Source organism: Chelonia mydas, chromosome 14, assembly GCF_015237465.2.
Source record: "Chelonia mydas isolate rCheMyd1 chromosome 14, rCheMyd1.pri.v2, whole genome shotgun sequence".
In the NCBI taxonomy this organism is placed as follows: domain Eukaryota; kingdom Metazoa; phylum Chordata; order Testudines; family Cheloniidae; genus Chelonia; species Chelonia mydas.
In genome coordinates, this window is record NC_051254.2 from 33,921,292 (window position 1) to 33,992,754 (window position 71,463).

Sequence of the window (71,463 nt, forward strand, 5' to 3'; positions counted from 1 at the left end):
GCAGGCTAATCAGGGCACCTGGGTTTAAAAAGGAGCTCACTTCAGTTTGTGGCGTGCTTGTGAGGAGCTGGGAGCAAGAGGCATTAGGAGCTGAGAGTGAGAACGTGGATTGTTGGAGGACTGGGGAATACAAGCATTATCAGACACCAGGAGGAAGGTCCTATGGTGAGGATAAAGAAGGTGTTGGGAGGAGGCCATGGGGAAGTAGCCCAGGGAGTTGTAGCTGTCGCACAGCTCTTCCAGGAGGCACTCTAGACAGCTGCATTCCACAGGGCCCTGGGCTGGAACCTGGAGTCGAGGGCGAGCCCGGGTTCCCCCCAAACCTCCCAACTCCTGGTCAGACACAGGAGGAGTTGACCTGGACTGTGGATTCATGAAAATGGCCAAACTGAGGGCTGCTGTGAAGCTCCAAGGCAAGCAAATCCACCAATAAGTGCAAGACCCACCAAGGTAGAGGAGAAACTTTGTCACACTAGCTAGCTAGCTCATGTAATTCACAATCAAATAGAAATCAATCATTCTCACTAAATGAGGTTGTGGGTTAGGACAAGGAATGGTCCTGTCTGTCTGTCTCTCTAGCTAATCACATACTCTGCTTTTGTCTGTCATATATGTAGTGTACACAACCATGCACAAAGATGATATTCTAATACTACTAACAGGCCAACTTCTGAGATCCTTTCTCAGTTTGGGTGTGAGTACATCTACACGGGAAGGCGTATGGAACACCAGATCAGTGGAAGTGATGGCACTTGTCCACTTACACCAGGGCTAGAACAAAAGGACCCCAGACAAGAAACTTACACCGGTGTTCATGTCACTACTGAGTGTAGCCCAGAGACTTTCAGCCAAAACTTCATCAGTAGTCAACTTGTGATGTGATTGGGTCTACTCTGCATTGGTGCTGATCTAGCTGAGTTGGGAAATCTGACCCTTACCTCTCTGTCACACTCGCTTTCTCCAGGGTGCTGTCAGCCACATCTGGATCCTTGTGTATATAGTCTATTGGCCAAATCCTGATCTCCTTGAAGTGAGGCGCTAAACCCAATCACTTCTATGGCATCCAGATTTGGCCTCATTATTCCAAGTCAGATTTTCTTTAGGAAACTCTGGAAAAGCTTTTCTTTAAAATAGTCTTTCCATGATAGCAAGAATGGCACTGTTTTTACATCCCCACAACAGAACGGATGTGGACAAATTGGAGAAAGTCCAGTGGAGAGCAATGAAAATGATTAGTGGGCTGGGGCACGTGACTTATGAGGAGAGACTGAGGGAACTAGGGTTATTTAGTCTGCAGAAGAGAAGAGTGAGGGGGGATTTGATAGCAGCCTTCAACGACCTGAAGGGGGGTTCCAAAGAGGAAGGAACTAGGCTGTTCTCAGTGGTGGAAGATGACAGAACAAGGAGCAGTGGTCTCAAGTTACAGTGGGGGAGGTCTAGATTGGATATTAGGAAACACTATTTCACTAGGGGGGTTACCTAGGGAGGTGGTGGAATCTCCATCCTTAGAGGTTTTTAAGGCCCGGCTTGACAAAGCCTTGACTGGGATGATTTAGTCAGCGTTGGTCCTGCTTTGAGCAGGGGATTGGATTAGATGACCTCCTGAGGTCTCTTCCAGCCCTAATATTCTATGATTCTATATTCGTTTAGGTTAAAATAATAAAAAGATGCCTAACATATTGTCAAGGTTCCTTCCCCACTCTGAACTCTAGGGTACAGATGTGGGGACCTGTATGAAAGACCCCCTAAGCTTATTCTTACCAGCTTAGGTTAAAAACTTCCTCATGGTACAAACTTTGCCTTGTCCTTGAACCCTATGCTGCCACCACCAAGCGTGTTAAACAAAAAACAGGGAAAGAGCCCACTTGGAGACGTCTTCCCACAAAATATCCCCCCAAGCCCTACACCCCCTTTCCTGGGAAAGGCTTCATAAAAATCCTCATCAATTTGTACAGGTGAACACAGATCCAAACCCTTGGATCTTAAGAACAAAGAAAAAGCAATCAGGTTCTTAAAAGAAGAATTTTAATTAAAGGAAAAGTAAAAGAATCACCTCTGTAAAAATCAGGATGGTAAATACCTTACAGGGTAATCAGATTCAAAATATAGAGAATCCCTCTAGGCAAAACCTTAAGTTACAAAAAGACACAAAACCAGGAATATACATTCCATTCAGCACAGCTATTTTACCAGCCATTAAACAAAAGAAATCTAATGCATTTCTAGCTAGATTACTTACTAACTTTTTACAAGAGTTCTGAGCTGCATTCCTGATCTGTTCCCAGCAAAAGCATGACACAGACAGACAGACCCTTTGTTTCCTCCCCCCCGCCCCAGCTTTGAAAGTATCTTGTCTCCTCATTGGTCATTTTGTTCAGGTGCCAGCAAGGTTATCTTAGCTTCTTAACCCTTTACAGGTGAAAGGGTTTTGCCTCTGGCCAGGAGGGATTTTATAGCACTGTGGACAGAAAGGTGGTTACCCTTCCCTTTATATTTATGACATATATCATTAATAATACAATAATATCCCAACAATCTACACATAATCATGTCAGTAGGAACTAAGCCATGCATAATCCTCTTTTGCACTCTTTTGTCATTGTGGGAAGCAAACCTTGAGTTCGCTCAGAAAACCCCATCAAAGAGATGACATATGGATACTCCCAAGAAGGGACAAACATTGAAAATCCCATCTCACCAAACACTCACCATCTCCTCAGGCCTTTCCACCTCCAAAACCTCCTAAAACAAAAAAACACACAAACACAGAAACCAAACCAAACCACCAATCAACCAGTTAAGCAAAAATAAGCTAAAAATCTGACAAACAAACAAACAAAAAATACAAAGAACAAATGCATCGATACCTCCATCTGAGTTTTTATCCCAAAATATAGGAAGAGCCAAAGACCTCACCAGGGACTCTACTATGGCTACTGATTTTATAGACAAGGGTCTCAGGTAGTATGGTGATCGGAACAGTATATGATATATTCCAATCTTATTTACATTGGTGTAAACCTATAGAAAGTCCTTTTTTTTCTTGAGTCATGTTTGTCTGTATCTTTACTAGTGCAAATACCCAATTCTGCATAAACAGAGTGCACAGTATTTTCTCTTGGAGGCAATAATGTCATCAGATTTTATTTATAAAGAAATACAGAATGAAATTGCTACCGAAGGAGAAATATGGACATTTTGTTCTTAGTGAATAACCTCCAACCTATCTGTTTACTCAGTGTACCTTTGATCTCTTTGTTTCCATTGCTGTAGATGATTGGATTCATCATTGGTGGCAACACAGAATAGAGAACAGCGACCACAAGATTCAGACCTGAGGTTGAGCTGGAGGTGGGTTTCAGGTATGCAAAGGCAGAAGTACTAAAGAACAAGGACACCACGGTGAGGTGAGGGAGGCAGGTGGAGAAGGCTTTATGCCCGCCCTGCTCAGAGGGGATTCTCAGCACTGCTTTGAAAATCTGAACATATGACACAATTATGAAGAGAAAGCAGCTTAAGCCTAAGAATGAACTAAAGATGAGAAACCCAACTTCAACGAGGTACAAGTCAGAGCAGGCAAGCTTGAGGAGCTGGGGGATTTCACAGGAGAACTGATCCACCATGTTGCCTCCACAGAAGGAGATTTCAAAGATGATCCCAGTGTGCAGTGCAGAGTAGAGAATACCACTGATCCAGGCACTGGCTGCCATTTGGACACAAGCTGTCCTGTTCATCACTGCCTCATAGTGCAGTGGTTGGTAGATGGCGACGTATTGGTCATACGCCATGATGGTCAGTAAGGCAAAATCTGCTGAAGCGAAGAAGAAGACGAGAAAGACTTGGTCAACACATCCAGAATAAGAAATCAATCTGGTGTTGGTGAGGGAATTGGCCATGGATTTGGGGATGGTGACAGAGATGGAGCCGAGGTCTAGGATGGACAGATTCATCAGGAAGAAGTACATGGGGGCGTGAAGGTGGCGGTCAAGGGCTATGGCTGTGATGATGAGAAGGTTCCCCAGCAGGGATATCAGGTAAAGCAGTAGAAACACCACTGCTTTGTAAAATCTGCAGCTCCCGAATGTCAGAGAATCCCAGGAGAAGGAACTCGGTCACGGCAATTTGATTGGACATTTTCTTCCGCAGTACACTGTGCGATGTCTGTGGAGGGAATGAGAAAGAAAATGGTCAGGATTACAGCAACAGAGGGAATGGCCCTGATTCCCCTTTCCCTAATATCTCATTGTATGAATGTCAAAGGTGCACAGAACTCATCACTTACAATGAGTAGGTGTTGTTAGTGCTCCTCACCTCTGACAATCAAGGAGTCACGTTACCACACTAGTGTAAATTAGGTCAGCTCCTTTAAAGTCAATGGAGCTTCATCACTTTCTCTCATCTGCGGATTTGGCCAAGGTGTGGCTTGATAAAATGCAATATGAAGGATGGAAGAAAGCACACTCCAAATGAACAATTCTCACAACTTGGGTATGAAACTGATCAACTAAAATGCTAACACAGCCTGATTCTCACTTTACAGGGCAATGTGATGTCGACTAACCCAGCATCGTAAATAGCAGCTCATCTGTAATTTTTCCACCCCAAGCTCTGCGCATAGAGGTTGGTTGGAAATTTTCAGCTGTGTTCTCTTTAATGGAGATTGGTTTTTAAGCTAAATAACAACACATCTCAGAATCTGTCTGCTTTTCTCAAACATTTTGGGATTGTTTTGTAAAAAAAAAATGAAAACTTAAAAAAACAAACTGTATTGGTTTTGGAATAAAAAAAATCAGTTTTCAGCAGAAAGTTTTCATTTGCCAAAACCTGGGGGGGGGGAATGGATTTAGGGTGTTCAGTGAAAAGTAAAAATTTTCCTGATGGGAGGAAAAATTCCAATCAGCAGTAGGTATTTGATTAAACTGATGGTAAAGGTCTTAACCAGTTCATGTTGTAATTCATATTTATCATCTTAATTCTTCCCTGTATGTTGATCCCCCAACACATTTAATTGACATAGCAAACTTCCTGTGCTAGTTTTTGTGGATTTTTTCCCAACAGAAGACACATTCAGTCATCCAGTACCAGGATTTTGTGGACAATATCTATCTATATAGCAGAATCTAGAAGCTAATGGCACAGGTATCTGAGAATCCTTTCAGCCTCATTCTATGATTGAACTAGACTCAAACCAGTTGCTCTCTGCAGACAAGCTGTGAGTAGCTGGCGTTGAGCTGCACTGGCATTAAAGGACTGATGCTGTGGGAAGATGATTTATCCATGTCTATTTCCTGAGGGTTAGCAGGACTCACGCCCTGGAGCCCTGCACAGCTCAGAAGCAGAGATTCAGAGGCAAGGGCACAGAAACAAAAGTGATAACGCCAAAAGGGCCATTCTGATCCTCTAGTCTGACCCCGGCATAACACAGGGCGTACGATTGCCACCAGGGTTCCCTGATTCCAGCCAAGCTTCTGTGTTTTCTGTGTGCCAGGATTAAAAGATAGCACCTAACCTGCTCAGATGCTATTGTAAATCCCAAAAGGCTCCTTTCACCTTCTTTAGGTGCTTAAACCCTTTGTAATCCTGGTCCTGTGTCTATCTTGTTAACTTCCAAGGAAATCCTGGAAATATGGGTTATTACCATCATAACCCTCTGCAAACCAACCATCTTCACTGAACTCACAGAGGCCAGAAAGGCCCCAGCAGTGACCTCTGGACACTTCACCAGGAACAGCGTTATAGCTCTTATCTGGGCTACACCCGGCTGTGACCAGCTCCGGGAAAGCAACAGCTCCAGGCTCACCGGGCCCTTGGAGGCAGGGAGGTTGGGCAAACAAAGAGGTAGACTCACACGCCAGGTCCACTGGGACTGTCCAAGCCCAGCTGGGGGTTTGCCAGGGCACCCATAGAACTGGGGCCGTTCCGGGGGTCAGGTCTGTTAAACGGTCACTGACGAGGGACTCTGCTCATGGCCCTGCAGGGCACCAGCTGCTCTGCTTCCACCAGTTGCACAGAGCAGTTCAAAGGGAGGGGACCTGTTACAATGAGTGTCCCCAAAACTAACTGCAACAAGCCCAATGTCCGACAGGGCTAGTTCTGAGGGCTCAGTGTCTAGTCAGCCCCAGGTACCGCAGGCAGCTCTGCTCCACACAGGGCCCTTTCCTCAGGGGGTGAGGCAACTTATGGTGAGAGGAAGCGGCTACCACTTACCAACGGGCAGAACTCCTGTGATGCCAAACACGGCAGTGCTGGCTCAGTCACTGGGAGCACGTCAGGGCTTGGCCAGAGGTAGGGGAGCTGGGCACCAGCGAGAATTGTAGGGCTCCGACTCTGAGGAAAGGATTTCCCAAGGGACCTGACGGAGCTAGTCACCCAAATCTCTTTTAAATGGGAGATGGACGCCTATCTCCCTTAAACGTCTCTGAGAATCTCAGCCTGGAGAGCCACTGGGATTCTGTCATGGTAGCTTCATCTACGCATTTCCATTGGAAACAGAACCCACATCAACTGAAAGGCACTGGATGGATGGGAAACCTCTGCTAAACCACGCTACGTGGCAGAGGGGCATTGCTGGCACATAATGGCACATATCACATTCGTAGATGTGCAGGTGAACGAGCCTCTGATAGTGTGGCTGATGTGATTAGGCCCTATGATGGTGTCCCCTGAATAGATATGTGGACACAGTTACATTGATGACATCTTCATCATCTGGACCCATGGAAAAGAAGCCCTTGAGGAATTCCACCATGATTTCAGCAATTTCCATCCCACCATCAACCTCAGCCTGGACCAGTCCACACAAGAGATCCACTTCCTGGACACTACAGTGCTAATAAGCAATGGCGACATAAACACCACCCTATACCGGAAACCTACTGACCACTATGCTTACCTACATGCCTCCAGCTTTCACCCAGACCACACCACACGATCCATTGTCTACACCCAAGCTCTACGATACAACCGCATTTGCTCCAACTCCTCAGACAAACACCTACAAGATTCAAGCATTCTTACAACTACAATACCCACCTGCTGAAGTGAAGAAACAGATTGACCGAGTCAGAAGAGTACCCAGAAGTTACCTACTACAGGACAGGCCCAACAAAGAAAATAACAGAACGCCACTAGCCATCACCTTCAGCCCTCAACTAAAACCTCTCCAACGCATCATCAAGGATCTACAACCTATCCTGAAGGACGACCCATCACTCTCACAGATCTTGGGAGACAGGCCAGTCCTTGCTTACAGGCAGCCCCCCAACCTGAAGCAAATACTCACCAGCAACCACACCCCACACAACAAAAACACTAACCCAGGAACCTATCCTTGCAACAAAGCCCGTTGCCAACTGTGTCCACATATCTATTCAGGGGACACCATCATAGGGCCTAATCACATCAGCCACACTATCAGAGGCTCGTTCACCTGCACATCTACCAATGTGATATATGCCATCATGTGCCAGCAATGCCTCTCTGCCATGTACATTGGCCAAACTGAACAGTCTCTACGTAAAAGAATAAATGGACACAAATCAGACATCAAGAATTATAACGTTTAAAAACCAGTTGGAGAACACTTCAATCTCCCTGGTCACTCGATTACAGACCTAAAAGTGGCAATTCTTCAACAAAAAAACTTCAAAAACAGACTCCAACGAGAGACTGCTGAATTAGAATTCATTTGCAAACTGGATACAATTAACATAGGCCTGAATAAAGACTGGGAGTGGATGTGTCATTACACAAAGTAAAACTATTTCCCCATGTTTATTTCCCCTCCTACTGTTCTTGTAAAGTGCTGGAAATGGCGCACCTTGATTATCACTGCAACAGGTCCGTCCCACCCCCCGCCCCGGCTCTCCTGCTGGTAATAGCTCACCTTACCTGACCAGTCTTGTTACAGTCTGTATGGTAAAAAGAAAAGGAGTACTTGTGGCACCTTAGAGACTAACAAATTGTTTCATGTTCTCTGTGTATATAAAATCTCCCCACTATATTTTGCACTGTATGCATCCGATGAAGTGAGCTGTAGCTCACGAAAGCTTATGCTCTAATAAATTTGTTAGTCTCTAAGGTGCCACAAGTACGCCTTTTCTTTTTAAGAATGGGAAAGAGGCAGCTATAGCGAGAAGAATCCACTAGAGGAGAGAAGAGCAACAGGCTGTCATGCTGGGAAATCGACACTAGATGGCAGCAGAGTAGAGGAAATGGGGTGGCGGGGGATCAGAAATACTGACTAGTGACCAATAGAGTTCAGTAGCCAATACAATAATGGGAAAGTTATACTGTAAAATGGCCACTAGGCGGCAGCATGTTGTAAGAGTGAGACATGGGCCACTATTTTCAAAAATGCCCATTAGATGGCAGCATCTCTTGAATACTAATTCAGGGGCAGTGCAAGTACATGATAACTGGCCATCACCTTGGACAGGCATCTCCCAAAAATGTAAGCTGCTGTTTGTCCATGATCTAAAATATTTTCCACAAAGGATCATTAGACTAAAACATGATGTAGAATGGGACTTGTATAATTGCAACTCACAGTGGGCATTGTTAGCTACAACGCTTTGGAGACACAAAATGAACCAAGTGGGAAAAAGGTCGAAGTGGGACTGTATTGAAAAGCATGAAGAGGGAATACAACTATGAGAGAGCATTTACACTTATTAAATCGAAGGGAAAGCCCATTTTCCATCCCTTCAGCTAACTGCAGGTCTCTACTGAGAAAGTCCCATTTCTGCAGAATGATGAAAGACAAGAACCTCAGTGGAACTGGAGTCCTGTCTGCTAAACCCTGAAGAGCTCTGTGTAGTTGAAAACATGTCTCTCGCCAGCAGAAGTTGGTCCAATAAAAGGTATTACCTCACCCACCTTGTCTCAAACCCTGAGAAATGAGTTCATCGACTGAAGTGTGAGCTGTCCTATGAATAGAGGTGAGCACCCAATTCCAAACTGCTGCTGCTTTGCATTTATATATCAGCTTCCGAACCGGGGTATTAAAGTGCTTGAGTAATTAAGCATGAGCAATTTAAGATTTACCTTCTGTGAAGAATGTGGGAAGTATCTGTATTCATTTTTACGATACACAGTCTGTGTCAGGATGCTGGGCAGAGGTAGGTAGGACAAGTGGTAGGAGCTGGAGATCCCGGAACTGAAGCCAGGGGTCAGAGTCAGTATCAGGGTCAAGAGTCAAGCCGAGGGTCAGAGCCAGAGGCAGAATCAGGAATTTTTTTCCCCTTCATTTCATTTGCCTACACTTCTTGCCATTCCTTCCTTAGCTCACTTTTGATTAGGTGTTTAAATTCCAGTTTGCTTAAGGGGATCCCGAGGTCAACCTCTTTGTGATTAATAACACTTTTTGCCAGCCAATTTGTTGCCTGCTATCCCTGTCTGCACCAGGATCCATGCTATTACGTTGGTTATATCCAGTTCCACCAGTCTGGCTGTTAGCAGTAATATATCATTAAGAAAATAATTTCTGCTGTCAGACTCACCACTGTGAGTTGCCTGCTGCAGCCCTGATAAGGAGTCAGACAGGATGGCCACAGCAGCTGGCCACACATCTAAAGCACGATTTAGTGCTAGCATAATCCCTGTGTATCTCAGCCGTAAAGACGGATACAAAGTTAGCCATACAGCTTTCTTGAGTCCGAATGAGGGCACACAGGAAGCTGTTCCCACTCTGTTCTTCCTCTTTGGAACCCTCTGTATGTATTTGTCAATAGTGTCCCCACTTATAGCAAATCAATATAATGGTGACATCTTGCCTATCATTCTTTTATTGATTTCATTATATAATTCCATGTCTTTCCCGACCGGGGGTGATTTTCTAATGATAGAGTATTTTCCCATAGCTATACATTTTGGTCTCTTTCAATCCCTTCTTTTCATGAAGATCAGTTATCCACTTCTGTACCTTATTTACATGGGGAATGTTGAGTTTTTGTCCTAACCGGTTAGCTTAGTGCTATCTTCACTATTATCTCGTACTTTGGCCCAAAAAGGTTAAGTGTGGGAGCTTCATTCTAAGAGTAGCAGCAGCTGATGGAAATGCATATATCTGTAGTACAGAGATACAGTAATGAAGTCACCACCTGATATGCAATGCATGTGTGTGGATATAATCTAGTTCAGATTTGTATTCATTGCTGACCCAAAGGCCGGGCATCCATAATCAATAACTGGTCTAATTAGTGCTCTGTATAGCATTACCACCATTTTCATATCCACTCCCCAGGATGTTCCAAAGGTATTTGACTTTTGCACTTATCTAATATTTTCAATATGGTCCCTCCAAGTGAGCTTGTTATCAAATATCACACCTAAGAATTTGTAATGTCAGTATATTTATCTATTGGTCAGATAGCTATAACTTTACATCTTTTTGGCTTTTCCATGTTGTGAGGATCATTCCCTTAGTTTTGTCTATGAGAATTTGAAGCCCCAACTCTTTCCCCATTCTGCACTTCTCTTAAGTGCATCGTCATTCTTTTGGTGGCGCTTTCAAGGTTTCTGCTTTTGATCCATATGGCACAGTCAGCAAACATGATTCCTATTCCTATACTCATCTCTTCAGGGCCATCATTTATCTTGATGTTAAAGAGGGCTGGCCTAACGACACTGCTCTGTGGAGTTTCACTTGCAATTTACTATACGCTGGAGAAAGCTTTCCCTAACTGGACTTGTTCTCTTGCCTAAGAAGTTCCTTATCCATCTGTACATTCTTCCTATGTTACCCATTGAGGCCACTTTATGAAGTAGTTCCTCTCTCCAGAACACATCGTAGGCTTTTTCTATGCCCAGGAATATTAGTATAATTAATTCTATGATTCTCATGCTTTTTTGTGCTTCTGTCTCTATCCTGACAACGTGGTCAAATCACACTCCCACCTTACTGGAGCCCACTTTGTGTTTTATCTATAAACCTTCTTTCTAGGTGTGCTACTGTTCTCTCCCTTACTATACTTTCCATGGTTTTACCTAAGCCACACTAAAGTTTACATTTAAAATATCCACATCCTTCTCCCATCCCACATCTTCATCTTATAATTATCCTTAATGTTCTTTTCTTCTCCCTAATTTGTATCCTCTGATATTCATCATTACTGACTTTTTGAAGCATGGTGGCCAGAGTTTCTGCTTTTCTTTTCTTAGAGCTTATTACTCCATGCCCCGCAACTGGACGACTTGGCGTTACGTGACTCTTAGTCTTTATTCCATTCATTTCCCTAGTTTGTTTATATATAATCTTTGCTGTATTGGTATTTTTACTTACTTTCCCACGTTATGGTGTCCAGCTCTCTCTTTTTGCCCTTTTTATAGCCCTTTGTGAAACTACCTTACTTTTTTATATTTCATTAAGTCCATTATTTAAGGATTTTTTGCTGTCTTATATGCCTTATTCCTTTCCCTAATTACCATTTCATATTCCTGTTCCACCATGGTACACTTCTCCTATCTTCAGGCAGTGTTGGTATCCTAGGAATAGCTAGGCTGGCTGTCTTTATGATTCCTTTATTAATATTACTACAGAATTCCTCAATATCTTCACAGATACATTATTTATTCACATATTGCTCACTTCTCTTTCCAAAGATTTTTCCAGTTTGCTTTTTTAAGATACCAAGTGGGGATATCCTTTTCCTTGAGATGTAATTAATGTCAGGATGTGGCCACTAGCCATTCCCACCCCTCTGTCAATTTCACAGCTGCATTCACTCCCTATGGTCCCAGATCCAGACATGAGAAGCTTCCATCAGCTGTATTGAACCTGGTATGTGCTCCATCATTTATTGCTAAATTATTCTCTTCAAAGATTTGCTCTGAACATTTTCCATGTTTTTCTCACTTCCCCGCAATCGGTTGTGACTATTCAGATCACCACAGACAATGAGTGGGTATGTGACACTTGCAATGAATTCTTTCAGGTCCATAGCCTCTAGTTTCCTGCATGGGTTATAAACATGATAAAGTCTTAGAGATGCAGAATTGTTTTGTATTGGTACCTCAATAGAATTATCCTTGATATTTAGCTTTCTAATCTCTACTTCAAGGTACTTCAGGTTCTCCTTAGTGAAAGGGTATGCGTCCCCACCTTTTCCATTTCTCTATCCTGTCCATATAGACCATATCCTGGGATTTTATAGTCTTATTTTCCTATTAGCCAAGCCTTGTATGCATATTAGCTCAGGCTTTGTTTTCATATCAAAAATATTGGTCTTTAATTCCTGCCCATGTGCTATTAAGCTGTGGGCATTCAAGCTGAAAATAGTAACCCCTGTTTCTAACTGTCCATAGTAGTTTCACTTAGGAAAGTCTGAAGTTGTTCCACTGACAGGTTGCTAGCCTGCAGCTTTAATTATAATTCTCATTTTCTGTTTTCTTTCCTGTTTGAGAACTACAATTGATTACATCAACCATTAATGCAATGAATCTCTTTTCATCCCAACGTTACTCATTCCCACCCATTAATTTGTTGCAGGCTATTGCCTTTCCTCACATCAGGTTCTCTTTTAGGTATCTCCTAACAGCTTCTGCACAGGACATGTTATTAGCAACTTGGGTTTTTTGTAGTTCTCTAGCTTGCTCCCCTCAGTACAGCTTGCATATTCTGAGCTGTGTTTTCCTCCACAGTTTCAACATTTTTGTTCTGTCCCTTCCTCACAGTCATCCTATGAATGGTCACCTCCACACTTACTGCGCTGTATTTTCCCATTGGAATTATTTGCAACATGACCAAATCTCTGGCCGCTGTAGCATCTCACACAAAGAGGACTATAGGACTTTGATACCCTAAAGTTACTCTGATATTCTGGACTATCTGGTCACAGCCCTCCCTTAAAGTGTGACCAGCACAGCTGTCAAGCACTTGCTATCGCTGCCTCTTCTGCTAATTAGCCTCTTAGCACTTATCACCTTATCTCCACCTATTCCTTGCTTTCTTTCCTGAAATTTCATTTGGCACCCAGATACTACCCATCTTCTTTCTGTGAGGAATTTGGGTAGCTGACAACTTATTTTTATTTTACCTAGCACCTTTGTCTTAAGGAGTGTCCCTACTTGGTCTTTGTTTTTACATTCCACTAATGAGTCTCCAGCAGGTACCATCTTAGCTCTTGCTCTATCTCCAGCACTTTTTTGATCCCCTCTGCCATTCTCAGGGGGTTGATATCCCCTATCTTTATGTCCTTATCTACGGATTTTACAGTTAGGTAATTTCCCCCCATTTCCCTTTCCTGCCCTCCTGTTTGCTGGTCCTTCTTCTGGGTGCAGAGAATCTCCCCTTTTCTTTTTCCTTGCTGGCATCCAGTCTTCATCAATGTTTTCCCTGTACTCATGGTCTAGCCTGGTTTCAGTTTCATTTCTCTCATCCATCTCACTCTGCCCAGCCAGCCACCGAGCCAACACCCCACAGTCACCACTGAAACAGCCTTTCTTCAACCAGACCCTGGACACTTCCTTTTACACCCCATCACTTTATATAGGGTCAAGGAGCCAATCAGGGATAGCTAAGACCACTGTCAGTCAGATCACATGGGGCGGAACTTCCCCTGGTGTTAAACCACTGCAGATTGTGTGTTGCAAGGAATAATCAAATTACAGGTAGCAATGTGGGGATGTTTGTTGCCTGGTTGTCCTATAGACCCACTAGGCCTTACATCATCCCTTCTAGGGGTGCTGCCCAGACAGGCTCTTCTAGGAGGATGATGATATGCTTGGCAGATAAAGGAAGCTTGACTATCATATCCACAGTAATAACCACCTAGAGTCTAGATAGGGTGTCTGAAGGTGCTGAGGGGTGCCTTCTTACTAACTAAAGGAGGAAGTGGTCTTGGGGAATAGAGCATCCAGGAAATTATAGGGCTTGAGGATGCACATCAGCTGGGTATGGTCAGGGAATCATAGAATCATAGAATATCAGGGTTGGAAGGGACCTCAGGAGGTCATCTAGTCCAACCCCCTGCTCAAAGCAGGACCAATACCCAATTAAATCATCCCAGCCAAGGCTTTGTCAAGCCTGACCTTAAAAACTTCTAAGGAAGGAGATTCCACCACCTCCCTAGGTAACGCATTCCAGTGTTTCACCACCCTCCTAGTGAAAAAGTTTTTCCTAATATCCATCCTAAACCTCCCCCACTGCAACTTGAGACCATTACTCCTTGTCCTGTCCTCTTCTACCACTGAGAACGGTCTAGAACCATCCTCTTTGGAACCACCTATCAGGTAGTTGAAAGCAGCTATCAAATCCCCCCTCATTCTTCTCTTCTGCAGACTAAACATCTCCAGTTCCCTCAGCCTCTCCTCATAAGTCATGTGTTCCAGACCCCTAATCATTTTTGTTGCCCTTCGCTGGACTCTCTCCAATTTATCCACGTCCTTCTTGTAGTATGGGGCCCAAAACAGGACACAGTACTCCAGATGAGGCCTCACCAATGTTGAATAGAGGGGAATGATCACGTCCCTCGAACTGCTGGCTATGCCCCTACTTATACATCCCAAAATGCCATTGGCCTTCTTGGCAACAAGGGCACACTGCTGACTCATATCCAGCTTCTCGTCCACTGTCACCCCTAGGTCCTTTTCCGCAGAATTGCTGCCTAGCCATTCGGTCCCTAGTCTGTAGCGGTGCATTGGGTTCTTCCATCCTAAGTGCAGGACCCTGCACTTATCCTTGCTGAACCTCATCGGATTTCTTTTGGCCCAATCCTCCAATTTGTCTAAGTCCCTCTGTATCCTATCGCTGCCCTCCAGCATATCTATCACTCCTCCTAGTTTAGTATCATCCGCAAATTTGCTAAGAGTGCAATCCACACCATCCTCCAGATCATTTATGAAGATATTGAACAAAAACGGCCCCAGGACCGACCCTTGGGGCACTCCACTTGATACCGGCTGCCAACTAGACATGGAGCCATTGATCACTACCCGTTGAGCCCGACAATCTAGCCAACTTTCTATCCACCTTATAGTCCATTCATCCAGCCCATACTTCTTTAAATTGCTGGCAAGAATACTGTGGGAGACAGTGTCAAAAGCTTTGCTAAAATCAAGGAACACATCCACTGCTTTCCCTTCATCCACAGAACCAGTTATCTCGTCATAGAAGGCAATTAGATTAGTCAGGCACGACTTGCCCTTGGTGAATCCATGCTGACTGTTCCTGATCACTTTCCTCTCCTCTAAGTGCTTCAGAATTGATTCCTTGAGGACCTGCTCCATGATTTTTCCAGGGACTGAGGTGAGGCTGACTGGCCTGTAGTTCCTCGGATCCTCCTTCTTCCCTTTTTTAAAGATGGGTACTACATTAGCCTTTTTCCAGTCGTCCGGGACTTCCCCCGATCGCCATGAGTTTTCAAAAATAATGGCCAATGGCTCTGCAATCACATCCGCCAACTCCTTTAGCACTTTTGGATGCAACGCATCTGGCCCCATGGACTTGTGCACGTCCAGCTTTTCTAAATAGTCCCGAACCACTTCTTTCTCCACAGAGGGCTGGTCACCTCTTCTCCATGCTGTGCTGCCTAGTGCAGTAGTCTGGGAGCTGACCTTGTTCGTGAAGAAAGAGGCAAAAAAAGCATTGAGTACATTAGCTTTTTCCACATCCTCTGTCATTAGGTTGCCTCCCTCATTCAATAAGGGGCCCACACTTTCCTTGACTTTCTTCTTGTTGCCAACATACCTGAAGAAACCCTTCTTGTTACTCTTAACATCTCTTGCTAGTGTATTCCCCTTTTCAGGACAGGGCATCGGCTGCCTTGTTCTGGTGATAGGTGACGGTAAAATAAAAGTGTGTGAACAACAGCGCCCATTGAAGCTGTCTTTGGTTCAGCACCTTTGCCCTATGGAGATAGTCCAAGATTTTATGATGTGTGTATACCTGTACTAGGTGTTGGGCACCTTCAAGGTGGTGGCGCCATTCCCCAAAGGTGGCTTTGATTGCTAGAAGCTCCGTGTCTAAAATCTCATAATTTTGTTCTGCTGGGTGTGAGTTTCTCAGAATAATAAGCACAAGGGAATAGGTGCTGTTGCGGGCCTGATTCTTGGGGAAGTATGGTCCCAATTGCAACATTAGATGCATCAGTCTCACTGACAAAGGCCCGCATTGGGTCAGGATGGATCAGGACTGGAGCACTGGTGAAGGCCACCTTGAGCTGGTTGAACACCTGTTGAGCCTCCGGAGAGTAGGTGAAAGAGGCATGTTTGCGGAGGAGCACTGTCAATGGGGCTATCTGGTCTGAAAACCCAGGCATGAAATGCCTATAAAAATTAGCAAACCCAAGGAAGCACTGCAGCAAACCCAAGGAAGCACTGCATGTTCCAGGGGTGCCGCCCAGGTCTGAACAGCGTTCACCTTCCTGGGGTCCATTTTGAGGCCCTCGGAGACAGGTTGTAACCTAACTACTTCACGGAGTGTTGGTCAAAGCTGCCCAATTGTGTTTGCACCATGGGAAGTTCTGTCTGAGGGTTGTCGACCTGTTCAGGCGTGTTTAGTGCCCCTTGGAACATGCTGGGAAGGGGGTGACCCACTACCTCCATGTCCCACAGGGCTGGCCTTCTACAAGTGTGAGGGGTGGTCCAGGAAAACTTCCAGAATCCTTGGCAAAGGTAGGCAGGACTAGTGGCAGGAGCTTGGGATCCCAGAACTGAAGCAAGGAGTCAGAGCCAGTGTCAGGGTCAAGCTGAGGGTCAAGCAAAAATCAGAGTCAGAGTTAAGCCGAGGGTCAGAGTCAAAGACAGAGTCAGGATTGGGATGCGTGTCAAACCAAGGTTTTGACCTTTAATCATATTTGTTACTCTTCTCTGGACTTTCTCCAATTTGTCCACATCTTTCCTGAAATGTGGTGCCCAGGAGTGGAAGAATTACTTTTCATGTCTTGCCTACAACACACCTGCTAATACATCCCAGAATTATATTTGCTTTTTTTGCAACAGTGTTACACTGTTGACTCATATTCAGCTTGTGATCCACTATGACCCCCAGATCCCTTTCCACAGTACTTCTTCCTTCTGCAGTCATTTCCCATTTTGTATGTGTGCAACTGATTGTTCCTTCCTAAGTGGAGTACTTTGCATTTGTCCTTATTGAATTTCATCCTATTTACTTCAGACCATTTCTCCAGTTTGTCCAGATCATTTTGAATTTTAATCCTATCCTCCAAAACACTCACAACCCCTCCCAGCTTGGTATTGTCCGCAAACTTTATAAGTGTAATCTCTATTCCATTATCTAAATAATTGATGAAGATATTGAACAGAACCCGACCCAAAACCCATCCCTGTTGGATCCCACTCATTATGCCCTTCCAGCATGACTGTGAACCACTGATAACTACTCTCTGGGAATGGTTTTCCAACCAGTTATGCACCCACGTTATAGTAGCTCCATCTAGGTTGTATTTCCCTAGTTTGTTTATGAGAAGGTCATGAAAGACAGTATCAAAAGCCTTACTAAAGTCAAGATATACCACATCTACCGCTTCCCGCCATCCACAAGGCTTGTTACCCTGTCAAAGAAAGCTATCAGGTTGTTTTGACATGCTTTGTTCTTGACAAATCCATGTTGACTGTTACTTATCACCTCATTATCTTCTAGGTGTTTGCAAACTGATTGCTTAATTATTTGCTCCATTACCTTTCCGGGTACAGAAGTTAAGCTGACTGGTCTGTAATTCTCTGGGTGGTCCTTATTTCCCTTTTTAAAGATGGGCACTATATTTTCCCTTTTCCAGCCTTCTGGAATGTCTCCGGTCTTCCATGACTTTTAATAGGGTGGCGAGTGGTGATAGAGTCTTACTAGCCCGGATCACACATGCCAGATTGTTTCTAGACTCTGAGTTTAGGGACAGCATCTTTTTTCACCCAGTGCCTTTCCTGTATTATCATTCCACACTCATTATGGAGTGGGGAGGGTCACTCCCCAGTTAGGCTTGCACATCAGCCTGGTTTTACCCCTTCCTAAGATCCACCCTCCAAAGAGCTGTATTTTATGACTGCTACATAGCTACTGTTGGGAAACAGAAAAGGCACTGCCAGTCCCTCACCACGTTACCATCACCAGCACAGGCACTAAGGGAGAATTTACTCCACTTCATAATTGATGGCATGAACTGATCTCTTGTGAGGGGGTGAAAATTATTCCTTCTCCTACAGGGCACTGAAATGCTGAATATACCAGGATATATTGTTAGAATTAATGGAAAGAAATCTAACAGAAGGACCTTTGCCTAAGAACTCTAGACCACATTGAAAAATCTCAGTCCAAGATTTTAGCTGATGTTTGATTTTGACTCCTAAGACATGGCATGATTCTGGCCATTGCCAGAAGTGAAATACAGCATTTAAGCATCATTGTTAAGCTCTGGTATGTCACTAGATAGGATATGATAGACAGAGAAATGATCTGATCTGTCATATCAGTATGTGGCTACCAGATAAATGGGCTGTTATAGTAATCACTGGTATCCGTGTCGAACACCCTCTTCCCCATCAGAGCAATGTTCTGTCCTCAGCCTCAGTTTCCTGGCACTTTGCTCTGAAATCTAAATTTAGCCTTAAAATTTCAGCCTGTAACCAGGAGAGGGAGGGAGTTTCTGAATATTTATGGAATTAATTCACGAGATTTGATTAACTTTTAACTCTGTGTCCTTCCAATTCAGTCGCACAGATTTATTGTTCCTAGACTCAACCAATGGCAGACTGCAGAAACCAAACAGCCATCACTGAATTCTTACTCCTGGGATTCGGGGATCTCCCTGACCTGCAAATTCTTCTCTTCCTAATGTTCCTAGTTTTCTACATGGCAACCATAGTTGGGAACACCCTCATTGTGGTGCTTGTTGTGGCTGACCAGAATCTTCACAGCCCCATGTACTTCTTCCTGGGGAATTTGTCCTGTGTAGAGACCTGCTACACCTCAGCCATCGTGCCCCGGATGCTGACCAGTCTCCTGACTGGGGACAAGACCATCTCAGTCAGTGGCTGCATCATACAACTGTATTTCTTTGGTTCTCTGGCGGCTACAGAATGCTATCTCCTAGCAGCGATGTCTTATGATCGGTATTTAGCGATATGTAAACCCCTGCACTATTTAACTCTTATGAATATCAGGTTTTCCTTCCAGTTGGCTGCAGGCTCCTGGTTAAATGGTTTTTTGGCTATTACCGTCTTTGTCTTATTCCTATCACAGTTAATATTCTGTGGCCCAAATGAAATTGACTATTTCTATTGTGATCCCCTCCCACTGATAGAGCTCTCCTGCAGTGACACCCATCAGGTCATATTGGCGGATTTCATACTAGCCTGTGTATTCACCCTGCCTCCATTCCTACTAACCCTGACATCCTACATGTGCATCATCTCCACCATCCTGAGAATCCCTTCCACCACCAGTAGGCAAAAGGCCTTTTCCACCTGCTCCTCTCACCTCATTGTTGTGACAATTTTCTATGGAACCCTAATGATTGTCTACATGCTACCGAAACGTGATACACTGAGAGACCTAAACAAAGTGCTCTCTCTTTGCTACATGGTCCTGACTCCCCTGGTAAACCCCCTCATCTACAGCCTGAGAAACAGAGAGGTCAAGGAAGCTTTGAGGAAAGCAGTCAGTAAATGTGGCTTTCGCAAAAACGTGCAGAGACTCTGAGATAATAACTTAGCTTTGAAAACCTCAGGCTGTCTGGGTGATTTCAGCAATCATCCCCCATTAAAATTAAGTTGAAAAGTCCTAGTGAAAATCTCAGCACTCAGTGTTGTCCACCTCAGTGGAAGGACCAGGGAGGGAGGTGGCCATAACCATGTTCCCATCATGGAGTTATGGGCACTAGGCAGAATGGAGACAAAATTGTAACCAATTGTTTAGATCTTTAAAAAAGCCATTCTTGATCAAAATAAATGTTTGGACAATAAAAATAGTAACTCCTTGTGCAGCAGAGATGGGAACGTAAGGCTGGGAAATCTGCCACCCCTGAAATTGTGCATATTACCGTCATAACCCTCTGCAAACCAACCATCTTCACTGAACTCACAGAGGCCAGAAAGGCCCCAGCAGTGACCTCTGGACACTTCACCAGGAACAGCGTTATAGCTCTTATCTGGGCTACACCTGGCTGTGACCAGCTCTGGGAAAGCAACAGATCCAGGCTCACCGGGCCCTTGGAGGCAGGGAGGTTGGGCAAACAAAGAGGTAGACTCACACGCCAGGTCCACTGGGACTGTCCAGGCCCAGCTGGGGGTTTGCCAGGGCACCCGTAGAACTGAGGCCGTTGCGGGGGTCGGGTCTGTCAAACGGTCACTGACGAGGGACTCTGCTCATGGCCCTGCAGGGCACCAGCTGCTCTGCTTCCACCAGCTGCACAGAGCAGTTCAAAGGGAGGGGACCTGTTACAATGAGCATCCAAAAAACTAACTGCAACAAGCCCAATGTCTGACAGGGCTAGTTCTGAGGGCACACTGTCTAGTCAGCTTCAGGTACCCCAGGCAGCTCTGCTCCACACAGGGCCCTTTCCTCAGGGGGTGAGGCAACTTACGGTGAGAGGAAGCGGCTACCACCTACCAACGGGCAGAACTCCTGTGATGCCAAACACGGCAGTGCTGGCTCAGTCACTGGGAGCACGTCAGGGCTTGGCCAGAGGTAGGGGAGCTGGGCACCAGTGAGAATTGTAGGGCTCCGACTCTGTGGAAGGGATTTCACAAGGGACATAACAGAGTTAGTCACCCAAATCCCTTTGAAATGGGAGATGGATGCATATCACCTTACACGCCTCTGAGAATCTCAGCCTGGAGAGCCACTGGGATTCTCTCATGGTAGCTTCAATCTATGCATTTCCATTGGACACAGAGCCCACATCAACAGAAAGGCACTGGATGGATGAGAAACCCCTGCTAAGCCTTTGAGAGCTGCTGCCACTCTATGTGCTCTTGTAGCCACTAATGTTGCAACCATTTTTTGTACGATTTTGTTCCCAGTGGCTATAGTTTGAAACAGCACCCCCCTAGCAGTAGGTAAGAAATGAGGAGAGATGCAATTATGCTGTCTGGGGCCACAAGAGGGCAGAGAGGACAGGTGCAGCTGTGCTGCCCAATGAACAGCAGCCAAAGTGGAAGGGCAAGAAAGGAGAAGTTATGTTGCCAAATGACCAATGGAAAGGGAGGTGAAGCTGTATAACGGTGTGTAAGTGTTGAGTAGAGAGCACTGAAGAGAAGAGGACCTCTGTACTGCATAGTGAAAGATGGATATAGCAGATGTTATGGAATGAGTTTTGGGCTGTTATATTAAATAACGGCCACCACGTGACATGAGAATCAAGAACAGGAAAGAGGCAGCTATAGAGAGAAGAATCCACTGGAGGAGAGAAGAGCAACAGGCTGTCATGCTGGGAAATCAACACTAGATGGCAGCAGAGTAGAGGACATGAGGCCGGTGGGAGTGTCAGAAATACTGACTAGTGACCAATAGAGTTCAGTAGCCAATACAATAATGGGGAAAAGAACAGGAGGACTTGTGACCCCTTAGAGACTAACAAATTTATTTGAGCATAAGTTTTCGTGAGCTACAGCTCACTTCATCGGATGCATAGAATGGAACATATAGTAAGATAGATAGATAGATAGATAGATATCTACATATACATACAGAGAAGTTGGAAGTTACCATACAAACTCTGAGAGGCTAATTAGTTAAGATGAGCTATTACCATCAGGAGAAAAAAACTTTTGTCGTGATAATCAAGATGGCCCATTTAGACAGTTGACAAGAATGTGTGAGGCTACTTAACATGGGGAAATAGATTCAATATGTGTAATGACCCAGCCACTCCCAGTCTCTATTCAAACCCAAGTGAATGGTATCTAGTTTGCATATTAATTCAAGCTCAGCAGTCTCTCCTTGGAGTCTGTTTTTGAAGCTTTTCTGTTGCAAAATTGCCACCCTTAGATCTTTTACTGAGTGGCCACAGAGGTTGAAGTGTTCTCCTACTGGTTTCTGAATGTTATGATTCCTGATGTCAGATTTCTGTCCATTTATTCTTTTGAGTAGAGACTGTCCGTTTTGGCCAATGTACATGGCAGAGGGGCATTGCTGGCACATGATGGCATATATCACAGTGGTAGATGTGCAGGTGAACGAGCCCCTGATGGCGTGGCTAATGGGATTAGGTCCTATGATGGTATCACTTGAATAAATATGTGGACAGAGTTGGCATCGGGCTTTGTTGCAAAGACACACATAGTTTGATTCACATCATCTCATATCTCTTCTCATGACAAAGTTTGTCCAAATGTAGGATACCATTACTGAGAAAGTCTTCATATTTTTGTATAAGCCAAATCAATCAATCAATAAATCTGATATGATGGCATATATCACCTTGGTAGATGTGCAGGTGAACGAGCCCCTGATGGCTCACCACACGATCCATTGTCTATAGCCAAGCTCTAAGATACAACTGCTTTTGCTCCAATCCCTCAGACAGAGACAAACACCTACGAGATCTCCATCAAGCATTCTTAAAACTACAATACCCACCTGCTGAAGTGAAAAAACAGATTGACAGAGCCAGAAGAGTACCCAGAAGTCACCTACTACAAGACAGGCCCAACAAAGAAAGTAACAGAATGCCACTAGCCATCACCTTCAGCCCCCAACTAAAACCTCTCCAGTGCATCATCAAAGATTAACAACCTATCCTGAAAAATGATCCCTCACTCTCACAAATCTTGGGAGACAGTCCAGTCCTCGCTTACAGACAGCCCCGCAACCTGAAGCCAGCAACCACACACCACACACCAAAAACACTAACCCAGGAACCTATCTTTGCAACAAAGTCTGATGCCAACTCTCTCCAAATATTTATTCAAGTGACACCATCATAGGACCTAATCCCATTAGCCATGCCATCAGGGGCTCGTTCACCTGCACATCTACCAATGTGATATATGCCATCATGTGCCAGGAATGCCCCTCTGCTTTGCTGTAGCTCACGAAAGCTTAAGCTCAAATAACTTTGTTAGTCTCTAAGGTGCCACAAGTCCTCCTGTTCTTTTTGCGGATATAGACTAACACGGCTGCTACTCTGAAACCTGTCAATAATGGGAAAGTTATACTGTAAAATGGCCACTAGGCAGCAGCATGTTGTAAGAGTGAGATATGGGCTGCTATTTTCAAAAATGCCCATTAGATGGCAGCATCTCTTGAATACTAATTCAGGGGCAGTGCAAGTACATGATAACTGGCCATCACCTTGGACAGGCATCTCCCAAAAATGTAAGCTGCTGTTTGTCCATGATCTAAAATATTTTCCACAAAGGATCGTTAGACTAAAACATGATGTAGAATGGGACTTGTATAATTGCAACTCACAGTGGGCATTGTTAGCTACAACGCTTTGGAGACACAAAATGAACCAAGTGGGAGAAAGGCTGAAGTGGGACTGTATTGAAAAGCATGAAGAGAGAATACAACTATGAGAGAGCATTTACACTTATTAAATCAAAGGGGAAGCCCATTTTCCAAAGGTAGATCACAGGCACCAGCTCATCCCTTCAGATAACTGCAGGTGTCTTTACTGAGAAAGTCCCATTTCTGCAGAATGATGAAAGACAAGAACCTCAGTGGAACCGGAGTCCTGTCTGCCAAACCCTGAAGAGCTCTGTGTGTCGAAAACATGTCTCTCGCCAGCAGAAGTTGGTCCAAGAAAAGGTATTACGTCACTCACCTGGTCTCAAACCCTGAGAAATGAGTTCATCGACTCCAGTGTGAGCTGTCCTACGAATAGAGGTGAGCACCCAATTCCAAACTGCTGCTGCTTTGCATTTATATATCACCTTCCGAACCAGGGTATTAAAGTGCTTGAGCAATTAAGCATGAACAATTTAAGATTCGTCTTCTGTGAAGAACGTGGGAAGTGTCTGTATTCATCTTTACGGTACATCGTCTGTGTCAGGACGCTGGGCAGAGGTAGGTAGGACAAGTGGTAGGAGCTGGAGATCCCGGAACTGAAGCCAGGGCTCAGAGTCCGTATCAGGGTCAAGAGTCAAGCCGAGGGTCAGAGCCGGAGGCAGAATCAGGAATTGGGACGAGGGTCAAAACCAGGTATCAGCATCCCAGTTGAGTTTCCAGGGGTCGATCAGGAGTCAGAATCCAAGTCAGAGTCGAGGTCAGTACCAGGACTTCAGACACAGAGAAGCAGGGTGGTCATGGCAGCTGGCTGGGATCCACATTGTTGCCTGGACACTTCTTGGTGCGCCCCATGGGCGAATATAGGGTCAAGGAGCCAAGAGCACTTTCAGTCCGATCATGCAGGATGGAATTTACTGTGGCATACAACCACTGCAGATTATGGGCCACAGGGAATGAGTCAGCTACAGGCACTGCCAGGTTGCAGTATGGGGATATTACTTACCCGTTAACCTTACAGGCCCAGGTCCAAGTCCTGCTGATACACACAGTTACTTTGGGTGTCTGTGGTATGGGTAGATAAGGGTTAAATTCTGCAAGCACTCCCTCATGGTATCTGTAGACAGACCTCAGTGGTCTGATGCTCAAAAGGAAAAGCCCCGTGGGAGAAATGCATGAAGCAGTGTATGAGAGATACAGGGTGGGTGAGGTAATATCTCTTATTGGACCAACTTCCGTTGGTGAGAGAGACAAGCTTTCAGCTATGACACTGCATGCACCAGTGTAGTCAGGTTCAGACGCCCTTCTCGAACCCCCAGGGGACCTTTGGGCAGGAACCCTGAACTAAGGGACTTCGGAGTGGATAAAAAAACAGCCTGTGGCTCAAAGGGTTAATGTGATGCTTGGATATATAAACGGGGTAATCTGGAGCAGAGAGGCTATTTTACCTCTGTATTTGGCACTGGTGCGCCCACTGCTGGAATCCTGCGTCCAGTTGTGGTGCCCACAATTCACAATTCACGAAGGGTTCAGCGAATAGCCATGAGGACGATTAAAGGATTGGAAGACTCAAGGAGTTCAATCAGTTCAGTTTAACAAGGAGCAGGTTAAGGGGCAAACTGATCACAGTCTGTAAGTAACCATGTGGGGATCAGAAATGTGATAAGGGTGGGCTCATCAATCTAGCAGAGAAAGGTATAACAAGGGTTAAGAGCTGGAAGTTGAAGCTAGACAAATTCATACGAGAAATAAGGCACAGTTTTTATCAGTGAGGGTAATTATTCACTGGAACAATTTACAAAGAGTCATGGTGGATTTCCCATCAATGGAAATTTTAAAATCAGGATTGGATGTTTTTTCTGAAGGATCTGCTCTAGTTCAAACAGGAATTAATTCAGGGAAGTCTTACGGCCTGAGTTTCATAGCGATGCAGTCTAGATGATCCCAGGGACCCTTCTGGCCTTGGAATCTGTGAATAAGTGGGGAGAGATTCTGACTGGGGTGTCAGACTATCCGAGAGGCCGGGGTTGCAGGGGGCAACCTGCCTCGTTTTTTGGGGGTACCTGGGTTAAGTGGAACCTGCTTAAACTGGCAAGGAAAGGCAGTGTTTAGATAGACAAATCGTCTCATGCCATTTGAAGTCATCACGTATCGGGGTGCTTTACCACCTACTGAACCAAAACAGTACCCTCAAAATCATCCAGATTTATGCTCCCACAAGTGCATGCAAAGATGATAATGTGGAAGGATTCTATCAGGAGCTGGAGGAAACCCTCGCTCAGAGTTCCACATAAAGGATTGCAATGGGAGATTTTAACGCCAAGGTTGGAAGAGGGAGAGAGGGCGAAAAGTTCATCGGTATCGGAGAATGAAACGTGCGAGAACGACCAGATATATTGGCAGAGACGAGGAGAATGTTCATTGGTAACACCTGGTTCCGAAAGAAGGCCAACTGAAGATGGATCCTGATCGCACCAAATGGGAAGACAAAGAATGAAATCAATTAATTCCTGATCAATAGACGACGCATCGTGCAGGATATTTCAGTAGTGCCATCATTCAACACCAGTAGCAACCATCGCCTGCTGAGAGCCAGACTCCCGTTCACTGTGAAGGTGGAGAAAAAGGCACTGTGTATGGCGAACAGAAGGCACCAACCGGTAGCTTTCAACGAGGCAACCCTGAAGGAAAACATTTCCAGGGAAGACTGGAGCCTCCTGGACGGCTGCGATGAGGATAATGAGAACTTCAGCAAGAGACTGAAATGGTGTGTGAAATCAGACAATATGTGCATAGGATTTTATTGCTTTAACCCTGTTTCCCTCTGCTAGGTATGTTTCTGTGAACCAATCAATCACACCTGTTTTTGAAGAGGCCATCCTGAGTCACTAGAGGTTCACACTGGTCACAAGGTCCCAGAGAGGATTCCATAGCAGGGGACAAAGCCAGTTGTAGCTGCTGGAGATAAATACGGATGGTGAAACAGGGACACTGTAGCCTGCAGACACACAGCACCCATTCTATATACATGGGAGATAGAGAGATGGATATACAGCTGAATACTTAAGGAGAGAGAGAGAGAGAATAGAAAAATCAGTGAAATAAAAGTTTTAACTTTCCTACCAATATTGGTTGGAATTTTCTAAGTGCCTTAATGGATTTAGGTGCCCAACTCGTCAAGAGGAGCGGGTGCCTAACTCCTATAGAGTACTATCGAAGTCTCAGCCTTAATAGTCCAAGAATTCATGTTACAGGGAGAGAATTCCCAGCACAATTTAACAACATTTTCAGGTTCCACAACTTATATAATGGAAAGGGTTTTCAACACTTATTAATATTTGCTAAAGGTGGTAAATCTGGCTCTACCTGCTGGGAATTTTTGATATTTTGGAACTGTGTAACAGTGTGAAAGAATCACAGAGGTACATTCATAGATTTATAGATTGGAAAGCCACAAAAGACCATTAGATCCTCTAGTCTGATGTCCAACACTAGATTTATTGATTGATTGATTTGGCTTATACAAAAATATGAAGACTTTCTCAGTAATGGTATCCCACATTTGGACAAACTTTGTCATGAGAAGAGATATGAGATGATGTGAATCAAACTATGTGTGTCTAAATGGCTGCCCATTATGGTGGGCTCTGAGACCGTTCAACATAGCAACTGGGTTCCTGGTCCGATTCGAGAGATGTTGATATTTTGTTAAATCTGCTGCATAAAACTTACGATAAGATATCCAAAGAGTCAACATGCCAGCCAGCTCTGTTCCTGCAACTCCATTATCAAACCAGGGGGCTTCCTTCCCCCCAACTTCTTCTTTGCTGGGTTAAAGCTTAAGTATGTTTTTGCCAATCATCTCCAAGACGTATTTTTCTCTTCCTTACTTTTTATCCTTCCTAGATACACCCCATGGCAAACACAGAAGGGAGGAATCAAACGTCCATCGCAGAATTTGTCCTCCTGGGATTCAGGGATCTTCCTGAACTGCTGGTCTTACTCTTTCTGCTGTTTCTAGCGATCTACATTGTGACCTTGGCCGGGAACATCCTCATTGTTGCGCTAGTTGTGGCTGATCGGCACTTTCACATCCCCATGTACTTCTTCCTGGGGAACTTGTCCTGCTTGGAGACCTGCTACACCTCTACCCTCCTGCCCAGGGTTCTGGCCAGTTTCCTGACAGGGGACAATACCATTTCTGTTAGTGGTTGTATGACACAATTTTATTTTGTTAGTTTCTTTGCTGCTGCAGAATGCTATCTGCTAGCAGTGATGTCATATGATCGGTACTTGGCGATATGCAAACCGCTCCATTATGCAGCCCTCATGAATACCAGGTTCTGCCTGCCGTTAGCAGCTGGGTCTTGGATAAATGGATTTCTGGCTGTTATCATAGTAATATTTCTTATGTTACAATTAACTTTCTGTGGCCCCAATGAAATTGATCATTTCTACTGTGAATCCACAGAAATGTTAAATCTCTGCTGCAATGGCACCAACCAGATAGAGCTTGTCATTACCATCCTGGCTGCTATATTCACTCTGCCTCCATTTGTATTAACCATGATGTCCTACGTGTGTATCATCTTCACCATCCTGAGAATCCCTTCCACCGCCGGGAGGCAAAAGGCATTTTCTACCTGCTCCTCTCACCTCATCGTGGTGACCATTTTCTATGGGACCCTGATCATTGTGTATCTGCTACCAAAAACCAACACACTAAGAGACCTAAACAAAGTGTTCTCTGTCTGCTACACAATTCTGACACCGATGGCCAATCCCTTCATATACAGCCTGAGAAACAAAGAGGTGAAAGAGGCCCTGAGAAAAATTGTCAGTAAATGTGTAGATTTTACAAGAAATTAGAAATCACAAGGTTTTTATTTCTTACTGTATTAAGGGAAAATGGGGAGATGCAGAGCTGGCTTATTGTTTTATAGAAACAGATTCTGGGTGGTCCCTAGTTCTGGCTAGGTCTTTGGGAATGTGCTGCTATAATAATTGAGGATGTGCAAATATATGAAATGTGAGATCAGTCAATACCAGGATCTTTACATTCAGAATAAAATTGAACTGTATTACACTTGGTTTGAGTTAGGCAATTCCATACACTAAGCTCAAGTAAGAATATAAAATAAAAGAACAATTTACACTGGGATTATCAAAGGATCCTAAGGGGGTTAGGGATCTAAATTTCAATGGGGTTGTGTTACCTGACTCCATTAGGTCCCTTGACAATCCTGGCTGAATGACAAAATATTTGAAAGGATACATTGATTTTGGGTGCCTCAGCCACTGGGGACCCCCACTTGAGACACCAAGATTTTTCAGAGCACATACAATTTTCATAACCTGTTGTGTGTTCAAATGGGGTGGGGGGTGGGAAATGATCCGTTCAAGTCATTCTATCTAGGTATGTGAGGTGGCCCTCACCAACATTAACAATGGGACACCTCAAGAAAGAAGAGCTCGTCGATATGGAAAGAAATTATATGAATTTGAAGAAATGTGGGCCCTGTTTCCAGATACTTTTGGATAAAAAATGCTGAAGTAATGCCTGACTTCCATTCCACCGGACCTCTCTGCTTTCTCCCTCTCACTTCCTGCCCCCGTTCCCCAATTTCATTTTTTTTTTTTGCCAATTTGTGTCTTTTTAAAAAATTGTTGTTACCCCCTCCCTCGCAGGCAAGGTTCGTCTGATTTTCTATTGCCTAGTCTTGTAGTTTTGACAAGTTGCAAAGTTGCATAATTGCATATTTTTTTTAGCTAGCCTGTAAAATGTGCAGTGTTGGGCAACATGTATGAGCTGTAACAATGGTTTGTTTCTTCATGAAAATTTTGAAAAAACTAATCACAAAAATAAAATGACAGGACACCTCACAATCACTGCCGGAAGGTAGGGAATTCACATCTCCGTATAACAGAGGCACAGGGTAGATTACGGGGCATGCCCAAATCCACACAGAAAGTCTGTGGTTGAGCAGGGAACTGAATGCAGATGTCCTGCATCATGCTCCAGGTCCTATCACTACACCATCCTTCGGCACCTGAGAGAGTAACGCCTCCCCGTTCTCATTAGTTAACCTCCTGTGCTTTCTACAGGCCATGAACTACTGACCTCACAAGCAGAGGGTGAGGATTGAGAAACAGGCATTTATTCACTCTAAGAGCCATTGGATGGCAAACAAGGCAACTGATGACAAAGGGGATGCTGTACTGTTTAATGGCTACCCCGGTAGAGGGTGAGGGATGGGAAAGGGGCAGCTATCCTGTACTATGGGCACTACGGGGCAGCAGTAATTCTCTAAAATTGCAGCTTTTATGAATATTGACAAAGCAATATTATTGTCATTATTCCTTTGTATTATGGCCATGCTGTAACAGGACCATCCAGAAACCTGGCCCTGGCCCCATTTTGCTGTGCAATGTACACAGAGTGAGAGAGTCTCAGGCTTTGTCTACACTAGCACTTTTGTCGGTAAAACTTTTGTCAGTCAGGGGTGTGAAAAATTTACAGTTGGGCTAAGTAAGAAAAATGCTGTTTGAGAACTAATTAGAGTTTGATTTAGGGCTATTTACTCTGTACGTTGTGATGTGATGCTGACTTTGAGTTTTCGTGGTTACAAAGCTTTAACAGTTTGAATCTCAGCAGCTACTGTCATTAAAAGCTCTCTGACCCTCCTCATAATTTCCCACAACTGTGAAAATTTAAATCAATACAAATAATAAAAAATGTTTAAAAATAAACATCAATATTATCCAGTTCTACCAAACCTAGAGACAACACAGAAACAGAAGAAAGAGAGTCAAAGCCTCACAATGGCACGGAAGAGCCATGTCTTTTTGTTTTTAATTCTGATTACTGCTTTGGGGTGGGGTTTAGTTAGGAAGGATTTGGCTAAATGAAAAGAAGTGAGGGCAGATATGCTGAGGAGAGAGGATTGGGGGCACAGAGAAGGGAGAGAGGTGGAAGCCGTGAAGAAGGAAGATATGAAGGATGTTCTACTAGTTAGGGCATCATTCTAGCATTTGGGATTAGAACTGGATAAAATATTTCATTTTAAACAGTTTATTCACCTAAAAATACAGTTTTTGTTGACTGAAACTATCTGACATGAATTTGCCTAATACTTTCGGGAGTGAGGGGGCTGGATTGACAAAGAGACTTAGGGCTTGTTCACAAAATGGCTGGAGGAGAAGAAAGCAGCAGAGGTCTGTGTTTTAGACAATGGTTGCAACATTCACCTGCAATGCTGGAGACCCAGCTTCAAGTTCCTGTGCTGGAGCAGGAATTTAAACGCAAGCCTCCCGTCTCTGAGGGGAGTGCCCTAAACCCCGGGCCATAGAGTGCTCAATGGTGGATCTCTTTCAGCCTTGCTGTTGAAGCTGTTCCACTTTGCATAAAATACCTCAATAGTCATTAACTCAGGGAGCAAACACGAGAATGACTGTACAGCCCAGTGGTCGGAGCATGCAGCTGGGAGATAGAAGACCTTGACTCAAGTCCCTGCAACAATGAACATGTAATTTTTGATACAAAGTGGGACAGCTTCAACAGAAGAGTCTGAGAGACACCCCCCCGAGCAGCCTGTCGCTAGGGTTAGGGCACATTCCAGGACTGGGATTAGTATCTGGGTCTCGCACATCACAGCCTAGAACTCAAACCACTGGGCCAAAGGTCATAAAGGCAAGCTGGGCCCCATTCTCCACTGCCCATTTTATGAATGGAACCTAAAGATCCTTGTGAATTGACCCTTTTAAAAATGCCTGGAAGTCAAATGTTTCTAGTTGAGTGACGTGGTATTTTTAACCCAAAGTGGATTTTCTGTTGCATTTTGGTTTGTTGAAAATTCCAGATTTGGTTCAACCTGCAGCAATTGTCTTTTCTGATTTTTTGGAACTGCCACAGAATCCAAAAATCAGCTGTTTGTTCAGTTCTACTTGGGGTACCTGTGTTCCAGTCCCGGCTCCACCAGAGATCCCCTGTTTGACCATGGACATTTCTGTGCTTCAGTTCCCCAGCTGTACAATGGAGAAAACAGGCATTCCGTACCTCACAGGTGTGTTGTGAGGATCTATACATTATAGACTGTGGGTCACCCAGCTACTATGGCAAAGGGGGGAAGATAAGTACCTTTGGGAGAGGCAGGGCTGTCTCATGAACGGGATCCTGAACACACCCAGAGGAGCTGAGATTAGTCACCCACACAGCTAGTGTCTGATACTGGACTCATACCTCTAAATAGGCTATTACTGAACTGACCACTAGGTGGAAGTGGAGCAGAAATGAGAGTGATCGAATGTCACAGTGATGGAGATGAAGAGAGACACTCAGGGAGGGGCCGTCTCACAATGACTAATGAGAGCCCGACCCTGCCTGCTCAGGTCTCACTCAGCAGTGATGGTGGAGGTGGGGAAAGTGATCAGATTTAGCTGAGTCTGACCTAAACACAGATCTTTTGTGACTTAAGTTGATGCTGTCGGGCTTGTCTATATGGGAATGTTACCAGCATACTTATACAGGGACAGTTACACCAGTGTAATGCCCCATCGGGACACCCTTATTCTGGATGAAGCTGGCTTTTCCCCAGTGTAGCTGGCGTCACTTTCAAAGCAAAATAAGCTGAACCAGAAAATGGCGCTCTGAGTCCAGAATAAGTGTTTCCACATGGGGAGTTTTGCCAGTACTGCTATAATGGTGTATTTGTACTGGCATTATTCCCTGTGTACCCAAGCCTGTAGGGTCCCCAGCTGAAGCTAGCTTATGGTGGAAGATCCTTGCTCCGTGCACCTGGTCTTGACCGAGTAAATCACTGGTGGGGCACCAGGAACTGGACTGGATGACTGGGCTGCCCTGGGAGTGAATGCACTGGGAGGCCCAGGCTGCGATTACCGTTTGGGCTAGAAGACTCTCCCCGAGAGGAGAGAACTTTGGGCCAAGCAGGCTGATTTCACCAGCCCTGGTGTTTGTGCCGTCTGTGTCGCAAACCCAGCTGCAGCTCCCCACATTCAGTGGAGGGAAATGCCCCTCAGAAGTAGCATCAGGGGAGACACAACCTTCTCCCTCAGAGGATACAAATTTGAGGAGGCGAATGCGCTCTGTCAATAGAGAGAGGAGAACATTCTCCAAGGGAGATCTCAGCAACTGCTTGTCTCTTCAGGGCCACGTGGGTCTCTTTACTGAGAGAACCTAATTTCTGGAGAGAAGTGAGAGAGAAGAACCTGACTCCAGGTCATCAACACTGAGAGATCCAAGCTCATCTACTGGAGGCTGAATATCCTGTGGTCTCAGGTGAGCGCTATCCCCCATCCTGCTGCTGCTGCCAGGCACCGAGACTGAACCTGTCTGTCAGGGGATACCACTAAAGGGTTAATAGGGATACTGCCTGCCTGCTCAGCTGGGACTGATCAGTGGCCCCCCCAACAGCTGCAGAGATAAAAGGGCTGCTCAGCCAAGTTAGCTGCTAGAGAGACTGAAGGACTGCTGAGAGGAGTCCCTTTTGCTTTAGCAACAGATTGGTAAGAAGCTACCTAGGCAATCAGGTTGCTCTCTCTCTCTGCTAAATGATCACTAGAATTGATTGGAAAATGGAAAACCAGTTTCATTAAAAATGTTGACATTTGAAAGTTACTTCCATTAATCAGGAAGAAGTTTGCATTTTTTAAAATCTTTTGGTGATTTTGTTTTTAAACTGTGGTGTGCTAGAAAATAAATAGTGTTGCTTCCCCTTGCTCTTTTCCACCTTTTATTCCTTTTTCTTTTTGTCACTTGGTAACTTTCTGTCAAGGTTCCTCCCCCACTCTGAACTCTAGGCTACAGATGTGGGGACCTGCATGAAAACCTCCTAAGCTTACTTTTACCAGCTTAGGTTAAAATTTCCCCAAGGTACAAACTATTTTACCCTTTGCCCTTGGACTTCCACAGCCACCACCAAACGTTTATCTGGGTTTATTTTACTAGGAAAGTGTTGTTTGGAAACATCTTTCCCCCCCCAAAAGCCTCCCAACCTTTGCACCCCACTTCCTGAGGAAGGTTTGGTAAAAATCCTCACCAATTTGCATAGGTGACCAGACCCAAACCCTTGGATCTTAAGAACAATGGGAAAAAAAAGCGTTCTTGAAAAGAAGAATTTTAATAAAAGTAACAATAAAAAGAATCACCTCTGTAAAATCAGGATGGTAAATACCTTACAGGGTATTAGATTCAAAACATAGAGAATCCCTCTAGGCAAAACCTTAAGTTACAAAAAGACACACAGACAGGAATATCCAATCTATTCAGCACAGCTTAATTTCTCAGCGATTTAAAGAAATCATAATCTAACGCACATCTAGCTAGATTACTTACTAAATTCTAAGACTCCATTCCTGTTCTGTCCCCGGCAAAAGCATCACACAGACAGACTCTGTCTCTCCCTCCTCCCAGCTTTTGAAAGTATCTTGTCTCCTCATTGATCATTTTGGTCAGGTACCAGCGAGGTTATCCTAGCTTCTTATCCTAGCTTTACAGGTGAAAGGGTTTTTCCTCTGGCCAGGAGGGATTTTAAAGGTGTTTATCCTTCCCTTTATATTTATGACACTTTCCAAAACTTCCTCAAACTTTGAAAAATTATCATGTGGCAAAGTAACAGGCTTTCATTTTTCCTTTTATCTCTCTGTAACTCTTTCAAAATTATGGGGGGAAGAACTAGGAATTGTGAACAAACTTTAGACATGATAGTTGGCATGTTTTCTGAATCCTGTAAGCTTCTATCCCTTGTAAATGTATAACTTTGCTAGTGGAGATTTTAATGGATATTTTTATCATGCCATTTCAGAATCTCACTAAGCAGTTTGAATCAACAATGTCTATTGGTAGAGAATTTGAAAAGTTAATCACTGATTGTGGCAACCAGGGTTCAGACACCTCAAGGGGAGAATAGAAACTTTAAAAACAAGCAGTTAAACCAACTGATTGCGTATTGTGGTGTTGTACATAAAAAATATGTTGAGTAAGGTTGTTGATAAAATCTTGTAATGCTCTAAACTTAATCACTGAGATATGTGTACAGACTGTGGTTATGAGTTTGCATATAGGTTCTGAGCACAGGTTATTACAATTTCAGCTCCACCTCGCAGTGGCCATTCTGGTAGAGAGGGGCTGCCCGCCCCTCCCCAGATGAGACTAGCTCAAAGCACCTGGCATTGTATAACCCAGGAAAAGACAAATGGTGGACCCTTACACTTAAGGGGAAAACACTGAGACATCTTGGTGATCAAGTAGAGGGCATTTCCCCTGCTCTGACTAACCATGAACCACCCTAGTCTGAGACCAAGCCATGGGGGGAACAATCTGAAAATCTTGTTGAAGGGGTTTCAAGTGAAATCTCTCCAGTAACTGAGGGACAGTCACTTGGTGGGTGCTGTCTGTGACATGCTGAATCCCCCTACAGTTAGGGAATATGCTGGGAAAGTCTTTTATTAGAAAAGGGATTTTTATCTAATTTGACATTTTAAAGGTTGATGTTGCATCTCTGTTTTTTCTGCATGGCTTGTATAGGTTTGTTTCCCTTGCTATTTCATCTATGTGTAAGCAGAGTCAGGATGAGCTCCACCCTGACTTCTGGTGGTGAGATGTGGCAAGTTGTGGAGAAGAACTTCAGGGGCTGATCTCCTTTGCATAGGCACACCCACCCTGCCTAAAATGAGGCCATAGCCATCCAAATGGTCACTTTGGCTGCTGTGGGATCCCCAGTTTCTCCGTTATTGGGGCAGGAAGAATAAATTGTTATTACCCTGATTATGGGAATCAAGGACAGTGGAACTGTACTTGGCCTTTTGTTATGGTGGAGGGACTCACCATCAACTAAGCAGCACTCGCTAGGCAATGGACATGGGTTCCAAAACCCAGTGAATAGCAAGAGGCTGGGGATAGGTATTAATATTTAGTAATATAGGCCTCCTAGTGAGGGCCTTACATGCTAATTGAATTTCCTTCTCTCTCCACTGTGGAATATCAGAGCTAATTTTGATTCCATTAGGAGTCTAGTTACAGGCTGCTGAGCTGAATTCACTTTGGGCTAATGGTGCACTAGCACTGAGGCTCCCCTACTACAAGCTGAAATCACAAAAGAGCTAAACTGACTAAGAGCTGAAATCACTGAGTGTTGTGTTAAGTAGTGGGGGAGCCTGAAGATATATTGTAGAGCAGTTTGTGGGAAGCGGAGTAGAGCAGTTTGTGGGGTGGCTGGTGGAGTGGAGCAGAGTTAAGCCATATAGAGCTGCAAGGTAGTCAGCTTCAGATCATGTAAGGTGCCCCTTACCTCTTCCCCCGCCCCCTCCCATTCCACCCAGGTTGGGAGGTAAAATTCTGCAGATAAACTTTCGAACTCTGGGGCTGCCCTGACCAGGGACAGAGACTTCTGGGTCATTGGACTTTTTGGACTTTGGGTGATTTGGGGTTGCTGGACTCAAGAACCAAAGGGAAAGGACATGCCCCAATTTGCTTGGGGTGGGTTTTTTGCTCATGGGTTGTGTTATGAATCCTGTTTGTGGTGTTTCCCCAACTTAATGCCACATTGTTTCCCTCCTTTATTAAAAGGCTTTTGCTACACTCAGACTCTGTGCTTGCGAGAGGGGAAGTATTGCCTCTTGGAGGCGCCCAGAGGGGGTGGTATACATTTGTCCCAGGTCACTGGGTGGGGGCTCGAGCCGGTTTTGCATTGTGTTATTGGAATGGAATCCCTAGATACTGAACCTGGCCCTTATTGCTGCCAACTCTGGTGGGCAGAAGGGTTACATATGAATCCACAATTTTTCTATTAAATAAATCTCATGTTTATTTTTATGCCAGCAAGGGTCTCTGTTGTGCAAATTGAGGAAAGCTTAGCTGTTAATAAGGGGGAAAGGTGCCCCTTAATCTCTGGGTTTGCGGGTGTCATTTGAGGGGGCTCACCCCGCAAGGCTGATGGTAGCCAGGGCAAGAGCTTTATTCTTATGGGCTGGCTACTGGGGTCAGGGCTCTGCCAGAGCTGGCAAAGCATTAAGGCACCCAAGGTTGCAGGGCAGGCAGGGACAGAACCCCTGACTGGTCTGCGTGATCCCCAAAGTGTCACCATGATGCTCACATAACAGCATAAAAACTGATCTGCATGGTACAGCACAAATGAAATCGAACAAATGCCTGCCTAAAAAGGCTTTGGCTTTCCAGTTTTGGACTGGAAAAAACAGTCAAGGAGGCTGGTTTCTGCTGGGGACGAGTCCAAAACAAACCAGTGTTCAGCTGTTTGTCCCTTCTGGCCTTGAAGTCTGACTTCAACTTGGCTCTCCCACATCCTAGGGAGGCTATAGAGTCACGTTCATACTCAATTCCCGGCCCAATGACTATCTGTTGCCATTCATAATGATGACAATGAATACTCATCGGGCTAGGAAAACTGGGTGAATAACTCTACGGCCTCCTACTTCATCATTAGCCTACATTGTATGAATCCCACCACCTCAGCCTGGGTCCTCAACCCAGCATTTGGGCTGTGACCTCAAGGAGAGGAAGCATTTGAATCAATAGATTAAAGTTTAACAAACGTCATTCTCCTTGTACTGTAGTTTATCGCTTCCCCCAGATACATCCTATGGCAGACATGGAACAGGGAAATCAAACGTCCATCACAGAATTCATCCTCATGGGATTTGGGAATATCCCCAAACTGCGGGTTTTTCTCTTCCTGCTGTTTCTAGCAATCTACTTAGTGATCATGGCCGGGAACATCCTCATCATTGTGGCTGATCAGTACCTTCACACCCCCATGTACTTCTTCCTGGGGAATCTGTCCTGCTTGGAGACCTGCTACACCTCCACCATCCTGACCTGGATGCTGGCCAGTTTCCTGACTGGGGACAGAACCATTTCTGTCAGTGGTTGCCTCACAATATTATTTGTTTGGTTTCTTTGGAGCGACAGAATGTTCTCTCTTAGCTGCAATGTCTTATGATCAGTATTTAGTAATATGCAAACCACTGCATTATGCAGCCCTTATGAATGGCAGTTTATGCCTCCGGCTAGCAGCTGGATCTTGGATGTGTGGATTTTTGACTATTCCCATAATAGTATTTCTTGTGTTAGAATGTACTTTTTGTGGTCCCAATGAAATTGATAACTTTTTCTGTGAATCTACACAAATAATAAATCCCTGCTGCAATGACACCTACCAGATGGAGCTTGTTGTTACCATCCTGGCAGCTTTATTCACTCTGCCCCCCTTTGCATTAACCCTGACATCCTACATGTGCACCATCACCACCACCCTGCGAATCCCTTCCACCACTGGGAGGCAAAAGGCATTTTCTACCTGCTCCTCTCACCTCATCATGGTGACCATTCACTGTGTATCTGCTACCAAAAACCAACACACTGAGAGACCCGAACAAAGTGTTCTTTGTCTGCTACACAATTCTGACTCCTGTGGCCAATCCCTTCATATACAGCCTGAGAAACCACAAGGTCAAGGAAGCCCTGAAAAAAATTGTCAGTAAGTGTCTGGATTTTATGAGAATTCAGAAAACTTTAATCCCTTAGGGCAAAATGGTGTAATACTCATGCTATGTGAACCTTATTTCTCACTCCATTTTTGGTGATATGCGCTTATAACATTTTGAGGATGTGCAAAGTTTTGAAAGTATAAGAGGAATCAATACCAGGACTGTTGGAATAAAATTGAGCTGTATTTTACTTGCTGAATGTGGGTAGATATCTCGATTAATTCCATACACTAAAATAACTTAGGGCTAGATCTACAAAGGGACTTTGGTGTTGCATCGAGTAAGTTTTAGTGCCATGCCAGCCAGTGGGAACCTCAGCCCTGAGTTCGCAGCCAGGATCCCTATACGGTGCATGGGGAGAAGTAGGCAGCTAAGAAAGGGATCCCCAGAGGTCAGCATGTGGAGCAAGGAGCTGCCTCACCTAGCCAAGAGGAAAAATCAGTTAGTGTTGCCTAAGCCCCATCTCTCCCACGGAGTTAGACACTGCCTCTGCTTGGGATTTTCAGCTGGGAACCCCAAGGGGGGAGGGGTGAACTCACCAGGCTGTTGGAGACCCAGGTTCAGTCCCCCCAACTAATATGGAGCAGGGATACGACTGTGGGTTCCCCCACCCCAGGCGAGTGTCCTAGCCACTGGACTGCAGAGTCCTCCTCTGGCCCAAAGCATGTTTAATTAGTTTTACACAGTGGAACAATGTCCTCAGGAGACTCTGAGGGAGCCCCACACCTGATTGTCCTCCATGCCAGTGCACGGGGAACTCACCCAGGAAGAGGGAAACCTAAGTTTAAATGGCTCCTCTTCGGGGGTGGGGGGGAGGGAATTGGACCTGTCTCCCCCACGTCCTGGCTGAATGCCCTAGCCACTGGGATCAGGGTTATAATGGAGGCTTCATGCCCCCCAGCCACTTTGGTTGGGCATAGGCATGCTGGGAGCATGCCTACCGGATTGAGCCCTGCGGGTGAGACAGGCAGGGTCACATCCTAGCTTGAGGCTCCTGTGGGGGTGAGGTATGAGACGAGTGCCTAGACTGAGGTGGCTGTGCATATGTTCACTGGCAGAGACTGGCTCCTACAGTCCTTTAGTGGAAGAGATTTAGCCACCTATGACATCAGGTGTCAGCTGAGCTGGGGTTTTGAGGCTCTCAGTGGTGCCTAAATGCTGGCCGTAAGCACCTGAGTCCCTTTGTGGACCTAGCTCTGAAAACCCAACTTCTGAAGTGACGGATGTTCTTGGACCCATGGCCTCTCAATGAGATTTGTGTTCCTGTGTCGCCAAGGTCGCTTGAGGCCAGATGTACTTAAAGGTATTGAGGTGCCTAGTGGGATTTTCAAAACATCCAGGTGCAGAACATGCCAAATATGGGTTTAGGCCCCAAGATGCTGCTGAAAGTCCTATTGGAGTCTAAATACATTTTAAAATGTATCAGTGAAATCCTTGCTGATCTTAAGCACAAAAAAGAAGCTTACAAGAAGTGGAAGATTGGACAAATGACCAGGGAAGATGATAAAAATATTGCTCAGGCATGTAGGAGTGAAATCAGGAAGGCGAAATAACACCTGGAGTTGCAGCCAGGAAGAGATGTTAAGAGTAACAAGAAGGGTTTCTTCAGGTATGTTAGCAACAAGAAGAAAGTCAAGGAAAGTGTGGACCCCTTAATGAGGGAGGCAACCTAGTGACAGAGGATGTGGAAAAAGCTAATGTACTCAATGCTTTTTTTGCCTCTTTCTTCACGAACAAGGTCAGCTCCCAGACTACTGCACTAGGCAGCACAGCATGGAGAAGAGGTGACCAGCCCTCTGTGGAGAAAGAAGTGGTTCGGGACTATTTAGAAAAGCTGGACGTGCACAAGTCCATGGGGCCGGATGCGTTGCATCCAAAAGTGCTAAAGGAGTTGGCGGATGTGATTGCAGAGCCATTGGCCATTATTTTTGAAAACTCATGGCGATCGGGGGAAGTCCCGGACGACTGGAAAAAGGCTAATGTAGTGCCCATCTTTAAAAAAGGGAAGAAGGAGGATCCGAGGAACTACAGGCCAGTCAGCCTCACCTCAGTCCCTGGAAAAATCATGGAGCAGGTCCTCAAGGAATCAATTCTGAAGCACTTAGAGGAGAGGAAAGTGATCAGGAACAGTCAGCATGGATTCACCAAGGGCAAGTCGTGCCTGACTAATCTAATTGCCTTCTATGACGAGATAACTGGTTCTGTGGATGAAGGGAAAGCAGTGGACGTGTTCCTTGATTTTAGCAAAGCTTTTGACACTGTCTCCCACAGTATTCTTGCCAGCAATTTAAAGAAGTATGGGCTGGATGAATGGACTATAAGGTGGATAGAAAGTTGGCTAGATTGTCGGGCTCAATGGGTAGTGATCAATGGCTCCATGTCTAGTTGGCAGCTGGTATCAAGTGGAGTGCCCCAAGGGTCGGTCCTGGGGCTGGTTTTGTTCAATATCTTCATAAACAATCTGGAGGATGGTGTGGACTGCACCCTCTGCAAGTTTGCAGATGACACTAAATTGGGAGGAGAGGTAGATACGCTGGAGGGTAGAGATAGGATACAGAGGGCCCTAGACAAATTGGAGGATTTGGCCAAAAGAAATCTGAGGTTCAACAAGGACAAATGCAGAGTCCTGCACTTAAGACGGAAGAATCCCATGCAGCGCTACAGACTAGGGACCGAATGGCTAGGCAGCAGTTCTGCAGAAAAGGACCTAGGGGTTACAGTGGACGAGAAGCTGGATCTGAGACAACAGTGTGCCCTTGTTGCCAAGAAGGCCAATGGCATTTTGGGGTGTATAAGCAGGGGCATTGCCAGCAGATTGAGGGATATGATCGTTCCCCTCTATTCGACATTGGTGAGGCCTCATCTGAAGTACGATGTCCAGTTTTGGGCCCACACTACAAGAACCATGTGGAAAAATTGGAAAGAGTCCAGTGGAGGGCAACAAAAATGATTAGGGGACTGGAACACATGAGTTACGAGGAGAGGCTGAGGGAACTGGGATTGTTTAGTCTGCAGAAGAGAAGAATGAGGGGGGATTTGATAGCTGCTTTCAACTACCTGAAAGGGGGTTCCAAGGAGGATGGACCTAGACTGTTCTCAGTGGTAGCAGATGACAGAACAAGGAGTAATGGTCTCAAGTTGCAGTGGGGAAGGTTTAGGTTGGATATTAGGAAAAACTTTTTCACTAGGAGGGTGGTGAAACACTGGAATGCGTTACCTAGGGAGGTGGTGGAATCTCCTTCCTTAGACGTTTTTAAGGTCAGGCTTGACAAAGCCCTGGCTGGGATGATTTGATTGGGGATTGGTCCTGCTTTGAGCAGGGGGTTGGACTAGATGACCTCCTAAGGTCCCTTCCAACCCTGATATTCTATGATTCTGTGAAAATCTGGCTCTTGGGCACTTCTGAAAATTTTACTCCTGGTCTTTAACCTCTCCGATGAGAGCGGAGGGAATCATTACGTTTACAGCTTGGTGGCCCATAGGAGACCAGGACCTCTGCCAAGTGGCCAAGGGCACAGAGTGTGCATAGTTTCATAGGGATCCCCTGGGTTGGATATCTGCACAAGAGCTCACCAGAGGGTGGCATGTGAGATCTGTACTGAGAGCCAATATCACACGGATTGTCATAACTCCTTAAGAATTATCAAGCCAAACATTTCACAAGGATTATGTATCTATACTGAAAATACCATCTTGGGGTTAAGCCAGGTCACCAGGAGGTGACACGCCTCCAGAAATACTTCCTAACTGTAAGGACAGTGGGACAACGGAACAGACGCCTAGGGAGGTTGTGGAAGCTCCTTTACTGGAGGTTTTCAAAAGGAGGCTGGATAGCCAGCTGTCTTGAATGGTTTTGACAAAACAAATCCTTCATCTTGGCAGGGGGTTAGACTAGATGACCCTTGTGGTCCCTTCTAACCCTATAGTTTTATACCTCTGAGATAACAGGATGCTTTTCTCCCTGTCTGGCCATTTGTATATTGTAGGCCTCACCATGGAGGCCTATTTACAGAATGAGCCTGGTGCAAGTTAAGAGATTGCAAAATCGGAGAGGAAACAAAACAGCAGGAGGTGTTGAGAGTCCTTCACTTAGGAGACAAGTTAACAGTGTTTCTCTTATGAAAGGAGGGTCACCACCAGCCTGGCTATAAAGCACAGCAAGGATTTTGAGGGAGCAATACTCTACAAGACACATGTATCTTGTTAACTAAGTTTGGGCTCTAGAATACATGTTATAATTTTTTTATTATAGGTAACCATTTGTTTCCATTACTTGCTACTACTGGAATCTCTAAGCTTTGCTAAATAAACTTCTATTTGTTTTCACTATAAACATATGTAAGTGCTGTGTGTTAAGCAGAGCAGTGATCTGGGATGGAATGGTTAAGCTAAGGTTTTCTGGTTCTTTGGAAGCAGCAGATCTGTGAATATGGCAAGTGTCCAGTGGACCAGGGGCTGGTCACTCCAGGGGGATGCTCTGAGGCCTTGAGCATTGGTATGTGCCTAACGCTAACTGTAAAGTAACAGCAGGGCCTGCAGAGGCCTAGAGAGGAGTGCTTGTGTCGCCCATGGCTAGTGGAGTTGGGGAGCTGACCCCCGGTAGGTACAAACAAGTCTTCCTCACACTGAGGGCAGGCGATGGTGAGGTGCTTCACAGCACTGGATATTACAGGAAGTGTCACAACAAAACTGATTAAATTAGTAAGGTTTTTTTTGGTTTTTAACCAAAATGAGTCTCTCACTGAAATGAACGGCTGAAAAAATTTTATTCAAGTTGAATGAAATTTTTTCAATGTGAATTTAAAACATTTCAAGACATTCCCAATTTTTCCCCCCCAAAACTCTTCACCAAATTCAACCTGAATTCCTGAATAGTTTCACTGCCCTGAAAAATGCATTTTTTTTTTTTTTTTTGGCAAATTTACCATTCACTGAAAAAAGTCTCCTTGCTCTATCTGGGTAATTGTCTACCTGAGCTCTGTGGGAGAGGGGATGCATAGAACATTTGCTCCCCGCTCTCGTAGATTGTGTTGGATACAGGTTGAGTGTAGTGCTGCACAGTGGGATATTTGTTTGAACTCCCAGATTGTGAACTTGGAAACCGCTTGAGAGATGAGGACCCTGGGTGGAGGAATGCTCAGAGGGGTAAGGATGCTGCATGCTCCTTGTCCCAGGTGCTATATAGCTCAGGCCCCGGGTTTCAATGGCATGGCACAGGCTGATGGTGTTGGGAAAGCAATGAAAATGTTGATATGTTGAATAATGACTCCCTGAGAGGGCTCCGGATTGACATCCCTTCGCTAAGTGGCTGCAATGTGTAACAGTCACTAGGTAGCAACATTGCAACTTTTATACTATTTATGCTGCTACAATGTCTAATGGACCTAAGATGGCAAAGCAGTGTCCCAAAGGAGTGGGGCATCTCTGCTACTGGGACAAGGTGAGAGCTGAGAGTAATGTAAGAGAAAAGGGCACCTATCGCTAGGCTTGGGAGAAGTCGGTTTTTATTTGTTTCAATGGATAATATTGATTTAATCCATAAAAATAAAAAATTCTCAAATACATTTTCAGTTGCAGAAAATTATGGGGGATCAGACCGTGGGTGGGTCAGTCAATAGTTATTTAATTACAATACTTGTTGAGACTCAAAAAGTTAAAGCTTTAAACTGTTAAAACACAATTTTTTAACATCCTGTGTCAAAATATACCAAGTAAATATCCTTACATCAAACTCTAAGTTCTCAAGCAGCATTTTTCTTTGCCGATCTGTAAATTTCAATGGTCATCAATGGAATTTTTTTTTCATCAGTTTGTGTGGGTGAAATCAACATTTACCAAGAAAAATCTAATTCTTCGAAGCCGAAGTATAGTTCATCCTTTCCTCTTCTTTACCCTCTACAGAATCCTCCCAGCTCTCACTGATGGCTTCTTATGTCTCGCTCACTATCTATTTTCCACAATAGACTCCCCCATATGTATCCCTTACCCTGTGCTGCCATCTACTGCACAATATATTGTCTTTATCGTTGGTGCTGCCTGGCTATCTAGCAGCCACAGCACCACGGCTGAGAACGCTTTTCTGTAGGTGTCCTTTTCTCTTGGCTCTCAATGGGTGCCAGTAACACAACACGGGGGGGTCCTTATTCTCTGCTGCCACCCAGTGGCAGCAAATGTAGAGTGTAGCTGCCCCTTTTCATAGTCCTTATCTTCCACTCTCCTCTAGCAGTCATTACACAGTATAACAGCCTGTTCCCTCTTCCTTATCTCCTGTCATCTAGGGGTATTCCCAGAGTAAAATGGTCCTTTCTCCTTTCATTACACTCTGCTGCTACCCAGTAGCCATTGTATAATACAGTTGTATCTCTGGCCAGGTCTAAACAGAAATGTTTACCAGTATAGTAATGTTGGTTAGGTTTTTTTAATGATGCTTCTACCCCAGCAAAATCCCTAGCGTAGACCGGGTATAACAAAAAATGTGCTCTTACAAATATAGCTTATTTCTTTCAGAAAACCCATCTATTTAAGCTCTACAAGCAAAATCACTTTCTTGCTGGTAAAAGCCATGTCTGAGGTAGGAAGACTTTCAGGGATAGCTCTGCCCACCAACCTTATTCTAGTTTGTGCTTGATTTCATACCAGTATAACTTTGTCTGTTAGGGGTGTGATTTTTTTTTTAACCAATATAATTATACTGGCACAAGCCCTTATACCTGGCAGTTACAGCAATGCAAAGATTCCTTATACCAGTATAGCTCTGGCTACAATTCACCAAAATATCATTATCCAAATTCAGCAGGTAAACTACAGTTCAAGTTTATTCTGATTGTAATGATCCCAGTACTGACTCCTCTTACCTGTTTAAATCTTTGCACATCCGCAAATGTTATAAGCGCACGTGACCAAAGACTGAGCGAGAAGTAAGGGCTACACAGCATCTGAGTATCAAACAGCAAAGCAGCTGCGCTCGTCACCATTTCATCTTTTTTTTTAAAGTGAGATTTCTGAATTCTCAGACAATCTAGACCAGGGTTTCTCAACCTGTGGGTCGAGACCAAAAATTGTCACCAGAATGTTTCAAAGGTGGGGTGGCAGCTCCTGTCCCACAGGGCTGGCTGGGCTCGTCTCCCTGCTCCAGGCACTGCAAGCTCGGTACAGAGGTGGTGCCAGCCCATTGGGGGCCCTAAGCAGGAATATTTGGGGGGACCCCCCCACAGCACATATACTAATAACTAATAGGGGCCCCCTTGAGCTGCTCAGGGCCCTAAGCGATTGCTTAGTCTGCTTACGCCTAGTATCAGCTCTGCTCTGGTGTCCCAGCACCACTCAGGCTTGGCCCAGGCGTCATGATGGCAGGAGTCCAGGTAGGCCAAATCTGAGTGAGTGGCACTGCACCCCCATGAGCCAGGTCACACCTCTGGTCACACAGATTTGGTCCAGTCAGGGGGCGGGGCCAAATCTGAGCAGCGCTGCAACCCCGGAGGTTGCAATGCCCAGAGCGGAGAGCCAAGCCCAGCCAGCCCTACAGCACAGGAGCTGCAGAAGCCGCCACTTTGGGTCCTGCCCAGTACTCACCCCAACTACCCTAGGGGGCAGGACCCAACCAAAACCACCCTAGGGCCCCCCTCACAGCCTGTTTACTGGGTCGCGACAGGCCATAAACATTTACAAATGGGTCCGGAGCCCAAAAAGGTTGAGAACCACTGATCTACACACTTACTGACAATTTTTCTCAGGGTTTCCTTCATCTTTGTTTCTCAGGCTGTACATGAAGGGATTGGCGATAGGAGTCTGAATTGTGCAGCAGACAGAGAACACTTTATTCAGGTCTCTCAGTGTGTTGGGTTTTGGTAGCAGATACAGTGATTATGGTCTCACGGTGAGGTGAGCAGAGCAGGTAGAGCAGCCTTTTGCCTCCCAGTGGTGGAAGGGATTCTCAGGATGGTGGAGATGATACACACGTAGGATGCCAGGGTTAATGCAAATGGGGCAGAGTGAGTAAAGCAGCCAGGATGGTGGTTACAAGCTCTAGCTGGTAGGTGTCACTGCAGCAGAGATTTATTATTTTTGTAGATTCTCAGAAGAAATGTTGATTTTTATTGGGGCCACAAAGATAATTGTGATGTGAAGGACATTGGTGTGGTGCCAGCCAGAAGCCCACTTATCCAAGACCCACTTGCTAGCTGTTGGCATAAACTGCTATTTATAAGGGCTGCATAATGCAGTGGTTTGCATATTGCTAAATACCAATCATAAGACATTGCAGCTAAGAGAACATTCTGTAGCCCCAAAGAAACTAACAAAATAAAATTGTCATACAGCCTCTGACTGAAATCGTTCTGTCCCCAGTCAGGAGACTGGCCAGCATCCTGGGCAGGACGGCAGAAGTGTAGCAGGTCTCCAAGCAGGACAAGTTCCCCAGGAAGAAGTACATGGGGGTGTGTGAAGATGCTGATCAGTCACAGCTAGTGTAACAATGAAGATGTTCCCAGCCACAGTCACTATGTAGATTGCTAGAAATAGCAGGAAGAGAAGGATCTGCAGCTCAGGGAGATTCCCAAATCCCAGGAGGATGAATTCTGTGATGGATGTTTGATTTCCCCCTTCTGTGTCTGCCATGGTCTGTATCTGGGGGAGATAAAACAAACTCTCCAAGATAATGAGGATACAGCATTTGTTAAACTTTAAAAACGATACATTTAAAAACATTTATATTCAAATGCCCCCATCGCCTTCTGGCTACCATCCCAGACATTGGCTCGAGAACACAAACTGGGGCAGTGGCATTCATACAATGGAGGTTGATGCTGAACTACCAGGCTGCAGAATCGTTCTAAGGCCACGTCTACACTGGAATTACTCCGCTGTAGCTGCGCTGCTGTCGTGTAGACACTTAGTACAGCGATGGAAGGGGTTCTTCTGTCGCTGTAGTAAAATCCACCTCTCCAAGAGGCGGTAGGCAGGTCGACTGCAGAACTCTTCTGGTGACCACAGCGAGGTTTAGGCTGGATTAGCTACATCAGACAGGGCATGACATTTTTCACAGCCCTGAGCAATGTAGTTAGGTGAGTTTAACTTTGTAGTGTAGACCAGCCTTTACTCTCCTTTTCTGACCACATTACTATTCATTGTCATTATGAAAGACTCTCCCAATGGATGGTCATTTGGGCCAAGGACAGCCTGTGAAAGTGACTCTCTAGCCCAGTGGCTAGGGCTGTCACTTAGGGTGTGGGTGAGAAGTCCATGCCCCAAAGATGACTTAATTATTTAGTGGAATGGCTCCGAGAGGAGAGATTGAGAACACCCCTTGGCTCAGTGTCTAGGGCATTTGCCTGCAACGTTAGAGATCCCTATTCAAATCTCTTCTCGTGTGGCCACAGGGGGAGTGGAACCTGGGTCTCCACACCCCAGCTGAGCACCTTAGCCACTGGACTAAAGCTTATAAGTGAGCGACTTCAGCCTTCTCCTCCAGCTGGTTTGTGAATCTCTTGCTTTGCCCTTGTCAAAATTCCTGAAATGCAAAACAAAAACAATTTGGGACAAAATTAAGTGTTTCCTCTTGTTGCAACATCCCGGAGACGTTTCCAGTCAAAGGTTCCCGTTTTGTTTTGTTTTTCAGCTCAACTTTTTTTACTTTGACTTTTCAGTTCACCGTGTCACTTTGGGTTTGACCAGAAACTATACGGATATATATTCTTTTCTGAAATTGCCAGTGAACTGAAAACCCCATGATTTGCGCAGCTCTATCAATGACATTTGAAAGTGTGTGAGCAAAACTGACACAGCAATGTGCTGCTAAGTCAGACTCAGATTTGAGTATAGATCCTGATGCATCTGGTTTAAAAACAGATTTAGCCTTGCTCCCCAGAATCGGCTCCAAGAAGCCGTCACTCATGGCTTGTAATGGGTATGTCAGCTCCCCAGGAGGAGTCTGGCAAATGGAGGTGTGCAGAGGGGCTTCCCTTCAAAAATTTCGCCTCTTCCCCAGCAGAACCCAATGCTCCATGAATGTGGCTTTGCCAGTCCAAAACCTCACCTCTGAAGCCTTTTTAGGCAGGCATTTGTTTGATTTCATTTGTGTTGTACCATGCAGATCGGTTTTTATGTTGCTATATGATCATCACTAACTTTTGGATTTCTCTGCTAATGGATATGATTCAATATGTTTAGCGACATTCTGAAAACTGAACAATAAAATCTCCATTAATATCCACACGAGCAAAGTCGTTCATTTAGAAGGGATATAAACTCACAGGATTCTGAAAATGTGCCAGCTATCATGTCTAAGGGTTTTGGTTTTTTCACATTTCCTTTTATCCTTGTTCCTTTTCTCACTCTGAACTTCTGCAACTTTGAAGAAGTTAGAGGGAAGAGGAAAAATTCAAGTCTGTTACTTTGCCACTTTTTTGCAACTTTTCAAACTTTGAGGAAGTTTTAGAAAGTCACTGAGGGTATGTCTACACTACAAAATTAGGTCGAATTTATAGAAGTCGTTTTTTTAGAAATCGGTTTTATATATTCGAGTGTGTGTGTCCCCACAGAAAATGCTCTAAGTGCATTAACTCGGCGGAGTGCTTCCACAGTACCGAGGCTAGAGTCGACTTCCGGAGTGTTGCACTGTGGGTAGCTATCCCACAGTTCCCGCAGTCTCCTCTGCCCATTGGAATTCTGGGTTGAGATCCCAATGCCTGATGGGGCTAAAACATTGTCGCGGGTGGTTCTGGGTACATCTCGTCAGGCCCCCCTTCCCTCCCTCCCTCCGTGAAAGCAGCAGCAGACAATCGTTTCACGCCTTTTTTCTTGAATTACCTGTGCAGACGCCACACCATGGCAAGCGTGGAGCCCGCTCAGGTAACCGTCACCATATGTCTCCTGGGTGCTGGCAGACGTGGTATTGTATTGCTACACAGCAGCAGCAACCCATTGCCTTGTGGCAGCAGACGGTACAGTAGGACTGGTAGCCGTCATCGTCATGTCCGAGGTGCTCCTGGTCGCCTCTGTGAGGTCGATCAGGAGCGCCTGGGCGGACATGGGTGCAGGGACTAAATTTGGAGTGACTTAACCAGGTCATTCTCTTTAGTCCTGCAGTCAGTCCTATTGAACCATCTTATGGTGAGCAGGCAGGCGATACAGATTGCTAGCAGTCCTACTGCACCATCTTCTGCCGAGCAGCCATGAGATGTGGATGGCTTGCAGTCCTTCTGCACCGTCTGCTGCCAGCCATAGATGTAAAAGATAGATGGAGTGGATCAAAACAAGAAATAGACCAGATTTGTTTTGTACTCATTTGCTTCCCCCTCCTCCCCCGTCTAGGGGACTCATTCCTCTAGGTCACACTGCAGTCACTCACAGAGAAGGTGGAGCGAGGTAAATCTAGCCATGTATCAATCAGAGGCCAGACCAACCTGCTTGTTCCAATAAGAACAATTACTTAGGTGCACCATTTCTTATTGGAACCCTCCGTGAAGTCCTGCCTGAAACACTCATTGATGTAAAGCCACCCCCTTTGTTGATTTTAATTCCCTGTAAGCCAACCCTGTAAGCCATGTCATCAGTTGCCCCTCCCTCCGTCAGAGCAATGGCAGACAATCGTTCCGCGCCTTTTTTCTGTGCGGACGCCATACCAAGGCAAGCATGGAGGCCGCTCAGCTCACTTTGGCAATTAGGAGAACATTAAACACCACACGCATTATCCAGCAGTATATGCAGCACCAGAACCTGGCAGAGCGATACCGGGCGAGGAGGCGATGTCAGCACGGTCACGTGAGTGATCAGGACATGGACACAGATTTCTCTGAAAGCATGGGCCCTGCCAATGCATGCATCATGGTGCTAATGGGGCAGGTTCATGCTGTGGAACGCTGATTCTGGGCTCGGGAAACAAGCACAGACTGGTGGGACCACATAGTGTTGCAGGTCTGGGACGATTCCCAGTGACTGTGAAACTTTTGCATGCGTAAGGGCACTTTCATGGAACTTTGACTTGCTTTCCCCTGCCCTGAAGCGCATGAATACCAAGATGAGAGCAGCCCTCACAGTTGAGAAGCGAGTGGCAATAGCCCTGTGGAAGCTTGCAACGCCAGACAGCTACCGGTCAGTCGGGAATCAATTTGGAGTGGGCAAATCTACTGTGGGGGCTGCTGTGATGCAAGTAGCCCACGCAATCAAAGATCTGCTGATATCAAGGGTAGTTACCCTGGGAAATGTGCAGGTCAGAGTGGATGGCTTTGCTGCAATGGGATTCCCTAACTGTGGTGGGGCCATAGACGGAACCCATATCCCTATCTTGGCACCGGAGCACCAAGCCGCCGAGTACATTAACCGCAAGGGGTACTTTTCAATAGTGCTGCAAGCTCTGGTGGATCACAAGGGACGTTTCACCAACATCAATGTGGAATGGCCGGGAAAGGTACATGACGCTCGCATCTTCAGGAACTCTGGTCTGTTTCAAAAGCTGCAGGAAGGGACTTTCTTCCCAGACCAGAAAATAACTGTTGGGGATGTTGAAATGCCTATAGTTATCCTTGGGGACCCAGCCTACCCTTTAATGCCATGGCTCATGAAGCCGTACACAGGCAGCCTGGACAGTAGTCAGGAGCTGTTCAACTACAGGCTGAGCAAGTGCAGAATGGTGGTAGAATGTGCATTTGGACGTTTAAAGGCGCGCTGGCGCAGTTTACTGACTCGCTTAGACCTCAGCGAAACCAATATTCCCACTGTTATTACTGCTTGCTGTGCACTCCACAATATCTGTGAGAGTAAGGGGGAGACATTTATGGCGGGGTGGGAGGTTGAGGGAAATCGCCTGGCTGCTGGTTACACGCAGCCAGACACCAGGGTGGTTAGAAGAGCACAGGAGGGCGCGGTACGCATCAGAGAAGCTTTGAAAACCAGTTTCATGACTGGCCAGGCTACGGTGTGACAGTTCTGTTTGTTTCTCCTTGATGAAACCCCCCCCTCCCCTTGGTTCACTCTACTTCCCTGTAAGCTAACCACCCTCCCCTCCTCCCTTCGATCACCGCTTGCAGAGGCAATAAAGTCATTGTTGCTTCACATTCATGCATTCTTTATTCATTCATCACACAAATAGGGGGAAGACTACCAACGTAGCCCAGGAGGGGTGGTGGAGGAGGGAAGGAAAATGCCACACAGCACTTTAAAAGTTTACAACTTTAAAATTTATTGAATGCTTCTGTTTTTTGGGCAATCCTCTGTGGTGGAGTGGCTAGTTGGCCAGAGGCCCCCCCACAGTGTTCTTGGGCGTCTGGGTGTGGAGGCTATGGAACTTGGGGAGGAGGGTGGTTGGTTACACAGGGGCTGTAGTCGCAGTCTGTGCTCCAGCTGCCTTTGCTGCAGCTCAGCCATACACTGGAGCATACTAGTTTGATCCTCCAGCAGCCTCAGCATTGAATCCTGCCTCCTCTCATCACGCTGCCGCCACATTTGAGCTTCAGCCCTCTCTTCAGCCCGCCACCTCTCCTCCCAGTCATTTTGTGCTTTCCTGCACTCTGACATTATTTGCCTCCACGCATTCGTCTGTGCTCTGTCAGTGTGGCAGGACAGCATGAGCTCAGAAAACATTTCGTCACGAGTGCGTTTTTTTTTTTCTTTCTAATCTTCACTAGCCTCTGGGAAGGAGAAGATCCTGTGATCATTGAAACACATGCAGCTGGTGGAAGGAAAAAAAAGGGACAGCGGTATTTAAAAAGACACAGTTTATAAAATAATGGCTACACTCTTTCAGGGTAAACCTTGCTGTTAACATTACATACATAGCACATGTGCTTTCGTTACAAGGTCGCATTTTGCCTCCCCCCACCGCGTGGCTACCCCCTCAACCTTCCCCGCTCCCTGTGGCTAACAGCGGGGAACATTTCTGTTCAGGCATAGGCAAACAGCCCAGCAGGAACAGGCACCTCTGAGTGTCCCCTGAAGAAAAGCACCCTATTTCAACCAGGTGACCATGAATGATATCTCACTCTCCTGAGGATAACACAGAGAGATAAAGAACGGATGTTGTTTGAACGCCAGCAAACATACACTGCAATGCTTTGTTGTACAATGATTCCCGAGTATGTGTTACTGGCCTGGAGTGGTAAAGTGTCCTACCATGGACGACGCAATAAGGCTGCCCTCCCCAGAAACCTTTTGCAAAGGTTTTGGGAGTACATCCAGGAGAGCCACGAATGCCAGGGCAAATTAATCCTTTCACATGCTTGCTTTTAAACAATGTATAGTATTTAAAAGGTACACTCACCGGAGGTCCCTTCTCTGCCTGCTGGGTCCAGGAGGCAGCCTTGGGTGGGTTTGGGGGGTACTGGCTCCAGGTCCAGGGTGAGAAACAGTTCCTGGCTGTCAGGAAAACCGGTTTCTCCGCTTGCTTGCTGTGAGCTATCTACAACCTCATCATCATCATCATTTTCGTCCCCAAAACCTGCTTCCGTGTTGCCTCCATCTCCATTGAAGGAGTCAAACAACATGGCTGGGGTAGTGGTGGCTGAACCCCCTAAAATGGCATGCAGCTCATCATAGAAGTGGCATGTTTTGGGCTCTGACCCGGAGCGGCCATTCACCTCTCTGGTTTTCTGGTAGGCTTGCCTCAGCTCCTTAAGTTTCACGCGGCACTGCTTCAGGGCCCTGTTATGGCCTCTGTCCTTCATGTTCTGAGAGATTTTGACAAAGGTTTTGGCATTTAGAAAACTGGAACAGAGTTCTGATAGCATAGATTCCTCCCCTCATACAGCGATCAGATCCCGTACCTCCCGTTCAGTCCATGCTGGAGCTCTTTTGCGAGTCTGGGAGTCCATCATGGTCACCTCTGCTGATGAGCTCTGCATGGTCACCTGCAGCTTGCCACATTGGCCAAACAGGAAATGAGATTCAAAAGTTCGTGATTCTTTTCCTGTCTACCTGGCCAGTGCATCTGAGTTGAGAGTGCTGTCCAGAGCGGTCACAATGGAGCACTCTGGGATAGCTCCCGGAGGCCAATACCGTTGAATTGTGATCACAGTACCCCAAATTCGACCTGGCAAGGCTGATTTAAGCGCTAATCCACTTGTCAGGGGGTGGAGTAAGGAAATCGATTTTAAGAGCCCTTTAAGTCGAAATAAAGGGCTTCATCGTGTGGACGGGTGCAGGTTTACACCGATTTAACGCAGCTAAATTCGACCTAAAGTCCTAGTGTAGACCAGGGCTTAGGCAGCTCTGAAAATCTCAGCTGTAAACCTTATTTCTAGAATTAGTGTTATTTCTTGACTGTCAGCATAACATTCCCCCACTAAAAAGAGTGATTTTAGGATTAGACGTGTCTTCCCTCTCCAGAACTTTCCCTTTGAGATTAGAAATTTGACTCTAAGGTTTATTTGTAGACAACGTCCGAATACTAACTTTCCCTTGTCTGTTACGTTCCCCACAGCAGATGTGCCTCAAGAGACTGCACCTTCCCACAGAAGGATATTTAGTGAATCAGAAAAGATCCTCCCCATTTGGTGGAGGGTATGAAGCACATGGCACATTATCAGATATAACAGAGCCATGGTAGCCCATCTAGGCTATGTTTAATTTACTGGGAACATGGAAGTACATGAATGCAGTGGGCAGAGAAGAGGGACTGAATAACCTGGATCACAGTGTCTGAAATCCTGAGTGAGGAGGTTACAGACTCCAGCTGCTGATGGAGGTTAATCAACCTTTTCCTCCCTGCTTCTTGAAGCCATGTAAGTTTGCTAGGTAACTAATTCCATTGGAACCTAAGGGGAATTTGGCAATGATCTTTCTTAAACTCCCAACCCAACAGAATTTGAAAGAAGGAAAGACCTCTCAGGTCACTGCTATCTTAGCTCTTTGTATGGCCCCCATCACCAGGGTATCTGGGCACCTCATAGAACTGAATGTAGCTATCTTCCCACCTCCCTGTGAGGTGCTATTGCCCCTGCTTCACAGACGGGGACCTGACGCCCAGAGGGACAGATTTATAGAGGTATTTCAGCACCTAAAGACAGCAGACACCCCTAGTGGGATTTGTAATCAATGGGAGTTTGGTACCACACCTACTCGGGCACCAATGTGCATTTTTAGGTACCTACCGGCCTTTGGAAATCCTGCCCTGAATGTCACAAAGGAGTTTGTGACAAAGGAGGGAACTGAACCAACATCTGCCAAGTCCAAAGTGAGATCTTCAAACACTGGAGCATCCTTCAGTCCACTTTAAAGTGTCCTCCCTACTAAATACAGGATTGTACCCTTCATGGCAGCTCCCACCTCACTGCAGCATTGAGAGCATTAGTGAGATGATGGGTAAAGCAGAGCTGATGTTTGCTGCTGTGCTCAGGGTGCCTACACTGGCTATAAGAAGACTGGGCAGAATTTGATATTTTTCTTTTTGTGCCCTTTAGACGGTTAATATTGGGATTTTTTAAAAGATTTTTCTAACTTTTAAGTATTAATTTTTTTACAGCTGCAGGAAATACAGTGGGGGGCAGGGTTGGGATCAGGGTTAGGGCAGGGCTGCAGGGGACTCCCAGCAGTGACAGCGGAGACGCTGGTGGCTCATGCACTGCCGAGGGGTCCAAGACACCACGGTGAAAGGGGCAGGGAAGGCGGCTGCTCTGGCCCAGTGGAGCAGAGATCCTGGGCCAGGGCTGTGAGGAGGGGGAGAACGATGAGCCCCGGGCAGTGGCAGAGGCCACCCTGTTGAATGGCTCCATCCATGGGCAGAAGCCATCCAACAGCGGGGTGGCCTCCGTCATAGCCAGGGACAACTCCTCCATCTCACAGCCCAGGCTCAGGGTCTCAGCTCTGGCTCGCCAAGACCACAGCCTGCCCTGCACCTTGTGCCTTCAGGGATGGGTGTCACCAGCCCTGCAGCCATACAGGGAGCCCTGTGCACCTCTGCTGTCACTGCCCCACCCGCTCACCGCAGTGAGAGCGGGGGGCAGAGGGTCCCTGCCCGGCCACAGGGCCAGTGACTCCCATCCCTGCCGGCGCGATGCAGAGGGGAGGCTGCACTAATGATGCCTGTTACCGATATTTTTTTATTTGGTTTTGCTGCGTCAGCTGATATCAACGTTTACCAACATCTGTCAATGGAAATCAAATCCTGCCGAGCCAAACTATAAGTGTCAAAGAAGGCTAAAGGCGTTAGCTGTCCAAATCCCTTGAAATCAAAGGGTCCCATCCTTGAAGTCGTGGGAAATTTTATCTTTGACATCCACAAGAGAAGGCTCAGACTGAACAGAATTATTTCCGGTTTGTAAAAATAACTCTGTGCAGAATCAGGTCCTTACTTAGCATTTAATAAGGATTAGTAAATTGGTCCAATAAAAGATATATTACCTCATCCACCTTGTCTCAGTAATGGCAAGAGACAGTAATGGCAGATACAACAGCCACAAACAAAGGGAGAATTCATATCTTTTAAAACAAATATAAAGGGGGAAAAAAAGAATAAAAGGTAGTGCTGATAGAAAAATATTTCATCAGAATTTTTTTATCAGAAAAATATCAACTCCTCAAGATGGAAATGTTCCCATGGGACCATATTTTATTTCTAGGAAACTTTGTTTCCTAAAGAAAGTTATTGTATATTGTTTTATAAAATGAAATAAAATTAAAAAAAATTACTTTAAAATATACAAATAAAATACAATACAAATATAAAAAAACAAGTAATCTAAAAATGTATTTTATTTCTAGCTATATATTTTAAAGTCAATTAGAATGAAAACCAACATTTGAAATCATGGAATTGCCCATGAAATGGAAATTTAGGTTCTCCACTTCTCTAATAATATGAAAATGTTTCTTACAAATTTCAAACAGAACTCATTCACGCAAAAGAGTGTAAATCTTTAGCTAAATTGGTGGTTTCTAGCTGTTTTTTTTTTTTTTTTTTTAAATAAAGTTTGGGTAACTGTGTGGTCAGCAGTAACATTTCCACCACTGGGGGCTAACTGCAGAGATTTCAGATTTTCCTTTCTGCATAAGATGGTCACCTGGCTGGGTCTTTAGATGCAGAGTATCCTACTGCAGAACTATGAAATGTTGTTATCATAGGGGTGGACAGGTAGTCCTATTTGTTTAGGATACAATTTTCAAAAGGCGCTAATAGAATTAGGCTACCCATTTCCCTTACAATTCACTTGCAGTTTGCTGCCCACCCATTGCAATTCCCAGCCCTATTTGCTTGGTTGGTTTCTTTTTTTGTGACTTCCCATAAAATCCTGACCCATTTCAGCAGTGGAACTCCAGCCTATTTTGTTCTGCGTTTAGACACCAGGAAGTGGTGCATGTGACTATGTGAACCAATATCTTTCTAATCTGTCTCCTCTATGTGTGTGTCTGTACTGTTGTATCTGAGCCCCATCACAATAGTATTTGAGTGCTTGGTGCCGTCTGTCAAGGTACTGCACAGGTTTTCAGAGAGATTCACATTTTTTTAACCTGCAGTCTGCTCAGATATGAAATCTGTCCCAGGGATCAAGAGAAATGGCATTTCCCCTCCCCTGGACTCCATTCTCCACTCCATTATTGTTCCAGTAGCCAGCAGAGGGAGACAATGAAAACAATGCTAACATTTTATTAAGTGAATGTTGTCCATTTATGTCACTGAGTTATTTTCTTTCCCGTAGACACGCGCCATGGCGAACCCAGAACAGGGAAATCAAACGTTCATCACAGAATTCATCCTTCTGGGATTCGGCACTCTCCCTGAACTTCAGATCCTTTTCCTGCTGTTTCTGATGATCTACATTGCAACCGTGGCCATTAACCTCCTCATTGTGGCGCTAGTTGTGACAGATCAGTGCCTTCACACCCCCATGTACTTCTTCCTGGGGAACTTGTCCTGCTTGGAGACCTACTACACCTCGACCATCCTGCCAGGGATGCTGGTCGGTCTCCTGACTGAGGACAGGACTATTTCATTCAATGCATGTGTCACACAGTATTATTTCTTTGGTTCTATGGCTGCCACAGAATGCCTTCTCTTAGCCGTGATGTCTTATGATCGGTATTTAGCCATCCACAAACCACTTCACTATGCAGCCTGTATGAGAGGCAGGTCTTGCCTCCAGCTTGCAGGTGGCGCTTGGATAGGTGGCTTCCTAGGTAATAGCATAACAACATTGTCGATATCACAGTTAACTTTCTGTGGCCCCAATGGTATTGACCATTTCTTTTGTGATCTTATCCCCCTTGTAAAACTCTCCTGCAATGATCCTCAGCTGATGGAAATGTTGACTTTCACACTCTGCTTGATTTTCACACTGGTCCCATTCCTACTTACCTTGATGTCCTACATCTGCATCATTATGACCATCCTAAGAATCCCTTCCACCATGGGGAGGCAAAGGGCCTTTTCCACCTGCTCCTCCCACCTCATTGTGGTGACCATTTATTATGGAACTCTACTGATTGCCTATATGTTCCCAGCAACCAACACGCTGAGAGACCTCAGGAAAGTTCTCTCTGTCATCTACACTATCCTGACTCCCCTGGTCAATCCACTCATCTACAGCCTGAGAAACAAAGAGGTCAAGGAGGCCCTGAGGAAAGCTCACAGGAAATGCAGGGTTGGACAATGCTAGCTGATAGTTTGCTTAGGTTGAAATGAAATAGATAGGTTTGATTCTGCCCCTAAAATCAGACCACTAAAGTTAAAAGGTCACATTTCCATTCTCTTCAATGGGCTTCATGTCATGCTCCTAGGAGAAATGGAGGTGCATAGACCTTTTAAAAACCTGTTACCCTGTTATTTTTAGGACCAATATTAGATACCACAGGTGAGGTACAACTCAGCTGGTGGGAGACTTGAACTGGTGGCTACTCAAAATAAAGAGAACAAACAGAGATTGGGCTCAGTGGGAGGGTGCAGGCTAAAAGGATGCAAATGAATGCTGAGCATCCATCCCTTGTAGGGTGAGATAAACTAAAAAAGTTAATTACACAATTTCTACCATTGGAGTTCCATTTTGACATTGCAATCTTATATTTTTGTAATGCAGGTGTTGATGTCTGGGTGTATTTCATCCAAAGGGACAGAAAAGCAAAAGGAAACCCTCTAACCTGTGCTGCAGAACACAGGACACCAGCCCAGGCCTCTTATTTGCCCATTTTTGAAAGTGACTTAGGACCAGTGTTTTAAAGGTATTTAGGTGTCCTGCCGGATCAGGCCCAGCAGGCGAGCCAGGCACAGGAACACCTATCTGTTAGGGTATAGATATTCAGGCCTGTCTGTAAAGGCCTATACTCTAAGAATTTAGGTGTATTATCACTTAGCTAGTTATAGAGGTATAAAGAGAGAATCAAAATCACTGTCTGCCGGTGTAAGGGCCTTCTCTTACTGTGACAGTTTGAGGCCCTGTTCTTCGGCTAAGGCCTTTGGCTAAGCAACAGAGTCACCATAAGCTGGGAAGCTACTGGTCACATCCTCACATTCCAAACTAGTCACATTGAAAGAAGGTGCTATTGGGCTGTTAGGAATACAATCCTGTCCTGATAATGTCTATTGCCTCCAGAGAAAGGGAAGTGCCTAGAAGATGTAAAAGGAAACTTAGTTTGATAGCATCCTGTCTGGCAAGAACTCACTTATCAATAGCTGGGATGTGAAATCCTCACTTCCGTATTGTTTTGTCATTATAGTTCCCACTTTGCTATTGTTTATTGGCATGGTCTCTGTCTGGTTCTGTGATTGTTCCTGTCTGCTGTATAATTAATTTTGCTGGGTGTAAACTAATTAAGATGGTGGGATATAATTGGCTAAATAATCATGTTACAATATGTTAGGATTGATTAGTTAAATTTCAGGAAAATGATTGGTTAAGGTATAGCTAAGCAGAACTCAAGTTTTACTATATAGTCTGCAGTCAATCAGGAAGTGTGTGGGTGGGTGGGTAGGGGAAATGGGAACAGGGAATGGGGGTGGGGGAATTGGAATCATGTTTTGCTAAGGGGGGGAATGGGAACAGGGACACAGGTAAGGCTCTGTGGTGTCAGAGCTGGGAAGGGGTACACTAAGGGAAAGAAACTGGAATCATACTTGCTGGAAGTTCACCCCAATAAACATCAAATTGTTTGCACCTTCGGACTTCGGGTATTGTTGCTCTCTGTTCATGCAAGAAGGACCAGGGAAGTAAGTGGGTGAAGGAATAAGCCCCCTAACACTATCTTCCCCAGTCTGTGCATCACTCTGGGGCTTTGGCATCCTGGTGTGGGCCTGCACAGGGTATGGCCAGAGGCAGACGCATAGGGGCCTACATCCCTTTCACTGCAAACACTTAAGTGCCTACAGGGTTTGCCGGTAGCTGAGCGGGGTTTTGTGAATCCCAGGGGGCTGGATTCTGGGATTCAGAGCCCTGAAGTGGAAGCTTTGTGACTCTAGCCCTAGCTCCACATCCTTATCCTCACATTATAGCTTGGGAACGAAAGGCAGAAAAAGGTCACGTTACTTGCCCACAGTCCCTCCGTGGGCTAGTGGCAGGGACAGGCATAGAAACCAAATATCCAGAGCTCTAATCCCATGCACGGTCTGCTCTACTATGTCCCGCTGTAATTGCCAATGGTACCTAAGGGTGTGAAATGCCCAATTCCCATTCACTGTCCATAGGATTTGGGTGCCTAAGATCACCCTTTTATGGGAAACCCAGCCTGTACATTTATAGCCAAACCACTATCCTGAAAATTGCTTCCACTTCCAGGCGATGTTTCCCACCAGTTCCTTCACATGTTTTACCATTTCCTAGGAGACCCTAATAACAGTGTATGCATCGTGCAATAAAAGCTAAATGTGTCAACAGTATAACACCTTTCAGAGTAACAGCCGTGTTAGTCTGTATTTGCAAAAAAAAAAAAAAAAAAAAAAAAAAAGCTCACGAAAGCTTATGCTCAAATAAATGGGTTAGTCTCTAAGGTGCCACAAGTACTCCTTTTCTTTTAGTATAACACCGTTGCCCTTCCAACTTGATAACAGCTTTCTGGGAACAGTTTTCCAATCAGTTATGCACCCACCTTATAGTAGCTCCATCTAGCCTCTATTTCCCTGGTTTGTGTATGCATTAATCCGGAATGCTGATAATCCGAGTCAAAAGCAGCCGACGGATGGAAGAAGGCCTGAGGGAATAATTCACAGCTTAGACACTTGGGGGGCATCTATGCTGCAGCTGGGGGTGTGAATGACAGCTCCTGAACACGTGGCCACTGGAGCTCTACTCTAGCTAGCTCGCTAAATATAGTAGTGAGGAAACCATGGTACCAGCTTCAGTGCTGGCTGCACAAGCAAGAATGTACCATTGGTAAAGGGGCATTGGGGGCTGCAGAGGGTGAGGGAAGGGAAAGGGGCAGCTCTGCTGTAGCACAGATACTAGGGATAGCAGAGGGGGAAGGCTGGGAAAGGGGTGGCTACATGGGTGTAGTCTGGGAGGGCGCAGGGCCCATGGGAGCACATGCCCTTCCCCCGCAATTTTGGTGAGCGCCGAGCTGCCCTGCAAGGCTTGCTCTGCTCAGCCTGCCGGGGGCCTATGTCCTTCTCACGCTGCACCTCGCCCCCCAGCATGTTCCTGGCTTGCTTGGCCCCTCTCCCTGGCAGCTGGGCCCTGGCAGGGAGTGGAGGGGGTGGGACGGAGCCACTTCTCCTGCCGGCTGAGAGTAGCTGGTAGCTCTTTTATGTATCCTTCCTAATGATTTCTACATAGGGTCACAGGGAGTGGCAAAGAGACACTAATAATTCTTAAATCCGTGATTTCATTTAAAAAATATATTGCTGAGGTGATTAGAAGTCAAACTTGGAATTAATAATTTTATCCATGATAGGTGAAGATTCGGGTCTATCCCTGTATTATAGCCAATTTTCAGTATAAAACATGTATTCTTCAAAGTGTTGAGCTTTGGGATTTCATCCCTATCAGCAATATGTTTGCCATAGATTTTTTAAAAACAAAACAAAAAAAGAAACCTTTTTCGAAAATACAATTGTCAACCACAAATATTCAACATCTAGGCATTATGAACAATAAAGCTTTGGTGACACAAAATTATTCGCACTGGTGATGAATTGGAATGAGATCTTATGACATGTTTAAGGAGAAAATTGTGCTAGGATAAGACTGGGAATAAGAGTCTTCTAGCTTGTTTTGCGATAAGAAATCATTGCATATCTGTATTCTTCTGAAAAGGTTGGAACAAACATTTCCTTCAGGGCAAGATGTGGCAGTATGTCAAAAACATCATGCTGAAAAAGGACAATTGGAGCAGAGTTGCAGAATATATTGCAATACCCACATCTGAAATGTTTATATTTACTGTACCCAGATCGGACCATGAATTGGCTAGTGTCAATGTATAACACTGTTCTCTACCAGATGGAATCTGTACTATTTGGTTGCTTCTCAAACACTCCAGGAGACCAATCAGAGGCCTATAGTTCTGGTACAAGATTATCTAATTTGTATAATTGCTGTGGCACTGAAGATCCATGTGACCCTGAAACTTGTCAGGGATTCGGGAAGAAACTGTTTGCACTTTATAATCTCAAGTCTCTAGCTTCAATGCTTGCATGCTCTGGACTTTTCCAAGAAGCCTAAGGGAGTTAGGTGCCAAACTCTAAAGGCAATTCAGTTGCTACTTGTTCTACCTGCATTTTATCTGAGCAACAATCAGGTAACATTTTCAAAAACACTTAGGTTCATAAGTCACTGCTGAAGTTTGCTTAAATCCTGTTGACTTTCAGTGAGACTTAGGCTGCTAACCCTTAGTAACTAAGAGACTTTTTGAAATTAAAATTAGTGGGTCGTCTGCACCCACCGGCGGCCAAGCTTCCCTCACCCTCTACGCCCTGTCCTCCTCCTCCTTCCCTGAGCGTGCCGCATCCCCACTCCTCTGCCTACCTCCCAGCGTTGCCTGCCCAGCCACCACCAAATAGCTGTTTGGCAGCATTAGCATGCTCCGAGAGGGAGGGGGGAGGAGTGGGAACGTGGTGTGCTCAAGGGCTGGGATGGGGATTTGGGGAAGGGGTTGGAATGGGCCAGGGAAGGGGTGGGAACAGGTGGGGCAGGGGCGGGGCCTCATGGAATGGGTGGAGTGGGGGCGGGGGACAGACAGGGGGGTTGAGCACCCACGTGAAAGAGGGGAAGTTAGCATCTATGCTAGGGGGAGGCTGTTCTAGATTTACTTTTTGACGAATAGGGAGGAACTGGTTGAGAATTTGAAAGTGGAAGGCAGCTTGGGTGGAAGTGATCATGAAATGGTAGCGTTCATGATTCTAAGGAATGGTAGGATGGAAAACAGCACAATAAAGACAATGGATTTCCACAAGGCAGACTTTAGCAAACTCAGGGAGTTGGTAGGTAAAATCCCCTGGGAAACAAGTCTAAGGGGAAAAACAATTGAAGACAGTTAGCAGTTTTTCAAAGAGATATTACTAAGGGCATAAGAGCAAACTATCCCACTGCATGGGAAAGATAGGACATATGGCCAGAGACCACCCTGGCTTAACCAGAAGATTTTCAATGATCTAAAACTCAAGAGTCCTACAAAAAGTGGAAACTCGGTCAAATTACGAAGGATGAATATAAACAAATAACACAAGTATATAGGGACAAAATTAGAAAGGCCAAGGCACAAAACTAGACTAAACTAGCTAGAGACATAAAGGGTAACAAGAAAACATACTACAAATACATTAGAAGCAAGAGGAAGGTGGACAGGGTAGGCCCATTACTATGTGAGAGGGGGAAAAACAATAACAGAAAATGAGGAAATGGCAGAGGTGCTTAATAACTGCTTTGTTTCGGTTTTCACCAAGAAGGTTGGTGCTGATTGGACGTCTAATATGGTGAATGCCAGTGAAAATGAGGTAGGATCAGAGGGTAAAATAGGGAAAGAACAAGTCAAAAACTCCTTAGACAAGTTAGATGTCTTCAAATCACAAGGGCCTGATGAAATGCATCCTAGAATACTCAAGGAGCTGACTGAGGAGATATCTGAGCCATTAGTAAAGATCTTTGAAAAGTCATGGAAGACAGGAGACATTCCAGAAGACCGGAAAAGGGCAAATATTGTGCCCATCTATAAAAAGGGAAATAAGGACAACCTGGGGAGTTACAGACCATTCAGCTTAATTTCTGTACCCAGAAATATAATGGCGCAAATAATTAAGCAATCAATTTGCAAATACCTAGAAGATAATAAGGTGATAAGTAACAATCAGCATGGATTTGTCAAGAACAAATTGTGTCAAACCAACCTGATAGCTTTCTTTGACAGGGTAACAAGCCTTGTGGATGGGGGAAAGTGATAGATGTGGTATATCTTGACTTTAATAAGGGTTTTGATACTGTCTCTCATGACCTTCTCATAAACAAACTAGGGAACTACAACCTAGATGGAGCTACTATAAGGTGGTTGCATAACTGGTTGGAAAACCATTCCCAGAGAGTAGTTATCAGTGGTTCACAGTCATGCTGGAAGGACATCATGAGTGGGGTCCCACAGGGATCGGTTCTGGGTCGGGTTCTGTTCGATATCTTCATCAATAATTTAGATAATGGCATAGAGATTACACTTATAAAGTTTGCGGATGATACCAAGCTGGGAAGGGTTGTTAGTGCTTTGGAGGATAAGATTAAAATTCAAAATGATCTGGACAAACTGGAGAAATGGTTTGAAGTAAATAGGATGGAATTCAACAAGAACAAATGCAAAGTACTCCACTTAGGAAGGAACAATCAGTTGCACACTTACACAATGGGAAATGACTGCCTAGGAAGGAGTACTGCGAAAAGAGGTCTGGGGGTCACAGTGGATCACAAGCTAAAAATGAGTCAACAGTGTAACACTTGCAAAAAAATCAAACATCATTCTGGGATGTATTAGCAGAAGTGTTTGTATGCAAGACATGAGAAGTAATTCTTCTGCTCTACTCTGCACTGATTAGGCCTCAACTGGAGTATTATGTCCAGTTCTGGGTGCCACATTTCAGGAAAGATGTGGACAAATTGGAGAAAGTCCAGCGAAGAGCAACAAAAATGATGAAAGGTCTAGAAAACATGACATATGAAGGAAGATTGAAAAAATTGGGTTTGTTTAGTCTGGAGAAGAGAAGACTGAGAGGGGTATAACAGTTTTCAAGTACTTAAAAGGTTGTTACAAGGAGGAGGGAGAAAAATTGCCCCCCCCCACCACTGTTATTCACACCTTCTTGTCAACTGTTTGAAATTGGCCACCCTGATTACCACTACAAAAGTGATTTTTCCTCCTGCTGATAATAGCCCACTTTAATTGAATTGTCCCATTAGAATTTGTAAGGCAACCCCCATCTTTTCATGTACTCTGTATATATTTCTTCCTACTGTATTTTCCACTCCATGCATCTGATGAAGTGGGTTTTAGCCCACAAAAGTTTATGTCCAAATAAATGTGTTAGTCTCTAAGGTGCCACAAGAACTCCTCATTGTTTTTTCTCTTCCTCCTGCTTCTCACCATCTACATTGTGACCGTGGTTGGGAACGTCCTCATCATTGCACTAGTTGTGGCTGATCAGCAACTTCACGCCCCCATGTACTTCTTCCTGGTGAATTGTCCTGCTTGGAGACCTGCTACACCCTGGGCAGGAGGGTTGAGATGCTGGCCAGTCTCCTGACTGGGGACAAGACCATTTCTGTTAGCGGCTGCCTCACACAATATTATTTCTTTGGTTTCCTGGCAGTTGCAGAGTGTTATCTCCTGGCAGTGATGTCCTACGACTGGTATTTAGCGATATGCAAACCACGGCATTATGAAGCCCTTATAAATGGCAGGTCCTGCCTCCAGCTAGCAGTTGGCACTTGGATAAGTCATTCTCTGGCTGCTGACATTAACTTTATGCGGCTCTAATGAAATTGACCATTTCTTCTGTGACTTCATCCCAGTAATAAAACTCTCCTGCAGTGACACACGTATGATGGAGCTTGTCACTACCATGCTGGCTGCTATATGCACTCTCTCACCATTACTATGAATGCTGGCAACATACATCTGTATCCTCACCACATCCTGCGAATGCCTTCCACCACTGGGTGGCAAAGGGCCTTTTCCACCTGCTCCTCTCATCTTATCGTGGTGTCAATTTTCTATGAGACCATAATGATTGTCTACATGCTACCAAAAACTGATACACTGAGAGACCTGAACAAAGTGTTCTCCGTTTTCCACACAGTCCTGACTTCCATGGTCAACCCCCTCATATACAGCCTGAGGAACAGAGAGGTCAAAGAGATCCTGGGAAAAGCTGTCACTAACTTCTCTGCTGTCAAAAGAGTTCAGACTGTCCTACCGTAGTTTGTTCAGTGCCCGTGAAATGGAAATAAGCTGGTTTGCTGTAATGAGTCTGAGTCACTTTTCTCACTGGCCATCTGGCTTTTTAGTGAGGTCAGCGGCTGCTATAGCTTGCACTCAATATTGGGGCAGATACTTCTGCTGTTTTGGCGTAGGGATGCAGGTCTTTGTGGTTTGATTAGTCTGATATTTATCACTGCTGTTGTGGGTTGCTCTGAAACACCTCATCAATGAGGCACCAAGGCCGAGAGATGCCATTCTCTGTGTCTCCATTATGATAGTCTGTAATTACATGAGCACTCGCTGTGTTTTGTACCAGGCCGCTTTATCGTGGATTGCACCAGATACTCAATATTTCCTTTAGTCTAACTCCTTCGATGTGCAATGGTAATGTAAGATGTGAATCAGGCCTCAGGGCCCCATAACTCTGTAAGAACGGGAGCCCTGAGGTGGGACAGTGAAGAAGAAAGGTCAGTACTGTGATAGTGGCACAGAGACACCGGACTTCTAGTCCCTGTTTTGTTTCTGGCTGACTTCCCTCTCTGGATCTCAGTTTCCTCATCTGTACAATGGAGTTTCTTGGGACCCCTGTGTGAATGGCTGCTTTGATCCCTTATTGCTTGGGGTACCCTTGTTTTGCAGATTTCCAAATACCAGCACTCTGAAGTCTGATCTGTCAATTATAGAAAGCAGAGAAAGCATATAGTGTCCACTCCTACAGGGTGCTGGGTGTTTCCTGTGAAATGCTGAGTGCCCAGTGGAGCAGGTGCTGGACTCTCCATGGAGATGCTCGGAGGGCTCAAGGGTTGGAGTGTGCCTATCGATAACCAGTAGATTGGCAGCAGGGCCTGCATAGGCCTAGAAGGAGTGCTTATATTAACCATGGCCGGTGGAGCTGGGAAGCTGACCCCCAGTAGACACAGACGAGACTTCCTTATACCCAACGCAGGTGGTAACGGGGGTGCTGCACTGCCCTGGGTACCCCCGGGAAGCATCACTGCTATTGAGGGTTAAGTTAGGAACTCCAGGTCAGTGCATCAGTAAAGAAGGCCCAAGAGAGTGAAATACGCATGGACAGCAAGACAAAGGGTCTGTTGACAGCCAGACGTTTGTGGGCAGTCTGCTGTCCCAGGAAGTCGATGGCTGAAGGTGACACATGATGGTCGTTGAACCGAAGTTACACCCACTCAATGAGTTTGAGTTTGAGTTGTTGTCCTTGGCAGTTCTCGGAGAATGGGCCCTGGGCAAGGTCCCTGCATTCTGAAGGGTTCCTTCGGGAAGTTCTGCCCTGAAACCAAAATTTCTGGTTTTACAGCATTATTTCAAAGAGCTCTAGAATGCACATGCAGCCTCTGATTTTACTTTAGCAGCATTGTCAAGTATGTTAGGCTTGATTAAACAGAGGGAAATTGAATAACTTTACTAACCAGTTAGTAATTCAACCATGCTGAGCAATGGAACCAAGTGTAAACTGACAAACCAGTTGCAGGGTCATTTGGTGAAGGGGTTTCTGACGTACCTTGCCTCTAAGGTGAGCTGCTCTTCGCATTTCCAGATCCTTATTTTGGGTGCAAAGCTAGGAAATAAGGGAGGGTGAAGAATGAGGGTGAATATGTGGTGGGAGGGAGAAATAGGAGATGGGTTTGGGGCTGCAGCAAGGGGAGGGGGAATGAGGGAGATAATGTTGTGCCAATATTCTAAAAAGGCAAGCAGGGTGACTGAGTAACTATAGGCCAGTTGTCCTGACATCAATCCTGGGCAAAACACTAAGTAACAAAAAAAAAAAGTTGTTACGGGGTTCAATTGCTAAAGAATGAAAGGATAGGAATATAAGTAATGCCAGTCAACCTGGTTTTATGGAAAACAGATCCTGTCAAACTAACCTGATTTCATTCCTTGAGATTACAAGTTTGGTTGGTAAAGGTAACTGCATAGACATGATCTACTTAGACTTGTGCAAGGCATGTGATTTAGTACCGAGTGACATTCTGATTAAACCAAAAAGAACGCTAGTCAATATCGGTGAAGGCTGCCGAGAATGGCAGAACAAGAACCAATGGCTGGAAGTTGAAGCCAGACAGATTCAAAGTAGAAATAAGGCCCACATGTTTTTAACAGTGGGGGGTAATTTACCATTAGAACAAACCCCCCAGGACAGTGTGGGATTCTCCATCTCTTGATGTCTTCAGACTCAGCCTGGCTGCCATTCTGGAAGCTGTATTAGCCAGACATGAGTGATTGGGTTCAAAACACGGGTAACCGGGTGAAATGTAAGGTCCTGTGCTACACAGGAGTCAGACTGGAGGACCTGATGGTCCCTTCTGGCCTTAAACTCTATGAATTGCTGATAAATGGGGATGGGTGGTAGGGGAGAGGATTGAGGGTGGGGAGAGTGTTCCGGGTGGTGGGGAGTGTCAGGCCAGGGGGAGGGGAGAAACACTGGAAGGGGATCATGGGTATGGATGGAAGCGGGAGTGGGGGCTAAGAAGGTGGGGGATTGTCAGCTCCACATTCCCCTATCTCCTTTGAAGCCACCACCCCTTTCCCTTCCCCTCCCCTACTCCTGTCTAGCCTGGGTGGTAGTGGCGGGGAAGGAGAGATGCCTCTTATTCACAGCCCCATTGCTCAGGGCAATGGCTGGGAGACAGAGAGGGACACACCTCAGACAAAGGCGGGAAGGGGATGTCAGCAGCCCCAGCCTCAGTCAGGATTTGGGGGACCCTGCTCCTCTGCAGGTGTTTCTGCCCCCCGTGCGTGAGCCTGGTCCGCACACTTCCACTGACACCACCGACAGGACTCGGTGCCGAAATGAGGTGTCCTTTATCTCTTAAAGTGCGACTACACCTATCCTTCTATCACAGCGACAGCTCTGATCACAAGCTGTTCCAGCTAATCCCCTACCATAAACAGAGGTGGATCAGATTGCTAGCTTAGTAGTTTTTTTAAAAAAAAAATCTGTAGGGGTATTATTTAAATTAGAAATGGAGAGAAAGCTGGCAGGGAGAGAAGTCAATCAATGACACGTTAGAAAGGGTGAAGATAGCTGATAAGTGGCTGAGCTGCTAACAAAATATATAGTCTATATTGCACTATATGACTGGAGAGTAGCAAATAGAGACAGCTGCTTGGGAATTTTCCATCAAAATGTTTTTTTGACAGAAAATGCAGTTTTGTCAGAATCAAAATTTTTCACAGGAGTTTCAGCCAAACATTTTCAATTTTTTTCCTGATGGAAAATTGGAATGAAATATTTTGTTCTGGATCAGGATGATTTGAAATGAAAATATCAGTTTGTCAAATCCAGTCAAAACATTCAATTTCAGGGCAGCTGGATGCACCCAACTGAGCAGCCATGATACTTCGTGGGAGCTGTGGGCAGGGCTCCTGGGCTGGACTACATCTCCCTTGATGCACTGAGGACTCCCTTCTGGTTGAACCATTCAAAAATTCATAGATTTGAAGGCCAGAAGGGACCACTAATCCTCTAGTCTGACCTCCTGTATAACACAGGCCATAAAACTTCCCCGAAATAATTCCTATTTGAATTAGAGCAGATCTTTTTAATAAAAATACCAATCTTGATTTAAAAATGTCAGTGATGGAGAATCCAGCATGATGCTTGATTACTTGTTCCAATGGTTAATTACCCTCACTGTTAGAAATGTGTGCCTTATTTCCAGTCTGAATTTGTTCAGCTTCAGTTTTCAGCCATTGGATCTTGTTATACCTTTCTCTGCTAGGTTGAAGAGTCCATTATCAAATATTTGTTCCCAAGTAGGTACTCATAGACTGTAATCAAGTCACCCATTAACCTTCTTTGTTAAGCTAAATAGATTGAGCTCTTTGAGTCTATCACTATAAGGCGTGTTTTCTAATCCCTTGGTCATTCTTGTGTCTATTCTCTGAACCCTCTCCAATTTCTCAACATGCTTCATGAATTGTGGTCACCAGAACTGGACACAGGATTCCAGCAGCGGATGCACCAGTTCCAAATATAGAGGTAAAATAACCTCTCTACGCCTAGTCGATATTGCCCTGTTTATGCCTCCATTGCAGTCCATCAGATGAGATGTAATCCAGCCAGGGAGTCCAGCTCAGAGAGGAAAGCAGGACCATGAAGCACCCACACTGCAATGCCCATGGATCGCTGAAGCAACTCAGGGGAAGAGAGTTTAACGTCTAACCTACCCCAAATGAAATGTTTCAATTTGGTTAAAAACAAAAACAAAAAACCAAAATTTATCAATCTGAGAATGTTTATTATTAGGGAAAACAGGTAGGCACATGCCTGTGGAGGAGGACCTAGATCTTCTGTCTCCCACTCCTTTGCCTTAACACTAAGACCATCCATCATTCCCATGCATAGAATTTCACATAATGAAATCGCTTTTATTTAACCCCATGCAGGAGAGCTCCTCTTCAAGCAGAGAAATGGACAATGGGATGATGGTGACTGAATTCATCCTTACGGGACTTTCCAATTGCCCAGCCATTCGCTTATCCCTTTTTGTTGCCTTTCTGTTGATCTACTTGATAACCCTCGCTGCCAATGGCCTCATCTTCATAGCCATAGGGACTGAGGCTAAGCTGCACAACCCCATGTACTTCTCCCTCAGCAGCCTCTCCTTGTTAGACATCTGCTGCCCCATTGCTACAATGCCCAAGATGCTGGAAAACCTCTTGTCAGAGAGCAACATGATTTCCTTCACTGGCTGCATGTTGCAGCTCTACTTCCTGGTGGCTCTAGCAGAGATGGAAGTTTTCCTCTTGGTAGTGGTGGGCGAGATGGTCATGGCCTAGATGGCCTGGAGGATGGTGTGGATTGCACCCTCAGCAAATTTTCAGATGACACTAAACTGGGAGGAGTGGTAGATACACTGGAGGGTACGGATAGGATACAGCGGGAGACCTAGACAAATTAGAGGGTTGAACCTCCTAAAGTTTAGGTTGGATATTGGGAAAAACTTTTTCACTAGGAGGGTGGTGAAGCACTGGAATGGGTTACTTAGGGAGGTGGTGGAATCTCCATCCTCAGGGGTTTTTAAAGCCCGGCTTGACAAAGCCCTGGCTGGGATGACTTAGTGGGTGTTGGTCCTGCTTTGAGCAGGGGATTGGACTAGATGACCTCTTGAGGTCTCTTCCAACCCTAATATTCTATGATTCTATGGATCTGGTCAGAAAATGAGGGTGGGAAATCACTAAAATGTTCATGATTTCCACCCCACCCTGTTTTTAATCCAAACCTCATTTGACTAATATTGTCCAACCATCTCTGTTCCACCTTAGTGTAATGCAAAGATGTGATTATGAAGAACATTCTAGACATGGCTGAGTCAGACAAACCAGATTATTAGGGCTGGTCAAAAAATTTTCATCAACTTTTTTTCAGAGAATTGGGAGTGTGATTAAATGATCTTTTTTATGGAAAGTATATGCTTCCCTTGCAAATTATTGATTTTTCATCAGAAAACTGAACCTGCTGCCAACCCCCCCAAACTTTTGGAGGGTGGCAGTTTTGTCTGAAAATGTTTGTTTTCAGCAGTTTGGGGCCAAAAATTGTTCAGTTTTCAGCTGAATTTTTTCAAAATTTGGTTGTTGAAAACAAAATGATGGGTTTGGGAGGGGTATCTATTTTTTTGTCCAAAAAAAGTCAAAATTTTCCCTGGGGGAAAAAACAAAAACATGTTCTAACCAGCTGGATAGATGATTTGTTTGTCAAAACCCGTAGTGACATGGTGAGGAATGCAAGGTTGATAGTGGGTGATTGTTCTGTATTTCCAAAGTTTCATATATGATATTCCAAAAAAAATTTCTATTATCTGATCCTTTGTACGCAGAAGGCTGAGATTTTTCAGAGGTCCCTAGAAAATTTGGATGCCTCAATTCCCATCAGTTTTCATAACTGGGCTTCCAAATTCCTTAGGCCGCTTCAAGAATTTCAGTCATTGGCTTCTCCACATTTATCCCGGTATAACTGAGTCCACAGTCAAAGTTGTACATCTTCTCGCATTGCGCTCAGGCTTAGGCATCCAGACACCTAGAATGGAGCAGCAGGGCGCACCCTCAGAGACACAAACATCTGTACATAGGGAACGGTCACTTCCAAAATTTAGGTGCCAACTCCAAGTGACACCTACAGGGTTCGGCGGCAGCTGAGCGAGGGCATTGTGAATTGCAGTGGGGCCTAGAACTGGTTCATGTTACCTCTTCTCTGGGGCAAGGGAAGAGCCAGGGACTCT

At 45.2% G+C, this 71,463-nt stretch overlaps 3 protein-coding genes, 1 long non-coding RNA gene and 3 pseudogenes across 5 annotated transcripts; 5 read left to right on the plus strand and 2 right to left on the minus strand.

The window, feature by feature from the left end:
- Window positions 1–2,561: 2,561 nt before the first annotated feature.
- On the minus strand, window positions 2,562–4,134 carry LOC119567793 (annotated as a pseudogene).
- Window positions 4,135–18,679: 14,545 nt separating this feature from the next.
- LOC119567665 (olfactory receptor 6N1-like) lies at window positions 18,680–19,704 on the plus strand. Its single transcript, XM_037914455.2, has one exon. It carries the CDS (start codon window positions 18,695–18,697, stop codon window positions 19,649–19,651), a length of 957 nt encoding a protein of 318 aa, XP_037770383.1. The 5' UTR covers window positions 18,680–18,694; the 3' UTR covers window positions 19,652–19,704.
- Window positions 19,705–27,316: 7,612 nt separating this feature from the next.
- On the plus strand, window positions 27,317–28,270 carry LOC102946535 (olfactory receptor 1M1-like). Its single transcript, XM_043528521.1, has 2 exons — window positions 27,317–27,579; window positions 27,865–28,270. Exons 1-2 carry the CDS (start codon window positions 27,317–27,319, stop codon window positions 28,268–28,270), a joined length of 669 nt encoding a protein of 222 aa, XP_043384456.1.
- A 2,592-nt stretch (window positions 28,271–30,862) lies between these two features.
- Window positions 30,863–32,741, minus strand: LOC122462957. Its single transcript, XR_006285865.1, has 3 exons — window positions 32,627–32,741; window positions 31,355–31,426; window positions 30,863–30,911 (listed from the first exon to the last, which is right to left on the minus strand). It is a non-coding gene; the product is annotated as an uncharacterized LOC122462957 (long non-coding RNA).
- Window positions 32,742–32,885: 144 nt separating this feature from the next.
- Window positions 32,886–57,612, plus strand: LOC102930697 (olfactory receptor 1020). 2 transcript variants are annotated; one of them, XM_043528655.1, is made up of 2 exons: window positions 32,886–32,923; window positions 56,548–57,612. In XM_043528655.1, the coding sequence occupies exon 2, from the start codon at window positions 56,557–56,559 to the stop codon at window positions 57,502–57,504; it is 948 nt and encodes a 315-aa protein (XP_043384590.1). In that variant the 5' UTR covers window positions 32,886–32,923; window positions 56,548–56,556; the 3' UTR covers window positions 57,505–57,612. The 2 variants fall into 2 exon arrangements, with proteins under 2 accessions (XP_043384590.1, XP_043384589.1); XM_043528654.1 differs by lacking the exon at window positions 32,886–32,923 and adding an exon at window positions 53,341–53,597.
- Window positions 37,002–37,958, plus strand: LOC122462929 (annotated as a pseudogene).
- Window positions 57,613–64,531: 6,919 nt separating the features above from the next.
- LOC122462930 lies at window positions 64,532–65,227 on the plus strand (annotated as a pseudogene).
- Window positions 65,228–71,463: the final 6,236 nt, after the last annotated feature.

What these genes read in the sequence shown, in the direction of transcription:
- LOC119567665 (XM_037914455.2), top strand. Translation starts at nt 18,695, where the DNA reads ATGGCAGACTGCAGAAACCAAACAGCCATCACTGAATTCTTACTCCTG.
- LOC102946535 (XM_043528521.1), top strand. Translation starts at nt 27,317, where the DNA reads ATGGCAAACACAGAAGGGAGGAATCAAACGTCCATCGCAGAATTTGTC. An exon ending in CCCAGGGTTCTGGCCAGTTT is followed by an intron (nt 27,580 to 27,864) that starts CCTGACAGGGGA and finishes TTTCTACTGTGA; the next exon opens with ATCCACAGAAATGTTAAATC.